Source organism: Leuciscus leuciscus, assembly GCF_965113295.1.
Source record: "Leuciscus leuciscus genome assembly, chromosome: 24".
Classification (NCBI taxonomy): domain Eukaryota; kingdom Metazoa; phylum Chordata; class Actinopteri; order Cypriniformes; family Leuciscidae; genus Leuciscus; species Leuciscus leuciscus.
The window spans coordinates 1,265,759-1,337,847 of record NC_138723.1 but is presented as its reverse complement, the minus strand read 5'-3'; the positions used below and the strand labels follow the sequence as shown (position 1 = coordinate 1,337,847).

The 72,089-nt window shown below is 42.3% G+C and overlaps 4 protein-coding genes across 9 annotated transcripts; 2 read left to right on the top strand and 2 right to left on the bottom strand.

Moving 5' to 3' along the window:
* The first annotated feature begins 12,917 nt into the window (after nucleotides 1-12,917).
* On the top strand, nucleotides 12,918-21,060 carry LOC309488996 (uncharacterized protein). 2 transcript variants are annotated; one of them, XM_082157459.1, is made up of 5 exons: nucleotides 12,918-13,841; nucleotides 15,057-15,098; nucleotides 15,189-15,227; nucleotides 15,321-15,752; nucleotides 15,834-18,832. In XM_082157459.1, the coding sequence occupies exons 1-5, from the start codon at nucleotides 13,832-13,834 to the stop codon at nucleotides 16,469-16,471; spliced, it is 1,161 nt and encodes a 386-aa protein (XP_082013585.1). In that variant the 5' UTR covers nucleotides 12,918-13,831; the 3' UTR covers nucleotides 16,472-18,832. The 2 variants fall into 2 exon arrangements, with proteins under 2 accessions (XP_082013585.1, XP_082013584.1); XM_082157458.1 differs by lacking the exons at nucleotides 12,918-13,841; nucleotides 15,057-15,098; nucleotides 15,189-15,227 and having other exon boundaries at nucleotides 15,616-15,752; nucleotides 15,834-21,060.
* A 2,337-nt stretch (nucleotides 21,061-23,397) lies between these two features.
* On the bottom strand, nucleotides 23,398-24,705 carry LOC309488881 (uncharacterized protein F54H12.2-like; the record flags this gene model as incomplete). Its single annotated transcript, XM_082157299.1, has 1 exon — nucleotides 23,398-24,705. One exon carries the CDS (start codon nucleotides 24,703-24,705, stop codon nucleotides 23,398-23,400), a length of 1,308 nt encoding a protein of 435 aa, XP_082013425.1.
* Nucleotides 24,706-45,363: 20,658 nt separating this feature from the next.
* Nucleotides 45,364-54,138, top strand: LOC309488995 (uncharacterized protein). Of its 5 annotated transcripts, none has more exons than XM_082157455.1 (5): nucleotides 45,364-46,883; nucleotides 48,137-48,178; nucleotides 48,269-48,307; nucleotides 48,401-48,832; nucleotides 48,914-54,138. In XM_082157455.1, the coding sequence occupies exon 5, from the start codon at nucleotides 49,887-49,889 to the stop codon at nucleotides 53,892-53,894; it is 4,008 nt and encodes a 1,335-aa protein (XP_082013581.1). In that variant the 5' UTR covers nucleotides 45,364-46,883; nucleotides 48,137-48,178; nucleotides 48,269-48,307; nucleotides 48,401-48,832; nucleotides 48,914-49,886; the 3' UTR covers nucleotides 53,895-54,138. The 5 variants fall into 5 exon arrangements, with proteins under 5 accessions (XP_082013581.1, XP_082013583.1, XP_082013580.1 ...); XM_082157457.1 differs by having other exon boundaries at nucleotides 48,914-51,913; XM_082157456.1 differs by lacking the exon at nucleotides 45,364-46,883 and adding an exon at nucleotides 47,326-47,770.
* Nucleotides 54,139-56,475: 2,337 nt separating this feature from the next.
* Nucleotides 56,476-57,783, bottom strand: LOC309488880 (uncharacterized protein F54H12.2-like; the record flags this gene model as incomplete). Its single annotated transcript, XM_082157298.1, has 1 exon — nucleotides 56,476-57,783. One exon carries the CDS (start codon nucleotides 57,781-57,783, stop codon nucleotides 56,476-56,478), a length of 1,308 nt encoding a protein of 435 aa, XP_082013424.1.
* Between the last annotated feature and the right edge of the window lie 14,306 nt (nucleotides 57,784-72,089).

The window sequence follows — 72,089 nt, the reverse complement described above, 5'->3', positions numbered from 1 at the left end:
GTCTCTGTCCTAACAGCCGCCGAGGGACATGCACTGGACCCCATGGCAGCTGGCCTAATGAAACGCTACCGAGAGGCAGGAGAGGCATCCCCAAAAGTGATGTACGTGGACCGAGATTGCTGCAGTCAGCACGGCCAGTCTCAGGTTAAGGCCATGTTTTCGGAGTGGGATGAGCTTGAAGTGCGCCTTGACATCTGGCATTTCATGCGGCGATTTGCTGCAGGTGTCACGACAGAGGCTCATCCGCTCTACGGGATCTTCATGGCACGTCTGTCCATGTCCATATTCGAGTGGGATCCAGAGGATGTGGCTGCTCTTCGCCGTGCAAAGGAGGGTGAGCTGGCAGCAAAGAAGACTGGCTACATCTCAGAAAAGGCGGTCCGTGCTCGCATTAACCGGAGGGAGTTGGCACTGCACTGCCGGAGGAGGACCAGGGGGGAGGAGGAGACCACCATATTGATTGGGAAACTGATTGATCAGTTTGACAGTGCGGACGGAAAGGACACTCTCGGAGTTCCACTTCTGAACCACGAACGGATCCAGCAGATATGGAAAGAACAGCGGAAGCACGTACAGTGTATCCAAGACCCAGAGCACTTTCCGCTATACATAAAGAAGGGGACACTGAAGAAAGGCGGTGTGGAGCTGTGCTGCTACAGGTGTGCTCGAGGCTCTACCTCCTTGGAGTCATTCCACCTCCACCTGAACCGTTTTATTCCAGGTATTACATACATATGGGTTACACATTTTTCTGTAAAACATGTAAGCACTGTAACTGCTTCTATTTACATTAAAGTAATGTCACATTAATAAATGTCACAATTTACAGTAATATTACATTTCTTTTCTGATGTCATAAAAGCATTGACAAAGCTGTCTTGCCTGACAAGTCACTAGTAACTCTGGTTATAACGACAATAATTGTTTAATGTAATTACATAGCTCTATTACATGTTACCAGTTACTTCATAGCATCTCATGTGTAGTAAATATCTTGTACATATGTGACGTATAAAACCTTTTTTATTTATGTAACTTTTAGGAACCAGTGCCAGTGATGCGCATTTTCAGGCCTATCTCCTTGAAGGCTTGATGCGTTGGAATGATGACCGGATGGAAGATGCCATAAAAGGAGTGTCCTCCATCCGGTCATATGGCAGTGCCATGAGAGAGGCTGTGGACCAGCTTAGCCAGAGAGTCTTTGGGAAGCCCTGGGATGAGCGCTATCGCCCTCCTGGAGCATATACAGGCAAGAAATTCATTAATTTGTTATTTTGTAATATTATACTAAGTTATCTATTTAGCCTTAAATTTACTAGACAAAATATTAACAAAACTTAATTTTTTTCCATTTTATTCTTGTAGGTGAATTGCTCGGAATAGAGTACCTTTACAGCCAGACTGGCAAAACACTGACTCCAGTGCTCCAGAACCCAGAGGAGGAAGACAGGCTGGTGGAGGAAATTGATGACCAAGACCTGCAAGATGAGGGATTTGAGGAAGACATCACGGAGGACATCACAGTTCCAGTGCTGTACGAGAATGACCCTTGCGGTGATCTCGCAAACAGCCCCTCATCTGTGCCTCAGCCTCAGTCCCCAGCATCACTGGCTGACGTATCAATGGCTGACGTGTCACTGGAAGAAGGACAGCATCTTGCCCCTGCGCCTTCAGTGTTGTCACAGCCATCTGACACTGGAAGCAGTCTCTCCGACGAAACTCAGGTAAGACACTTTAAGGGCTTTATTTAATTTCAATCTCATTTTATTCCACATATATTAACATGAATCTGAATTTACTAGGGAGCAGTCATTGGGCCTGATGGCATCGCTGGGTGGGACAAGGTCCAGGATCTGGCTGGTTACCTGGTTGGTCTTCGTGAGGCTCCTTACCTCACTGACCTGCAGGTGACAGAGGCCATCCAGCTGTGGACAGCTCTCCATGACACAGACAAACAGCGGGTCAACTATCAGCCTCGACATCAGCCTCAGCTGACACATGGACGCTTTAAGGCACCGAAACGGTCCGGAGTCACACCGGGTGTGGAGAGTGTGAAACGGTGTCTGATTGGACATCCCGGGGGTCCAGCACAGTGGCCCAGCACCAGCCGCTTGGTTGAGGCCATTTGTACAAAGCTGTGTGCTTTACACAAGTCGCCGACCAAGAAGGCTGGAGTTTGCACCCCCAGGTGGTCTAAAATCCTCTCGGATTACCACCACATCCGAGAGCTGGTGCTTAACAATCGCAGGCTAATGGATGAAACAATGATCCAGCTGTTTGAGATAAACCAGAAGACACTCATTCAGTGGTAAGCAAGGCACATTATTTGCTTCAAATTAACTGAATACTTCTATAAACATATATATATATATATATATATAATACATGTAATTTATTTTCAGGTTTCAACGGCAGCAGAAGAAACAGGAAATGAGTGTCCTCGCTCAGGGACTGACTCCACCTGACCCAATTGCTGTGGCTGATACGCAGCTTCCTCCACCGAGGGAAAAATTGGATGAAGCGGCATCGACCTCAGGCCCAAAACATACTTTTATCTTCCCGCCAAATCGAGAAGGACAGGCTCCTCTTCTGCGACCAGGTCGACGGCCCGCTGCTGCCACCACCATGGTGTGCCCCATTGCACCTGCCCCCACAGCATCAGGACTTGTGCAGCCCATTTCAGCACCTGGGTCATTGTCACTAGTCCTTAACCCTGACATGACCGTGTCAATGGTGATTCCCCCTTCTGGTGCGTCAACATCCGGTGCAGGCCCAGCTCCGCCTGCTCCTGTGTCTGCTGCACCTGTGTCCCGTTACACCCAGAGGAACCGGCGCCGGAGGGCCCAGGAGACGGAAAGCGGAGTCCATAAGAGGAAGTATGTGCGAGGGGTTACCTTTAACATGTGCAGCAAATGTGGGCAGCCCAAAACCAAAGAGTTTGGCCATAGCCGATATGGTAATGCCACATTTTGCTTGGCTGCCTCAAATGGAAAATCTTTAGATGACTGGTTGGCAGAACAGCGCCAGCAAAATACATGCCAAACTCCGCCTCCTCAATAAACAATTTGTATATTTTGTATATATTACTGTACATGTGTCCACCCAGTGTGTATGTACATATATATTTATATACGTGTGTGTTTGTGTCTGTGTACTCATTTCAATATTTGTGTGTATTCATTTTAATAAAACATTTTACATTTGAAGTGTCATTTAAATATTTGTGTGTATTCATTTTAATAAAACATTTGAAGTGCCTTAAAATAAATCTGTTAAATCATATCAATCAAATCATATCCCTCACAAAAAACACATAGGCTATTTGAAGAAACAATTTTATTAATTTTATTAAACCATAAACAACATGTAATATGCAATATAAAAAAAATATATTAAAAAAAAACATTTAATAAAACATTTGAAGTGTCTTAAAACAAATTGATAAATCAGGTCAATCAAATATCCCTCACAAAAACACATTTAAAGAAATGTTTTTATTCATTTGATTAAACCATAAACATGTAATATGCAAAAAAAATGTTTTAAACTATAATACACAAAAAATATCAACCAATATAATGATGTCATAGATAATTAAATGAAGACGCAGGCGCAGTTGATCGCACGCAGAACAGAGGTTCGAATCCAGCCCGCGGAGGGTGACTTGTTTCACATGTAACTAAAACTACTTCATAACGCACTGGAATAAAGCCCTAATAATGTTGCGGGGGAAATTTGTGGGCACATTCCCGTTTTCTGCGTCTTTTTGGCTTGCGTGCGGGGCGCAAAGATTGGGCCCCTTCCTATGCTAAGCGAGCGCTCTGCCATTTGAGCTAATTCCCCTTGCCAAACGAAAGCAGGTGTCCATCGCTCTCAAAGACAAAGTCGAGGAGCGATCCCTTTAATTAAACCCGGGATTGAACCAGGGACCTTTAGATCTTCCGTCTGCACTGGCAACCATTTGGTTGTAGATTTAATTCAAATATTGCGCTTTAAGCCACGCAAGCGCAAATGTTTGCGGACAGGCTGCAGCGTCCGTGTTGGCTCGTTGGTCTAGGGGTATGATTCTCGCTTAGGGTGCGAGAGGTCCCGGGTTCAAATCCCGGACGAGCCCGTTCTCAGGCTTCGCTTTTAATCTCTTCAGCCTGATTAGGGAAACCAGGATGTTTCGGAGAAATTGGGGATGAAAACAGTCGGAACGAGGCCGGTTAGCTCAGTTGGTTAGAGCGTGGTGCTAATAACGCCAAGGTCGCGGGTTCGATCCCCGTACTGGCCACTGTTTTTCTCTCGGACCTTCGGCTAATCAGGCCTTCAGCTCTGCTCGCCTCCAAAAAATCTCCGCTGGCTAAACCACCACTGGACCTGGCCGAAATAGCTCAGTTGGGAGAGCGTTAGACTGAAGATCTAAAGGTCCCTGGTTCGATCCCGGGTTTCGGCAGAGGAACCGTCTCCGTGCCTTTTGGTCGAGGGGGTCCAGTGACCAAACTCCACCTCCTTTCTACCTGATTCCACATAGGCTCATCGCTTTCTGCCTTTCAGGGGGTGTTGGTTCCATGGTGTAATGGTTAGCACTCTGGGCTTTGAATCCAGCGATCCGAGTTCAAATCTCGGTGGAACCTTTTTTTTGCGGAAGGGAGGGAATAAACAGAGGTGATGCTCAACATGCTGATGTGGCGGTGAAATTGGCACTCTCAAACCGAGTCGGAATCGGGGAAACATGGGCTTAAAAAGCAACGGCTTCACTTGCTCCTTGCTATCGCGCTTCTAGGCTGAATGACTTAACTCTCTGCTGCTCGGTGGGGAAAGGTGAGCCACGCCGAGGTTCCATGGTGTAATGGTTAGCACTCTGGACTCTGAATCCAGCGATCCGAGTTCAAATCTCGGTGGGACCTGCTTTTGCATGGAATGTGCGCAGGCCCTCGTCCCAAAAAAACGTTTCGGCAGCAGTGAGCCTCAAAAGCTCATCGAGGGAGTTTACACCACATGGAGAATGCGGGCATCGATCCCGCTACCTCTCGCTTGCGCCTCCTGCTTCCTACCGGTTGAGCCAAAGTAAGCCCAAAGTAAGCCCACATGAGCCAATCACGTTTCTCTCCTGTGGCTTACTTTTGACCAATCGCGTTTCTCTCCTGTTGCTTACTTTTGACCAATCGCGTTTGTCTCCCATGGCTTACTTTTCACCAATCGTGTTTCTCTTCTGTGACGTACTTTTGACCAATCGGCGACCGCTATTAATGTCATCTTTGCAACAGGTAAGGCTATTCTTCATTACTGTATAATCGTTCATTATTTATTCATATACAGTATGTATTTTTGGAAAATTAAACATGCCAATATAGCTAGCTAGCGTGTATAGCACAGGGTTACTTCAGCACCTGTGAACCTGTAACTTTTCCCATGATAAAATACAGAAAAGAAACATGCTACTGTTAAGTTAATTAGCCGGCTGCTAATTAAGCTATATCCCTCTTGAGACCAAAAAAAGTTTTATTAATTTAGTTGTTTTTTTGTTTTTTTTGTTTTGTAATTACATTGTTCAGAGTAATAACTTTTTTTACAAAAATGTTTTTTTTAAATAATGTTTTATTCATAAATATATGTTATACACACTAGGACTCATTTATTAAATATTATTTCATTTAAAAAGACATAAATAGGCAAAAACAATGGTATTTTTTTGGTATTAATGGTATTAACTATGTTATAAAATATATAACAGAATAATTTGATATATCATTTTGCTTTATGCAATATGTGTGTAAAATGGCCATAAGCGGGTTTTCCCATTTTATACAATGTATCTATGTATCTAATTTGCATATTAATTTATTCTTGGGGCAACATGTAATGAAAAAAGAAGTGTACTAATGGGTGTTAGTAGTAATTGTCAAGATTTTCATAATAATATCTAATATTTCATAGGAAAATTGAAATATAATTTATTTCCCCACTGACTTGTGTCTCCTAAAATGCCTGATAAACATGATTTAAGTCCTGGTGTGTAGCTTGTTAAATTATCATTACACAGTTAACATACAAGTATCTTTAAGATTGCAAGAGGTAATAGTCTCTCTGATTTTCATTTCAGAAAATGTACGCATACCCCGTTTTTCGCCGCCAGTCGGCAACATCAAACCGTCTCCTCATGGCGCCATCGGTGGAGGCGAATGGTCTTGAAAATGTGGTGTCTGGAAGGGCCAAATCAAAGGAGGAGGTGCTGGCAGAGGCAAGTAATTTTGTCTTCACAAACGGTGGAGATCCCAGTGACCAGTTTTTAGTACTGGCTCACTGCAAACTTCAGTTTGGGAAGTACCAGGGTCAGAGTTTTAGATGGCTCCTGGAAAACTCTCTGGGGTACGCAGTATATTTGGTGCTCAGCATTTCCAGTGAGAAAGCGCAGACAACCCCCCTGTCAGAAAACAAACAACTGTTCCTACAGTACACTTCTTATATTAGAGAGATGGCAGAAGAAGTGGAGAAATATAAGAGGAAGCAGGGAATGCAAGCAGAAGCCCGGGCAACTGGAGACCAGGGCTGCTTGATGGTGGAGTTTGGTGACTTTCAGGGCCGGTCCATGAAGGATGTTTTTGAGGACCAGAGCAAGGAGGCCGAAGCCCTCATCAGGTACCTGGTTAAGGCAGATGCCAGGCCCAACACCAACATGGCCATTTTCAAGGCGTATGTCCTGAAAAGACAGGCTTCTGAAATGGGGACCAGGGTACATCAGCCTGCACGTCCACCTGCAGCCTCCAGTGCCTCTGCACCTCCACCTACAGCCATCCGAACTGGTGTAAAGCAGACCGCCACTGTGAAAGCGCTGTTGGTGCGTGGCAAACATTTGTCATCTTCACAGCTGGCAAAAAAACTAATGTCACCAGTTAAACCCTGTGAGTAGGAGTGTGAATATAGAATTTTCCCTACAGCATTTCTACATGTATTAATTTATCGTTATGGCAAACTTGTCCACTTGTTGTTTCCAGATCCATTACTGCAATCCACTTTACCTCCTCCGGCAGCAGAACCCCCAGCCAAACATTTGGCCCGAAAGCAGCTATTCGCAACTGGTAAGTAAGCAACATCTTACATAATTGTCTCCGTGTATTGATCACAGTAATAGTTTTAACATTTGTGCTCCAGGCACTTCCATTCCCACTGCTGAAGATGATGATGAGGAGCTGGTATTTGCTGCATCACAATGTGAAGCACAGCTAAATACAGGTGTGGCATATGACACAAATGCAAATATTATAAGAATGTTTTGTGGAAACCCACTGAGAATCATTATTTTTGAAAATAAATAAATAAACATTTTTAAATATATTTTTTTTACAACACAGAATTATGTGACATCATCAAGCGGGATGCATTCTTTGAGTGCACTTCTTCCAAACCTTAAGGATGTCCAAAGGTGTCAGTGTATTTATTTGCGTTTCTTAATTTTCCCGTTGCTAAACAATCACTGGATAACTTTTTCACAAAGCTTGCTCTTCTCACTCACTCTTTAGCTCCGTGGGCTGTGGGCATCATTACTTTTTTTACTGAATTCCTCACGACTCATTTTCCTGTCTCCATTCCATCTAATCCTCATTCTCAAAGAGCTGTATTGATCCCATATTCCTTACATCAATAAAGTGTACACTGTGTTCTTTGCTTCTTAACACTAATACCATTTTCTTCACTGTTATTCCTAAATGTAATCATAATTATTATTAATAATTGTCCAAAATTACTGCTTCGCTGGCTGTTTGTGGGCTGCATTTATGGCGTATTACTATCAAATTAAACAGTCATCCTTACACTGTTTTTGTTACTGTTCACTCAGAGGCCTGTGCATCAGCGGAAACACCACAGACACCAGATCTTCCTCATCATCAGCCACCAGCTGAGCTTCCAGGTCACTGGAAAGATCATCTTCCACCTTTCCAGCATGAGTGGATCCGGAACACACTGTTTAAGGCCAACCTGCGAACCGGAAAGCCAGAAATAGTGTCCCAGATGAAGCTTTGGTGGTATCCTCCTCAGCCCCCTTTGATAAACTCCCAGCCACCCGCCTCACCCGACCTCTTCTTTTGTCGGCCCATTTTCTTATGGATGCCGCTAAAGATGTGGTTGTTTCCTCTTGTCTGCGTCCGCCCAGACTGTGGTAAGCACAGACTTACTGCGGCAGGACTTTATCGTACCGTGCGCAAGGTCTTGGACATCGATGGGTGGTATGACCTTGCCACTGAGTATCTGGAGTGCAAACGCTGCAAAAAAAAGTATCCAGCCTGGAACGAGGACATCTTGGGTCAGCTGGATATGGGCCACCGCAGTCAGTTTCCAGCTTTGCTGACATACAGGTAATTCATAATCACAACCATTAGGCGCTTTTATTTGTGTTATTTTTTCCAACCAAAGCATTTGCATGATTATACTGTTGTTTCCTTAGGTATTCATGTGACAACCGGGTGGTGAGGATGATGAGGGAGAGGACACTGGGCAACAGTGTGACTCAGCTCTACAAGAAGCTGATGGAACAGCACAGTGAGGCCTGGACACAGCGTGTCCTGCAGTACCTGACTGCCTGTGAACCATTCACAAGGTCCTCCCTTGTGCAGCCTCCTGTGTTTGCTGAGCCTCCCCTTTTACCTGCCCTACCTAAACCTAAGTGGCTGTTAGCTGTGTACGCCAGGGATGTTCTGGGGCGACTGGACGAGGTCAAGGCCAAAATTACATCCGTCTTTGGCTGTGTTCTCAAGATGGACTCCACAAAAAAGGTATCACAGCCCTGTTTATATCCAGAAATTGTCCAGATATGGATATGTGCGTGTACATAATGAACAGTTATGAGTTTTTATTTTGTTATACTTTTTTCTTTTTTTTTACCCTTCTGTTTTCCCCAATAGGTCACAAAAAAACTTGCCGGTGCTGCTTCAGGAACAGCTGCCTGGTGCACTAATGTGGGTAACGAACACGGCCAAGTCCTTGTCTCTGTCCTAACAGCCGCCGAGGGACATGCACTGGACCCCATGGCAGCTGGCCTAATGAAACGCTACCGAGAGGCAGGAGAGGCATCCCCAAAAGTGATGTACGTGGACCGAGATTGCTGCAGTCAGCACGGCCAGTCTCAGGTTAAGGCCATGTTTTCGGAGTGGGATGAGCTTGAAGTGCGCCTTGACATCTGGCATTTCATGCGGCGATTTGCTGCAGGTGTCACGACAGAGGCTCATCCGCTCTACGGGATCTTCATGGCACGTCTGTCCATGTCCATATTCGAGTGGGATCCAGAGGATGTGGCTGCTCTTCGCCGTGCAAAGGAGGGTGAGCTGGCAGCAAAGAAGACTGGCTACATCTCAGAAAAGGCGGTCCGTGCTCGCATTAACCGGAGGGAGTTGGCACTGCACTGCCGGAGGAGGACCAGGGGGGAGGAGGAGACCACCATATTGATTGGGAAACTGATTGATCAGTTTGACAGTGCGGACGGAAAGGACACTCTCGGAGTTCCACTTCTGAACCACGAACGGATCCAGCAGATATGGAAAGAACAGCGGAAGCACGTACAGTGTATCCAAGACCCAGAGCACTTTCCGCTATACATAAAGAAGGGGACACTGAAGAAAGGCGGTGTGGAGCTGTGCTGCTACAGGTGTGCTCGAGGCTCTACCTCCTTGGAGTCATTCCACCTCCACCTGAACCGTTTTATTCCAGGTATTACATACATATGGGTTACACATTTTTCTGTAAAACATGTAAGCACTGTAACTGCTTCTATTTACATTAAAGTAATGTCACATTAATAAATGTCACAATTTACAGTAATATTACATTTCTTTTCTGATGTCATAAAAGCATTGACAAAGCTGTCTTGCCTGACAAGTCACTAGTAACTCTGGTTATAACGACAATAATTGTTTAATGTAATTACATAGCTCTATTACATGTTACCAGTTACTTCATAGCATCTCATGTGTAGTAAATATCTTGTACATATGTGACGTATAAAACCTTTTTTATTTATGTAACTTTTAGGAACCAGTGCCAGTGATGCGCATTTTCAGGCCTATCTCCTTGAAGGCTTGATGCGTTGGAATGATGACCGGATGGAAGATGCCATAAAAGGAGTGTCCTCCATCCGGTCATATGGCAGTGCCATGAGAGAGGCTGTGGACCAGCTTAGCCAGAGAGTCTTTGGGAAGCCCTGGGATGAGCGCTATCGCCCTCCTGGAGCATATACAGGCAAGAAATTCATTAATTTGTTATTTTGTAATATTATACTAAGTTATCTATTTAGCCTTAAATTTACTAGACAAAATATTAACAAAACTTTATTTTTTTCCATTTTATTCTTGTAGGTGAATTGCTCGGAATAGAGTACCTTTACAGCCAGACTGGCAAAACACTGACTCCAGTGCTCCAGAACCCAGAGGAGGAAGACAGGCTGGTGGAGGAAATTGATGACCAAGACCTGCAAGATGAGGGATTTGAGGAAGACATCACGGAGGACATCACAGTTCCAGTGCTGTACGAGAATGACCCTTGCGGTGATCTCGCAAACAGCCCCTCATCTGTGCCTCAGCCTCAGTCCCCAGCATCACTGGCTGACGTATCAATGGCTGACGTGTCACTGGAAGAAGGACAGCATCTTGCCCCTGCGCCTTCAGTGTTGTCACAGCCATCTGACACTGGAAGCAGTCTCTCCGACGAAACTCAGGTAAGACACTTTAAGGGCTTTATTTAATTTCAATCTCATTTTATTCCACATATATTAACATGAATCTGAATTTACTAGGGAGCAGTCATTGGGCCTGATGGCATCGCTGGGTGGGACAAGGTCCAGGATCTGGCTGGTTACCTGGTTGGTCTTCGTGAGGCTCCTTACCTCACTGACCTGCAGGTGACAGAGGCCATCCAGCTGTGGACAGCTCTCCATGACACAGACAAACAGCGGGTCAACTATCAGCCTCGACATCAGCCTCAGCTGACACATGGACGCTTTAAGGCACCGAAACGGTCCGGAGTCACACCGGGTGTGGAGAGTGTGAAACGGTGTCTGATTGGACATCCCGGGGGTCCAGCACAGTGGCCCAGCACCAGCCGCTTGGTTGAGGCCATTTGTACAAAGCTGTGTGCTTTACACAAGTCGCCGACCAAGAAGGCTGGAGTTTGCACCCCCAGGTGGTCTAAAATCCTCTCGGATTACCACCACATCCGAGAGCTGGTGCTTAACAATCGCAGGCTAATGGATGAAACAATGATCCAGCTGTTTGAGATAAACCAGAAGACACTCATTCAGTGGTAAGCAAGGCACATTATTTGCTTCAAATTAACTGAATACTTCTATAAACATATATATATATATATATATATAATACATGTAATTTATTTTCAGGTTTCAACGGCAGCAGAAGAAACAGGAAATGAGTGTCCTCGCTCAGGGACTGACTCCACCTGACCCAATTGCTGTGGCTGATACGCAGCTTCCTCCACCGAGGGAAAAATTGGATGAAGCGGCATCGACCTCAGGCCCAAAACATACTTTTATCTTCCCGCCAAATCGAGAAGGACAGGCTCCTCTTCTGCGACCAGGTCGACGGCCCGCTGCTGCCACCACCATGGTGTGCCCCATTGCACCTGCCCCCACAGCATCAGGACTTGTGCAGCCCATTTCAGCACCTGGGTCATTGTCACTAGTCCTTAACCCTGACATGACCGTGTCAATGGTGATTCCCCCTTCTGGTGCGTCAACATCCGGTGCAGGCCCAGCTCCGCCTGCTCCTGCTCCTGTGTCTGCTGCACCTGTGTCCCGTTACACCCAGAGGAACCGGCGCCGGAGGGCCCAGGAGACGGAAAGCGGAGTCCATAAGAGGAAGTATGTGCGAGGGGTTACCTTTAACATGTGCAGCAAATGTGGGCAGCCCAAAACCAAAGAGTTTGGCCATAGCCGATATGGTAATGCCACATTTTGCTTGGCTGCCTCAAATGGAAAATCTTTAGATGACTGGTTGGCAGAACAGCGCCAGCAAAATACATGCCAAACTCCGCCTCCTCAATAAACAATTTGTATATTTTGTATATATTACTGTACATGTGTCCACCCAGTGTGTATGTACATATATATTTATATACGTGTGTGTTTGTGTCTGTGTACTCATTTCAATATTTGTGTGTATTCATTTTAATAAAACATTTTACATTTGAAGTGTCATTTAAATATTTGTGTGTATTCATTTTAATAAAACATTTGAAGTGCCTTAAAATAAATCTGTTAAATCATATCAATCAAATCATATCCCTCACAAAAAACACATAGGCTAGTAGTACTTATAGGACACCTTGTGTCAAAATGATTAATGACTTTGACCTTTGACCTTTTGACAGGTTGAACTTCCGGTGACCTTATGATTGATGGGTTGAACCTCCTTTATGAGGTCATGGGATTAACCTTTGGCCTATCGATCATGGTTTTTGACAGTTAGTTTTGAACTATGACCTAGCTAGTACTAAATCATAGTTTTGACGGTTAGTTTTTGACCTATTTAACTAGAACAGATGTTTGAACTTTGTCCCAGTTATGTGTGTGCCTGCAGTTATTTCATATATGTGACATTCAGTTATTTCACATTCATATGTAAAACATTCTATCCTTTATATAATCTAAAACAATTAAAGGTTGAAAAAACATTTAGTTATTTCACATTCATATGTAAAACATCCTTTATATAATATAATCATTATCATGCTAAAGTTCTTTTTAAAAGTGTATAACATAAATGATATAATCTAAAGCAATTTAACTAAGGTTGAAAAATATTCTGTTCTTTTAAAAGCTTACTAAAACCAATAGTTTTAGTTTTAGATAAAAGTATATAAAATTGTCTTACCTTATTTTAGAGAGAACCTACCAGGGATGAAACGGGCTCGCAGCTCCATCTGTTGGTCTCTCTCTGAATCGACGATCAGAATGAGACACGGTCAATGTTTTGTTAGGGTTAAAATGATTTTCAAACTATAATCCAAAAATTTTAAAAGTTGTAATAATGTTTTCAAATGATTAAAAGTGGTGAAAACAAAAATACTCCTTTCCTGAATGAGCTTACCCGTGTCTCAAAACATAGTGAGCCGAGCGCGCGTGTGTCAGCAGCAAGAGGAGGGGGCCGCGCGCGTCTGTGGGTGTCTATGCGCGCGCTCTCTCTGTCTGACATCCCCCTCCTTCTGCTCCTCCACATTCCATAGGTAACAGTGAAACTGTTAAGTGTATATCAGACTAACAAGTTGAAAAACATTCTGTTCTTTTAAAAGGTTATAAATGAAATGGTTATAAAAAAATATCTACTCATACCAATTGTTTCAGATAAACAAAATCCATTCTACATTTTTTAGAGAGCTGAAGGCGGTGTTTTCACATCACCTTTTCTGACCTGCGGCACTCCAAATCAGTCCTTATGTGTGTGTGTGCGTGCGAATGGGTCTTGTAAATTAACGTGCCACCGTTCACTCTCGTCTGAATTTACTTCAAATCATAATCTCTTTCAAAGATGTTGTTAATTAAAACCATTATATCTTATAAAGGAGTAGCATGTTTTTGACAGTTTTCTGACGGTTCTATCTATGAATTACGTTGGCCCACGTCTAACATCTCCTGTGCCCACGAATTTATGGTGACACGGGTGACCTTACTCTGTTTTTCCACGGATTGTACAGGTCCATTCATAGAACAAGGATGGCACCTAGTGGTCACTCAACACATTTTTATATATTGAAACAAGTGTATAAATGTAATTTGTCCTGTTCAACCAACACATGCCCTAAAACTTTTCGGACGACTCACTGATCTGCCACCCTCTACAAGACAATGGATAAACGTGAGTATTTTCTCATTTCATGCTATGCTGTTTTATTTTTAAAAAGTTTGTTTATACAAAAGACAGTATAATTCATTAGTGTTTTAAAACATGGATTATAGTTTCATCTGCTGATTCATATAAATTATGCTATGGTGTTTGATCTGTTGTAACTGATGATGGAAATATTCATTTAACAAAGTATGCTATGTTGTCTTTAAACCGTATTACAAGTGTTTTAAAAACATGCATTATGCTATTGGAATTTTATCTGCTGATAGAGATTTTTTAACTACTATATTAATTTATCATAAAATTATGATTATGCTATGACGTCTTTAAACCATATTACAAGTATAATTCATTACTGTAATAAAACATGCACTGGTATTTTATCTACTGTTAGTGACTATATTCATAAACTATGATGTTTTATTTTATCTGCTATATTCATAAACTATGATGTTTTATTTTATCTGCTATATTCATAAACTATGCTGTTTTATCTGCTGATAGATATTTTAACTACTCTATTAATTTATCACAAATTATGATTATGCCTCGATGTTTTATTTGTCTTAATATCAGCGCTATAGTGTTTAGTATGAAAAACACTTTTATTTTGATGGTATGACATTGAAATGCCTCCCTCTGCTGGCTGTTTAATGGTATGACATTGAAATGCCTCCCTCTGCTGGCCGTTTAATGGTATGACATTGAAATGCCTCCCTCTGCTGGCTGTTTAATGGTATGACATTGAAATGCCTCCCTCTGCTGGCTGTTTAATGGTATGACATTGAAATGCCTCCCTCTGCTGGCTGTTTAATGGTATGACATTGAAATGCCTCCCTCTGCTGGCCGTTTAATGGTATGACATTGAAATGCCTCCCTCTGCTGGCTGTTTAATGTTATGACACCCTGTTATAGTGAAAATTGCGCCATCTGCTGGCGGTTTAATGTTATGACACCCTGTTATAGTGAAAATTGCGCCATCTGCTGGATTTTGATGATATAACATCATGATTTCTTTGTCACAGTCTGTCTCTCTCTCTCTCTGTGTGTGTGTGTGTGTGTGTGTGTGTGTGTGTGTGTGTGTGTGTGTGTGTGTGTGTGTGTGTGTGTGTGTGTGTGTGTGTGTGTGTGTGTGTGTGTGTGTGTGTGCTCCATTAAACAAGCACATAAAAACCCTCACCGTGTGTTTTAAATCATAACAGGGTTTTTTATTTTTTATCTCAGGTTCAAATATTGAGCAGCAAGCCTTTGACGCTATTAATACATGTAAGTACGTATTAACTATTCTTTTTATAAATTAAAATGAACGTATTTTAATTTTGTCTTTTTATAAATTTAAAGCATTTTAATTCACAGTGACCGCTAGGGCTGTTGATCCAGACAGCGCAGCCAATGGTAAAACAAGATCCATCTCCAACATTTTTTTTTATGAGAAATCAAAATTTTAGATTTCTTTTATGTTTATGAGAAATCAAATTTTATTTTTAGATTTCATACAATTTATCACCCAACCCGGCTTCGAGACAGTTATCGATCTCACGCAAGATGGCAATGAAGATCCCACCGTCAATGTAACAGACAGGCCCCACATCCTACCTGATTCCACTCCGGCGCGCGTCGAGAATCCAATAGGATCCAACGACGAACCACTTCCTGGACCCAGCGGCGAACCAGCAAGAAAGAAGACTAGAAAAACTAATCGTCCCACCCCGCCGGTCAGTCCTGGACCAGACGGCGAACCACCAAGAAAGACTTATCGTTTTACAGCGGTGGTCCGACCTGAACCGAACGGCGAACTACCAAGAAAGACTTATCGTTTTACCCCGGCGATCAGTCCTGAGAGCTCTCCAGAGAGGAAAACTCTTTGTCTGACACCACCAAGTAGCCCGCCCACCAGTCCTGAGACCGCTTTCTTTTATGGTAAGAACATCTTCATTATTTGCATTTAAACTCCGGCGGAGTCACGCCATTAAGATTTTTTTATTTATTTGTTACACACAGCAGACTCGAGTAGAAGCCATGGGGATGACGTGACTACCTGGGATACGCCTCAACTCAACGCTTGGGAACAGAGTTCTTGGACGAGCGAGCGCGGCGAGGTGTCAACCACCAACGCGGGTCAAACACCATATCCTTCTTGCTCACCGTCGTCGGAAGAAGTAGAAGTGGAAGAAGTGCCGGCGCCTCAGTCGGCCGATGTACCATTCGATGATGCGCCTCCGACGCATAGGCTCATTAATTCGATAGAATCATTAGGTCAAGAGTTTCGCGATGCACAGGTCGACATAAACAACAAGTACATCGAACTTCGTGACGTACAAGATGATATTAACAACAAATTGATTGCGTTGCACAGTCAGCCTAGTGACAGACAAATCGAAACCCATAGCAGATTAGACGCATTGCGCGGTGAGCTCCGTGCCTACCACCTCGAGACACGCAGCCGATTTGATGTGCAGGATCGCTTTATTCGGGGTCTGGCCAATGAAATATTCCGTCGTGTCAATGGTATGAGATCAACGACTGAACAGCGGTTTGATAGAAATGATCGCATGGTGAGCGAATACCATCGGGAATTGGTGCTCATTTTGCATCACCTTATTCTCACCATCATAGATGAGACGACGGAGTCAAATTGAATATAGATGTATTCCGAGTAATTCTTATATTGCACGTTTTTTATAATATTTCATCTATACATTGTTTGCATATAATCTGATATTTCATTTGTTTTATACTCTGATTTTGTAATATTTCATGTATACCCACTGATTTTTATACTCTGATATTGTAATAGTTCATGCATGCTTTGTACACTCTATGATTTTGTAATATGTCATTTATGCTTTTTATACTCTGATTTTGTAATAGTTCATGTATGCTGTTTACATATATATATACTCTGATATTTCATATATATGCTTGTTTTAACTCTATGATTTTGTAATAGTTCGTGTTTTGGTCTGAAATCTAAAAATGGACGGGTCAGACGACACAGACTTATGCCAATCAGACCAATCCTCCACAGAACTGTCACCGGACGAGATTGAAATGCTAAGTATACTGCCCGATTCTTTAGAACAGTATTTGTTTAATCTAGAATCCCCTGCTATGTTGGATCTTTTTGAATTAGCTGTAAATCCAAATATGAATTTGTTTGATCCTCTGCTAAGCCTAGACAACGACCCCGTTGTACAACATGGCGGTGTTTTAAACAGCCCACCATCTACCGACCCTGATCCTGACAACACAGAGCACCCTGCCGGTAATGATACTTCACAATCGCCCGCATCAGGTAATGTCGACCCTACTACACAGACTCGATTAAACCGTACGGACATTGACAGATTGATTCGCGAGGGTGGGGACGTTAACGGATATCATGTTTTACCACGACCTCGTTTCAACAGCGTGACGTTGAGAAGGACTACGAATCTGAGAGAGATTAACTCTACAGATTTGGCCTCTTATCATACCCGCTTACACGATATGCTCAGTGGGATTGTGAATTTTGCAAGAGAATTCGACCAAAATTCACCGGTGATCAATATTACATTGACGGCTCCCAGCCTCCAAACACCCGTTAGCGGGGTTTTAACTCACGGTAATAATTACGACGTGGATACACTTTTTGATCAAATTGAAAAAGTTTTACAGAGTAACGATCGATTACTATCCGACGACGCAGTCGAATTTGAAGCTTCGGTATCCATGAGCAGACAAGGCGGCGGTCGTCGGAAACTCACTGACCTGGCTGTTGACGAGGTGATCAAAAGAAAAAAGACGAGTTTATTCTGCCCCACCAATATTTCAAATAATTTGTGCTTCTCCATCTGTCTCGCCCGTTTCCTTAACCCCCAACACACCGAGAGTGCGCTAGAAAAACTGGCTACCGCCATCCAAAACAACATCGGCTTCTCAATCCAAGACCGAATCGGTCTCGGCGACATAGCCTCGTTTGAACGAGCGCTAGACATTAAAATCGTCGTATTTCACAGATCTAACGCAATGGTTTTAGAAACGTACAAAAATTCTGACGAACCTCACCCAAAAACGGTCTTCCTGTACCTCCACAACGACCACTACTACATGATAACGAGTTTGACGGCATTCATCGGTTCACCATACGTGTGTCCATTTTGCTACAAATCTTACACCGACCGCAGAAACCATCGATGTAAGCACGTCTGCAACATCTGTTTTGACGCGAATTGTTACCGATTCCCTGTAAGAATCATACATTGCCCCGATTGCCTGCGGTACTGTAAATCGGCTTATTGTTTTGAAATGCATAAAAAAAACACACCTCCCGGTCAGGAATACCCCGCCTGTGATATGATTAAATACTGCAAACTGTGTAACAGACGTTACACCGTTAAACCGGGCGACAAGAAAACCAAACACATCTGCGCCCCAGACAAATGCGTGCATTGTCGCGAGCGTCTGACGAACGTTGGTGAGCATCAATGCTTCATACAACCTCTAGAGCCTAAGGAGCCGTGCGAGAAATACATCTTCTACGATTTCGAAACGCGTTACGAAAACGGTAGGCACGTGGCTAATTTTGTTTGCGCCATCACATTCAAAGGCAAGAAATTTACTGCTCACGGTACGGACTGCATCGCTAAGCTAATCAACCACTTCAGACAACCCCGATATACAGGCTACTGCTTCATCGCTCATTACGCCTCCAGATTTGACGCCTTTCTAATCCTCGAGTATTTTTGCAAATCAGGGATCGCGATTGAGGTCATAATGCAAGGGTGCAAATTACTCTTGATGTACGATGATGCTTTTGCCCAGCGATACATCGATAGCTACTCATTTTTCCCATTCGCTCTCGCCAAAATGCCCGCGGCGTTAGACTTAACGACGACTGAAAAAGGCTACTTCCCCCATCTTTTCAACAGGGTGGAAAATGAGAACTATGTCGGACCGTACCCCGACAAAAAGTTCTACAACTACGAGAACATGTCGGATAAAGACCGAGAAAAGTTTGATGCGTGGTACAGCACAGTGAAGGGCAAGTTCTTTAACTTCAAGAAAGAACTGTACGCCTACGGCGTTAACGACGTCGTGTTGTTGCGCGAAGGATGTATGACATACAGGGCGTCTTTCTTACAGTGCACCCAACTCGACCCTTTTGGCTTCACGACGCTCGCCAGCTGCGCGATGGGGGTCTTCAAAACACATTATCTCGCCAGAAACACGCTCGCCCTCACGCATAACAAAGCGTACATCCATCAGAATAAGTCCTACTCAAGCGGTTCGATCGAATGGCTCGAGTATATAAAAAAGACTCGAAACGCGGATGTTCATCACGCCGTAAACCACGGCGAAGTATCGATCGGTAAGTACTTTTTAGACGGCTACTACGAGCAGGACGGCGTCAGGCACGGCTTAGAATACGCGGGGTGCATCTTCCATGGGCACTGCTGTCGCTTTGAACCCCATCAGGCGCACCCCCTGTCCGGAGTACCCTACGGGGTTCTCAGGAACCAGTTTGACGATAAGGTTGAAATTCTGCGGAACGCGTACGGTTTGCAAATCGAGGTTCTGTGGGAATGCGAATGGAACCGCATGAAAAAGACCGATCCCTCCGTGATAGAATTTATGGCCAATTATTCCGCCCCAGAGAGATTGAATCCTCGTGATGCGCTTTACGGAGGCCGAACGAACGCCTATAAACTATACCACAAAGTGAGCGACGATGAGAAAATAAGGTATCTGGATTTCACCAGTCTGTATCCTTTCTGCCAGGCCAGGAAAAGCTACCCGATCGAGCACCCCGAAATCATTTTCGCAGATTTCGAACCGATTGAAAACTATTACGGACTTATCAAAGCCACCGTGTACCCTCCCCGCAACTTACTGCACCCGGTTCTCCCTTACAGATGCCAAGGAAAACTCATGTTTCCGCTATGTAGAACCTGCGCCCAGGACCAAAACCAGACCTCGAGCTGTACCCACACAGACGAGGAAAGATCGCTCTCGGGCTGTTGGGTCAGTATCGAGCTTTTAAAAGCCATCGAGAAGGGCTATGCGGTAGCCAAGATAGACGAGGTTTGGCATTTTCCACAACGGTCAGACACGTTGTTTGCCGAATACGTAAAAACCTTCTTGCGTTTGAAACAACAAGCCTCGGGCTACCCTTCGAACGTCGTCACGGATGCAGAGAAAGAGGCTTACATCCGTGACTATTTTGAAAAAGAGGGTATTCAACTCGATCCGGAAAAAATCAAGTACAACGCAGCCCAAAGGGCAATCACTAAATTAATTCTGAATAGTTTGTGGGGGCGCTTCTCTTTAAGACAGAACTTACCTCAAACGATTCTGGTGAGCGAGCCTGAAGATTTCACCAGAATTGTTTTTGGCAATACCGACACGTTGACGTATTTCTCATTCATCTCAGACGACGTAGCTCTAGTCCAGCATAAACCCCACAAAGAGGATGTTTGCAAGGCGCACGACGTGAATGTTTTTGTAGGCGCTTTCACTACCGCGCACGCCCGACTGGAATTGTACGAATTGATGGATAGACTCGGCGACCGTCTGCTATACTCTGACACAGACAGCGTCGTATTCGTGTCTAGGGACGGCGACTGGGAGCCTCCTCTGGGTGATCATTTAGGGGAGCTGACGAGCGAATTAGACCAAGATGATTATATAGCGACCTTCTGCTCGAGCGGTCCCAAATCGTATGGATTTGAGACGGCCAAAGGCAAAGTTTCCATGAAAGCTAAAGGTATTACCCTGAATGCTAAAAATTCCCGAGCTATCTGTCTCGAATCCCTGATTGGTCTGGTTGACAGCTATGTGACGTCGCACGATAGATCCAAATACATCCTGGCTCAGACGGAAGACATTGTGAGAAATAAAAAGTCTCTCACATTGCACAACAAATCAGTCGTTAAAAGGTTTAAGGTCGTCTACAATAAACGTCGACTTTTAAGCGACTATAGCACACTTCCTTATGGCTACTGATCAGATGATGCACAGAGGGTCTCAGGATGTTTCCGATTTTGATTTCAGACTTCAACACCCTTTCAGTTGCGTGGTTTCTGGACCCTCGAATAGTGGCAAGTCTTATTTTGTAAAACTTTTGTTGGAAAAAGGTTTGAATATCATTTCCAAGAAAATTGAAAACATTGTTTGGTTGTATGATTGCTGGCAAACTTTGTACGATGATTTACTTCAATTGTATGACATTAAATTTATACAAGGAATACCCCAGACTCTGAATGATGATGATTTACTGCCTGTTACCACCACTAATCTTCTCGTGGTGGACGACCTCATGGAGCAAGCTAGCGCTAACGTTGAACTGCAACGGGTGTTCACGCAATACTGCCACCACAGGAATCTCAGCTCTATTTACATAGTGCAAAATTTATTTGCACAGGGAAAGTCCAGCCGAACCATCAGTTTAAACGCCAATTATATGATCCTGTTTAAAAATCCTCGGGACGTTCATCAAGTGGCAATGCTAGGTCGTCAAATGTACCCGGGAAACACAAAATACTTTATGGAGTGTTATCACGACGCGGTCGACCGACCTTTCGGCTATCTAATGATAGACTATAAAGCAAAAACTCCGGAGCAGTACCGTCTCAGAACAGGATTGCTTTCAGACCGTCAAGTGGTTTATATCCCGAAAAAAAGAAGAGCGTGATAACCATGTCCGCCAGACTTTGTAAACATCTGCCGGTGTTAAAACTGCTACATAAAGCCACTCCTAAACAACGACGCCTTATTTTACAATCGGCGTCCGACGAATTCATTTTAGCGCTCTGCGAAGTGGCTCTAAACATTCTCTATGGCGTCATTCCGGTCAACAGACAGCAGTACCAAAAACTGAAAAAGAGAAAAGCGGATATTAAATTTGTAGCCAATAAAAAAATTGGCATAGCGGCCAAGAAACGAGTCTTCAACCAGAAGGGAGGGTTCCTGTTACCGCTCCTAAGCATCGCTGTACCCTTTCTCACGAGCTTGATAGCAAATCGTTAGGATGGAGTATGCCGAGAAAATGTATTTAGTCCCTCACCATCAACTGGATAAGCTCAAGAGTGAAAATGTTCGCGAGAACATTCAACAGACTGTGGAGAACGATTTGGACGCCGCCATAAGAAATATTTTACGCCGCACCGATTTGAATCCTTACGAAAAAGTCAAACTTTACACCCATACCCTGAGCAGGTTTCTGGCCATCGTTAAACAAGGGGATCGTGAGAGCGGTGTTTTAACGCTTTCGTTACCCGATCTTGATCCCGGTCATAAAGACGAATCATCGACTGGTGCTAACGTTGAAGACGGTAAAGCTGACGGGGCTGTCGTCGACGAAGTTCTGAAGAATGTGCCATCGAGAAGTGTGAAAAACAGCAGATACATATTAGACAAGATGTCTAAAGCTAAAGGACTAAGTTCGTGGAACGAATCGGGGGAGTTTGTGTTCAGGGGTAAAGCCGTACAAGGTTCACACATGCTCGATTTGTTAAAAAATGTTACGGCTCCGCAAAAGGTCAGGGATGACCGGAGACCTCTAGGATGGTCCGAGTTTCTACGGGCCTTTGCCGAATTAAACATTCCTTTTTCTATGGTGCCCAATCAACAGGTCAGACGCACGATTAACTCTCTAAAGAGTAAACCTGTAGAACCTTATAAAAAAAAGGTACAGAGATATTCACCTCGCCTGGCTCCAGCGTTCGGAAACTCGGCTCTAAAGAGTAAACCCGACACTCTCACCCCATCGACACCTGTTAGACCTTATAAAAAAAAGGTACAGAGATATTCACCTCGCCTGGCTCCAGAGTTCGGAAACTCGGCTCTAAAGAGTAAACCCGACACTCTCACCCCATCGACACCTGTTAGACCTTATAAAAAAAAGGCGAGGAGATATTCGCCTCGCTTGGCTCCAGATTTCGGAGACTCGCCGGCTATCAGCCGAGGGCAATGGTTGGAAATGTAACGATTTTGTGTGAGCATTAATATGATTAAATAAATAAAAGACGATAAGAAATATAATGGTTTAAGCTTTTTATTTATACGTCAAACACGTCTGCACGCAATGAATGCAGGATAACATTTTATCATTACAAACATGCGGTCTCAATCTCTTCACAAAGAGGGACACCATTTTATCATTTTTAATATAATCATCGGTGTATAGTTTCATCACGTGGTTATAGTCGCGACCTCTGGCTAAATGATATAGAAAAAACACACAGTGCTGTCCGCAGGTCTCCGATGAATAATCCTGGATGCGTCTGTCAGAATATAATACGTCGACGTCGTTGACGGCTAGAAAGTTATTGATGCTGATTGGAAAGCGGGGGCTGTTGGGCGGATTTCCGAAGCTGTCGAAAAAACAAGCGGTCCCCTCTCGGGCTAAATAAACGGCGACCCAATGCTCACCCGGCAATCGAGCCGGGTGGGTATTAATGACGCAGAACGACGGTAAGATCCTCAACGGTTTTTTGGGTAGTTGATCGCTCGGTAGAACGCCGAGAAAATGAGTCCTGCATGCTATTTTATCCATGATAGCTGTGAGTTGTAGCGTGTTCATCTCTCAGTAGTGATCAATCAGTACCTGTCTGCGGTTAGACACTTCAATGAGGCTGTCGAATACGGCGTAAATTATTAAATTAATGGTATTCGGCAGCGCTTGTCTGAAACGAGCTTCGACTCTGATGTTCCCGGACTTGATGAGGGAAATGTGCTGTCCGCAGTCCTCGTCCGGCGTCAGGTTAAATGCGTAGAGCGTGTATCCGTTCAGGAAATCTCTCCTGCCAATAGGGAGCGGTCGATCTTTAAGGTGTCTCCCGGTCGTCATCGCCAGCTGATAATATTCGCGTACTGCCAAACCGGCATCGAAATTAGGTTGTAGAGGCTTGGCGGGAAATTGTTGACCGTCTACGTAGACTGCTAGGAATTCCAGATTGTAATGTTTGAACGCGAATGGATTTTTTTCGTAGGAGCCGGTGAATGCGTCGTTGTCGACCATACCAATAACGATAGACTTTGGCAGCGTTCCTAAAAACAGATTTTCTTGATTCGAAACACGAGAACCGGCGGGTATGGAGAACGATTTTAGACAGACCCTATCGATGGGGTACTTGGCCGTTGTCGACAGTAGCGTCTGGGCGTGAGCCAGTCTCACCGGCGGCGATACAGAAACTTTTTTGACAAATAGGGACGCCGCCACTATATGTAATTTGTAAGCCACGTCGTCGGACCTCATCAGACAGAATTCGTCTTTCGCTCTTATAAATCGTAACTTAACGTCCAAGCCGTTAATTAAAAGTTTCTCCTGGAAGAATATATCGCTGTGTATGGGGACAAGAAGTTCCACCTCCCTGCTTCGACTGGTGTAGGTCGATCTCTTCGTCAACCCCTCGTTACGGCCTGCGGGGTCATGCACATCCATGTGACCGGCTGTGTCTTTGTGAAACAGCCCGGAGGAGAAAATAGATTCCAGCGTATCTTTACCGTAGTTGAGCAGACTTTCAATGATGCAACGATAGGGATAAGTTCCGGAGCTTTGAGATATCAGGCGGTCGCCGAGGGTTACGTCGACCTGTGAAAACATAGTAGCAGCCAGGTAGTTTATTGGACCCACCGTTGTCGGGTGGGGGATATCGTCTCCGTCAGGCTTTTTGATTTTCACCCGTAGATAGATCATTGTGTTATTGAGATCCAAATAATCATCACCGTTGCCGGCGATAAAAAACTCCAATGGGGCAGAGTCCGATATGGCCGATAATGGGGCTACTTCTAAATAGCCGTTTTTCTCAATAACGGTCTGCGTCAGGGGGACCGTAAATAGGTCCAACTCGGACTTGATGCATTCTCCCGACATGCGGTGCAAAAACGCCATGTTAGAAAATGGTTTTTCCAACTCTCTTGATCGACGCCTTTCGACTAACAGACTTCTTACGCTTTCTACGTACGACTGAGCGTTTCTTTGGGCCAAGTGTTGTTTTCTTCTTTCCCCACTGACCACGCCTCCTCACACCCGGTGGTTTAGACATCCTCTTACGAGCCATGACCATCAGACCTGATCCGTCTTGAGCTTTATCGTTATGCGATCGCGTAAATACGTTTGAGACGACGTCGGATACTATATTTTTAGCGGCCGATTTTAGGTGGGGTTTCGCGATGCTAAATCCTCTTTTTAACAGAGGTATAGCCATCCTGAACAGGCCTCTGAAAAGACCCCCTAAGCCTGCTCCGTACATAACCCCCCTCCCGGCATAGCCCGGCAAATCCCCGCCGGCCTGATTTCGGTAGTAGCTGACATAGTCCGCGGTCTCTCCGGGTCTATAATAAACCATTTTTTGGTTTAAAGTGTAGTTTTACGATGACTTTCCCGTAAGAAAATGGTACGCAGTGGTTCTGATCGTCCTTCAACTCTATGGTAATGTCGGTGATGTGATCCTTGCTGATCGATGCGTAATGCGGGGTGTTGTATCTAGCAATGACCGAGTCGTTGCTTTTACCCGATATATGTACGCATCTCAAAAGCGGGACGTAAGAATCACCGACCGCTTGATACTGGATGATGTCTGTGTAAACGTACAATGTGTAGAACCCCGCGTTGATATCGCATTGATGAGGGGCGTACATGATGACGTTTGCGGTAAAATCGGGTTTTTTATGATAGTTTAAACCTCCGAGAGGTTTTAGCGTCATTCCTAAAATAGTGGCGAGTCTCCCTCGAAAACTCACTGAAATGTTGGGTTTCGCGACCAGAAACACCTTGTTTTTTAATTCGTCGTGATTCAATACGGCCACTGGTGCGCAAAGTTGATTTATAGCACGGAGGATCGCACGAATGTTTGCGTAGTAACCCCCGCTTATGTATAATTTCGCAATATTAGAAAAAACGGTATCTGAGTCTTTGGAGGGGTTGCTACCCGGGGGTTCCGGGGCCGTATGTAGGATGAAATGACCATCTTCGTCATTAAAGCTGTACCAACTTCTGGGATATTCGATTTCGGCGAGTCCGACTTCCCATTGTCCTTTCAAGTCTATAGCTTTTGCTAACCTGGTTGTATAGGAGGATATGCGATTTTCGGGGTAAACCGTGGACGATGCATTGCACGGCAACGTGACGTAGAACCCGTGGTCATCCATGGCGGTCCTTGGCTCGTATGATCTCATCCGTTAAACGTCGGGGTGTTTTAAGTCCAGCAGAGTTTTTTTATCTATGTAACTATTAAATTTTGAAGGCCAGCCTAGCCATTTCACTAAAACAAGCGTGGATTTCCCTTGTTTTTTCTGACCTAAAATCTTTTCCACCTTAAAAGATTTGTTTTTACTCACAATTATTTTTTGCAGCTCTTTTTCATAAAAAACCCCCTGGATGACATCGCCGTCATAATCGCTGAGTCTGTAGACCGGTGGTTGTCGCGGAATACGCGAGGATACGGTGAAAAATTCCTCCGTGTAGTTCTGCTCATAACCTTTGGCGAACGGACCTCTCACTTTAGAAATCCTGACGACGTCACCGACTTTGAATTTAAATACGGCTCTCTCGGTCTTCTTTATATCGCCGTACAAGTTTTGAAACACTTGACCCTCGTTTACTTTGTCGACGTCCACGGGTCTCATTCTGATACTTCGGTGATAACTGGTGTTGTACCCCAGCATAATGTCTTGTAAGACATCTATGTATCGTCGGGAATTTGTAGCCGTTAAAAATCTCCACATACGACTTTTTAACGTTCTATTAAATCGTTCCACGACGCTGGCTTTCAAATCGGTAGCGGTAGCGAAATGATTAATGTCGTGCTTTTTCATTACATCTTGAAATTGTTTGTTAAAAAATTCCTTTCCCTGATCCGTCTGCAATTTCTGCGGCACACGCCCCTCTTCGAGTATAGACTTGAACGCTCTAGTGACCTCCGCGCCGCTCTTATTCTTCAACACGCGAGCCCAGGCGTACTTGCTAAATACGTCTATGCACGTCAGCAGATATTTATGACCGTCATTATCCTTGGCGTAGGCGATCATGTCGACGAGATCGGCCTGGAACTGAGCATCGACCCCGTACACGACCACTCTGTTTCGCTTGTATTTTATAGGCGCTGTTTTGTGTAATGTGTAAGCATCCTCACCAGCCAGCCATTCTGAAACCTGTTTATCGCTTAGACGGACCCCGCTGTCTTTCAAGACGGCGTCTTTTAATCGTTTTTTACCCCCTAAAGAGCCTGGGTTGGAGGGCGTATAATAAGCCTCTTTCATGAGCTCCGACATGCTGTCGTTTCAACCGTTGGGAAAGAATGACGCATATGAGTGGTTTGAATCAATCTTTTATTAAAAACGTTACAGGATATAACACAAGTAAAATGGATATAATAGAAGATAGTAAACATGGATATAATAGAAGATAGTAAACATACTATAAGTAAAAATGGATATAATACAAAACATACATAGAGAGACTAAGTAAAATGGTATTAATATAATACAACATGTAAAATGGATATAATGGGGTTAATATGATACAACATGCAAAAGGGATATAATAAAAATACACACTCTAAGTAAAAAATGGATATAGCGGGATTAATATAATACAACATGCAAAAGGGATATAATGACGTTACATACAGACTAAAAAGTAAAATGGTTATACATCGATGTTACAGGATACAAAATGGATTAATAATGTCGTCAGTGGTAATCTAACCAGAAAAGAAAATCGCGGCAGGCCATCATGTTTTTGTCTAGTATGTAATCGACGTACATTACGACAATTTTGTCGACGTTTTTAATCACTTCAACGATTTTGACAGCGTCGTCCTCATCATCGGAGTCATATTCTTTTGATTTCTTTGCCAGCTCGATACAGACATCCGTCACATACGTACAAGTACACAGCAGATCGGTGATCCCGAGCGGGGATTGTGATTCACACAGCATATCTAGAACCTGTTTTATCATTACAATGGGTGGATCGTTACCGTCAACACATTTGTCCGTCATATAGTCCCATGAGCTAGCCAGTCCTCTTATATACACCATATTTTTCTTGAGATTTGCCTCGCGCACAGTATCATGACACGGAGTATCGGTGTGGGATGCGTCCATAATAATCTTGCTCATGAGATCGGTCATCTGGTCTCTGTAATGCTCTTTAAACAATAATTCCATACACCACTTTAGGCTACAGGCTGCACCCATGTTGGAGGTGGTTTGGTCACTGGCCATTCGCATTGGGGAGATTTTCCCAGAGATCAACGACGTCGTAGACTATTTCCTTGCAGGGTTTGTCCAGAAGTCTCGCCCTGATTTCTTCCACCTTGGCGGCGATGAATGGTTCGTCTTTTAATTCGCGCAGAATAGTCCCGACTGTTCCTTGAATACGATGGGGTCGAGATTTTAACCCGCAACGCTCCAGGAGAGTAGAGATGATGGAATGAAAAGAGGGTTTAAACAGCTTGCCTGAAAGTTCGTCAAAGTGTGTGTCGAAGTAGTAGTTGGGAGGGTCAAACAGACAGGAATGTTGCAGCTGGCTAGGATGGTTAATCGCACAGCCCTCGCACTCGTCCTTCTGCTTGTCGTTGATGAGATGTTGCAGCAAAACCACGGTCGCGGCTTTTATGATTTTGAATCCGACGTCGCTGAAACATCCGTCTGTGGCGTCGAAGCCACGATTAGAATGAGGCGGGGTCCGGTCGATTGTAGATGAGTCGTGCGATTGCCGATCGTTATGGACCCCTCCTTGGGGGCAGGCGCGCTCGATGCCGGGCTTGATATTGTTACCCGGACTGGTGCAGAATTCATCGTTGGGCGATTCCGGGCTGATGAGGTAAGTCAGGTTGCAAGATCCATGTTTTTTGTTGGATGGTGAAGGTTTAGTGCAGCCGCAGTCGCACTCGATCTCCAGATCCCAGTCTAAGCTACGTTTGATAGCCAGACCAGAGTCGTTTTGGAGATCCGAGGGTTCAGGGCTGATAATGTTGCCGGGGGCCCAATCGTTTTCAAAGCACGGTTCCAAGTCTATGCGGCGTTTGATAGTTTTGGCCGAGGCCCAGTCGTTGTGGAGGCCCGATGGTCCACAGGCGTCAGTCAGAGTATGGAGGGTTGCGTCGTCGTCGTCGGGAGGGTCGAGAATGCTGCCGAAAGAGATACCGCAGCTGCATACATGAGCGGGTTCTGAAGCGTCGTCCTCAGCCATGGTTTATAAATGCTGCTTGGGAGGGTCTGGTCGCTGTATTTTATGATAGCTGTGGAAAAGGGGTGGGGACGTTGGAGCGCTTCAGCCTTTGATTTATATACGACGCTTGACAAGGTCCGGCCGCCGAGCTTTATGATGGCTGTAGTAAATGGGCGGGGACGGCAGAGCGTATGTACTGCTGCGTGCACATCTCTCAGGGTGAAACAGCTGCACTTTAATTTTGTTGTATCCGTCATGCATGTCGCACCATTTGAACATTTTGTTGATGATTGAAAAAACACTACTCAGCAGATCCAGATCGCACCACTTGAACAAGAATTGCATTTCATACAGATCCTGATGCTCTTTAGGCAGGATGGGCCCCATCCGAGTGTTGTTGAGCTTTGTCTTGTCTTTACAGCAGAATATGTAAACAGAATCATTCGGCTTCTTTTGAGTATGGTCACCTACCACACGGTACCGGACATTCGGGGTCACCCCGTCCCACTCCCCCACGTACAAAGGCTCCTCGCCGCCGTCATTCAGATCCTTCCAGACACGTTTGTAAAATAGAGTCCAGTCTTTTTCAGGAAATACCACGCACGCGTCTTGCCCCGGCTGAAACTCGTCGACGCCATCAGTGGTGTAGAGCGTAACAACTCGAGTTGGTTTGTGAAATTTGTAGCCCAATACACGCCCGCTACACATCAGAAATTCAGCTTTAGTCCATTCCGAAATTTCATGGAGAAAACTGGTCAAACGGATGTGTCCTAAAGGTTTTCTCGGCGCCATAGTCAGACTTTCCATCATCCTGTTGCTCAACCCCGCATCTGGGGATTGAGGGGAGGATAAACCATCCATGCTCATGTAGCTCATGTTTCTGGTGGTGCATGTAGAACACACTGACCCCATTTATATACTGCTCAGGAATGTAATGGGAGGCACAAGCCATATAACCACACACGCACACACATAACTGGGACAAAGTTCAAACATCTGTTCTAGTTAAATAGGTCAAAAACTAACCGTCAAAACTATGATTTAGTACTAGCTAGGTCATAGTTCAAAACTAACTGTCAAAAACCATGATCGATAGGCCAAAGGTTAATCCCATGACCTCATAAAGGAGGTTCAACCCATCAATCATAAGGTCACCGGAAGTTCAACCTGTCAAAAGGTCAAAGGTCAAAGTCATTAATCATTTTGACACAAGGTGTCCTATAAGTACTACTCTTCTTAACCTTGCCCCCTCATATTCTTTTTCTTCTATTTCTTTCAGTTTCTCCTCTATTTCTTTGATCTTTTTTATGTCTTTATTCTCATTATTTAATTCTCTTTCTAACGTCTCCTTTATTTCTTTTTCTTTGTGTCTTTTACTTATTTGTAAGATTCTGCAATACTTTATTGAAAACTTTTTTACTAGATATTTAACATTCTCCCACCACATTCTTTTATCTTCTTCATACATTGCATTATCCTTCTCTTTTTCTATAATTCCTTTTATCTCTGCAACATAATCTTCATTCTTTAAAATCTCTGTATTTAAAATCCATGTACCCGGTCCCCTTTGCACATTACTCCAATCAATTTTAAAACGTAAAAACGTATGATCACTAAAACTGGTTTCTTCATAGCTGATTTTTTCAATAAAATTCTCCACATTTCTTGTACATAGCACATAATCAATTCTTGTTTTACATATAAAATGCCCCACTATTTGCTTCCTTGAATAAACCTTTTTTCCCCCATTTCTTTCCCTCCATAAATCTATTAAATTATTTCCTCTCATCAATTCGTTTAATTCTTTCCTCCCTGTGTCCGATTTAAAAACCATCCCCTCTGCCATGTCTAGTTTGCTAAAAACTGTGTTAAAATCCCCCATCATTATTATTTCCTTATATTTCTTTATTACACTCCTTAAACAGTTAAAAAAATCTTTCTTTTCTTTCTCTTCTGTTGGTGCATGTACATTCACTAAAATTAATTCACGTCCTTCATAATTTACTTCCACAGCCATGCATTTCCCCATCTTATCTTTGTACACCACTTTGGTTGTATTAAAAACATCTTTTCTCATTAAAAACGCCACCCCTCTTCCACGCCTACCATCCCCATTATTATATAAAATATCCCCTTCCCATTTCTTTTTGTATTCCATCATCACACTCTCTTTCCAATTTGTTTCTTGTAAAACAATGATATCTTCTCCTCTACACTTTTCTTTCACTCTTTCAAATTTTCCCATGTCCATCAGTCCCCTTGCATTAAAAGTAACACAACTTAAAACCATTAAAAGAAAGAAAAATAAATACCTAAAAACCATTATTCTCCATTTTCTCCCTCCAGGCCCTTTAACACTTCATATCTGTTTGTACTTTCATCTTGGCTCCTTGTCATAGTCTTTTTTCTTGCATTTTCCAAATTTGGTGTTACCTTTAATGATCTCCTTCTTATTTGTCCTCTCTCCCCTCTGTCTTTGTCCATATTGTCCTTGTCCATATTGTCCATTGTTATTTCTTCTTCACTTTCCGTCTCTTTACTTTGATCCTTCCTTCCTTGTCCATCTTTCTCCACGACATCCCGATAACTTTTAAAACTGTCCGATGTTTCCATTGCTGTCCATTGCATGTCCTGTTCCATTGTTTGTTCTTTATCTTTCTCGTTCTCTTGTTCCCTTTCTCCTTCCTCTCTGTTGCTCGTTCCTCCTTCCATTTCTTTTTGTTGTACATTTTCTTCCTCTTGTCCTTCATCGGTTTGCCTTTCCTCCTCGTTGTTTCCTTCATGCACCTGTCCGTCCACCTGATGCTCCCTACCTCCTTCCTCCATCCAACACTCACACTTGTTTAAAATTTCCTGACACTCCGGGCACCTGACTGCGTTACAGTCTCTTGCGAAGTGTCCCTTTTCTTCACATTTGTAGCACTTAAAATCCGGGCACTCTTTAAGCAGGTGATCTGGGCTCATGCACAGCCTACAGGTCTTCACCTGGTGACTGTGCACCACCCTAAAATACTGCGGCCCTTCCGCTGTTTCCAGCCTTGTGCTGTAGGGCAATGATGCCACCTCTTTAGGGAACCTTACTTTAAGGAACCTCGTTCCATCCTCGATTTCAGTGCCCGGGTAGCATCTCCTTTTAATTTTCGATATGGGATTAACTCCCCATCCCTCCAATTTTTCTATAATTTCTCTATCATCAAGGTAGACGGGCAGGTGCATGAAGGAAACAACATAGTCCCTATTTTGCAGTTTTTTTATTTCACAATTCACCCCTTTTATATTCAGTCCATCAATCAATTCCTCACATGTTTCCTCATTTTCCATTGTTAGTTCATACTCCTTTCCTTGTCTTGGTCTTAATGCCAGAATTTTCCCATTTCCACATTTATCCACCACTGCCTTGATAATATCCGCAGCTCTCACCTCATTAACATTCTCCACATTCACAATCAGCGTCGCCTCCTTTAAATACTTCCTTCCACCGAACTTGTCTCGAAGGTCTTGATTTTTCCCGTGTCCCGCTCGTTGTCGATAATCCAGTCTCGTGTCGTTTGCCCTGCGTTTCTCTCCAGCCAGTCTCGTGTCGTTTGCCATGCTTGTTCCTCCATCCAGTCCAGTATCGTTTTCCGTGCGTGTTCCTCCTGCCAGTCCAGTATCGTTTCCCGTGCGTGATCCTCCTGCCAGTCCAGTGTCGTTTTCTGTGCGTGTTCCTCCTGCCAGTCCAGTGTCGTTTGCCATTAATCCGTCCATTTTACAAAGAAAAAGAAAAATAACCACCCTCCAGCCAGCAAAAAGCTGCTGTTAGGTGGTTTAAAAAAGTGAAAAAAAACAAAAAAAACGAACTTAAAGTAAGAAAACCTCACAAACAAACACAAAAAGAAAAAACAAAATGGAGGAGAGCCTTCCTCTCCAACTGCAGCCAACACTTCCTGTTTGCTCAATAGCGCCCTCAAAGTGGTATGGCCGTAAGCGAAATCTGCTGCCAAAAACGGGCTATTTAAAAGGTTAGAACATTAGTGAAGTAAACTAAAAAGCTTACAGCACCTGGTATTCCCAGGCGGTCTCCCATCCAAGTACTAACCAGGCCCGACCCTGCTTAGCTTCCGAGATCAGACGAGATCGGGCGTTCTCAACGTGGTATGGCCGTAAGCGAAATCTGCTGCCAAAAACTGGCTTTTTGAAGAAATTCATCGAATTTTTCAGGCCTTCTGAAGAATCTCTGCTCCCAAGACCGGGCATGTTGAAGAAACTCAGAGAATATTTCAGGCTTTTTGAAGAATCTCATGGACTCTTTTTTTTTTTTTTTTTTTTTTAACCAAAAATGCTTACAGCACCTGGTATTCCCAGGCGGTCTCCCATCCAAGTACTAACCAGGCCCGACCCTGCTTAGCTTCCGAGATCAGACGAGATCGGGCGTTCTCAACGTGGTATGGCCGTAAGCGAAATCTGCTGCCAAAAACGGGCTATTTAAAAGGTTAGAACATTAGTGAAGTAAACTAAAAAGCTTACAGCACCTGGTATTCCCAGGCGGTCTCCCATCCAAGTACTAACCAGGCCCGACCCTGCTTAGCTTCCGAGATCAGACGAGATCGGGCGTTCTCAACGTGGTATGGCCGTAAGCGAAATCTGCCGCCAAAAACGGGCCTATATAAAAGGTTAGAACATTAGTGAAGTAAACTAAAAAGCTGACAGCACCTGGTATTCCCAGGCGGTCTCCCATCCAAGTACTAACCAGGCCCGACCCTGCTTAGCTTCCGAGATCAGACGAGATCGGGCGTTCTTTTTTTTTTTTTTTTTTTTTTTATTATTAAGAAATTCAATCAATAAAATACATTTAAAACAATAAAAAATACAAATTGTCTTTCCACAATCATCTCTACATCACATATCTCTCTTTTACATACATTATTTAAAAATCTCCTCCGGTTCCCGGCAGCTTCCACATTAAATCTTTTAAAACACAACAAACTTTTGGGGTAAAAACATCATAAAAAGCATCCAACATATTTTCATATTTAAAATACTCATACAATCTTTCAATATATAATTCAGTTTTCCTTTTAAACACAGCCCAAACATCCAACACGATTTTTTCCTTTTTTGCTACAATTCTTCTCTCCCATATTGCACTTTTCATTAACATTACACACAGATTAATAAAACTTTTGTTTTTACCCTTTTCTTCCATCCCAAACATCACCACTCTATTCCATTCTACAGTTTTCTCATTTTGTTCCCCTCTCAGTATTTCAATCAGTCGTCTACCTTTTTCCATAAAATCTACCAATTCTCTACAATTTAAAAACAAGTGTAAAAAACTTTCATCTTCAACATTACACACTTTACATGTTTCACTTAGTTCCATTCCGATTTTTTTCAATATAATGTCAGTGAAAATTGCTCTGTGTCTAATTAAATACTCCAAACTCTCCAATTTTGCCTCTATCATTTTACCCTTCATGTTATTCCATATGTCATCTTCTTTTAAGTCGTCATATTTCTGTACCCAGTACTCATTAACCTTTGGTTTCTTAAAAACCCCCTCTCTAAAAAAACAGTAAAACATTTTCACAGTACATTCATTAAAATCATATAGTTTGTCTCTCAACTCTACATACACTTCTTTCCCTTGTTTCTCTTCTTCCATATTTTCTATTCTTTTTATCCACTCCTTAGGTATTGCTTCTTTCATTATTTCATACTTATTTTTTAGTTCTTGTTCATTAAAATCCTCTTTTGCCACTTCCATTGTATCTATTATATACTGTAATGGTAAAAATCCCTCTTTAAATTCATATAAAATATCTCTGACTCTTGTGATCCCAACATCCCACCATTTCTTTAAAAAAATCACTTTCCCCTGATTTAAAATGCCGCTGTTTAAGAATAAAGGCTGGTTTAAAATGCTCTCTCTACCTTGAAGATTAAAATTAACAATAGTTAGAAATTTCCCCCAAGCACTCATCAATTCTTTGTAAAAATCTGGCATTCCTTCCATCATCCAATTCTTAGTTTTCATCCATAAAATATTATCTCCCAAATTAAAATTCCCACATTTATTTAAAAAATATTCCATTGTCTTTTTCCATGCTGTTTTACTTTTCTCATCTAGATACTTTTTTATTACTTTAACTCTTAAGCTATTTTTTCTTTGTTCCACATCTATCAATCCCATCCCTCCCTTTCCTACTTCACCTATTACAGTATTATATGCAATTCTTGGTGGTTTTCCATCCCATATAAAATCCAAAAAACATTTTTTCAGCCTTTTTTCCACCCACATCGGCATAGAAGTCACATATAAAACATACCATAGCTTTGCTACCATTAAAACATTTACAATTAAAACCTTCCCTTTTAAACTTAAAGTCCTCAATTTCCAAAAAGTTAACCTTCTTTCAATTCCTCCTAATATTTCTTCCCACATTACTTCTTTAACATACTTTTCGTCTTTCCCTATTAAAACACCTAAAATCTTTATTTCCTTTGATTCTTTAAAATTAAAATCATTTGCTAAAACACTCACTCTTCCAAATCTCATATATACTGTTTTCTCTTCATTTATCTTGCTCCCAGATCCCCTACAAAACGTCTGTACCACTTCCATTGCCTTTTTAACACTCTCTATATCCTTAACCATTATCGTTGTATCATCTGCGTATTGAAATATTTTTTCATTTTCCCCACTCTCTTCAATGTCTATCCCTCTTACTTCTTTATCTATTTTTACAGCTAATCCCAATGGTTCTGCAATTAATGAATATAAAAGTGCTGATAGTGGACATCCTTGTCTTATTGACCTAGTTAATTTAAAACATTCTGTTAAAAAACCATTACATTTTATTCTTGTTATTGCTCCTTTATATAAAATTGTAATCCATTTGATAAAGCTTTCCCCAAACCCATACCCTCTTAAAATCTCAAATAAATAATCATGTTCTACTCTGTCAAAGGCCTTTTCAAAATCCAAACTAATAACATATCCGTCTTTATTTTTTACTTTCATATACCTTATTCTATCTATTATACTTATTGTTGTGTCTGCTATATCCTTCCCTTTCACTCCATACACTTGATTTGTTTTGATTATGGTTGGCATTACCTCTTTCAATCTGTTGGCTAAAACCTTTGTTAAAATTTTCAAATCTGTATTCAGCATTGTGATTGGTCTATAATTTTTTAAGTCTACTTTTTCTCCTTTTCTTTTATATATCAACTTAATTAATCCCATCCCCATTCTCTGATTCATTTCCTCTTTCTTAAAAATATCTTCATATACTTCTTTTAAAATACCAGTTAAAAAATCCTTAAAAGTTATATAAAATTCATTCCCTAAACCATCAATGCCTGGACTTTTCCTTTTATTCAGTTCACTTATTGCTCTTTTTATCTCTTCTTCTCTTATCTCTAGGTCACACTCTTTTTTGTCATCCTCTCCTACTTTGGTCTTTATTTGTTTCAATAATTCTAGTTTTTCTTCCTCTTTTACTCCTTCTGCTTTAAATAGCTTTTCATAATATGCTCTTATTGCTTTTAATATCTCCTCATTTGTTTCCACTATCTCTCCATCTTCCCTTTGTATTCCTTTAATTGTTTGTGACATTCCCCTTCTTCTTTCCAAGTCAAAGAAAAACTTTGTACATTTCTCTCCTTCCACTGTATACTTTGCTTTACTTCTTAATCGTGCCCCGTTATATTTCTTCTCTTCTATTTCTTTCAGTTTTCCCTCTATTTCCTTTATTTTTTGTATATCTTTTTCGTTCATGTTCAATTCCTTTTCTAGTTGTTCTCGTATTTCTCTTTCCTTACCATTTTTGCATCTCTGGATTATCCCACAATATTTTATGGTAAACTTTTTGATTAAATACTTCACATTTTCCCACCAAATCCTTTTGTCCTCTCTATACATTCCGTTTTCTTTTTCCTTTGTTATGATTTCTTGTACACTCAAAACATAGTCTTCATTCTTTAAAATCCCTGTGTTTAAAACCCATACTCCCGGCCCTCTTTTCACTGTATTCCAATCTATTTGCATAAAAATAGGTTTATGATCGCTTAAACTTGTTTCTTCGTACCTTATTTTTTCTAAAAAACTTTCTATATTCCTTGTACATAAAATAAAATCGATTCTTGTTTTACAAATAAAATTCCCCACTATTTGTCTTCTTGAAAATTCTTTTCTCTTTTCATTTCTTTCCCTCCATACATCAATCAAATTATTTTCTTCCATCAGCCCTTTTAACTCTTTTCTTCCTGTATCCGTCTTAAAAACCATTCCTTCAGCCATGTCCAATTTACTAAAAACAACATTAAAATCCCCCATAATAACAATTTCCTTATATTTCCTTAAAAGTTCCCTTAAACCATTAAAATATTCCCTCTTCTTAATCTCTTCCGGTGGTGCATGCACATTTACCACAAGTATTTTGTTCTCTTCATATTCCATTTCAAAACCTATACATTTCCCGACTTTATCTTTATATACTACTTTACATTTTATATCTCTATTTTCTCTTATTAGTACTGCAACTCCTCTTCCAAATCTATCATCACCGTTGTTGTATAAAATCTCTCCATTCCATTTTTTCCTTATTTCACTTATATGCACATCTTTCCAGTTAGTCTCTTGTAACATTATCACATCTTCTCTTTTGCACATTTCCTTCACTTTTTCAAATTTCCTTATATCCCTTAACCCTCTAGCATTAAAAGTAACCATTTTTAAAATCATAACACAAAAAAAAGTTCTTAAAAAGACATTGCTAAAATCCATCTTTTCATCCAATCTCCTCCGAGTCCTTTACCAGCTCCTCTCCATCTATCCTTTGTTGCTCACCTTTTAAAGTCACTCTTTTTCTCGCTCCTTCAGTGTTCGGTTTTATCTTTACTGATCTTCTCCTTTTACTTGATTTAACTACATTGTCATCTTCTTCATTTTCCGCTTCCTTTTCCATTTCCACGTTCTGCTCCTTGTCCTTTTGTTCCGCTCTGTCCACTTCACTTTCCAAGCATACATTCATGTCCATTTGTGTCCAGTTTTCATCCTCTTGTTGTGTTTGTTCCCCCTGCTTATTCTCATTGTCCATCCGTTCCTCACTTCCTTTATTTTCTGTAATTTCGCTCGTCTCATTTCCTCCGTCTTCTTCTTCTTGCTCCTTTTCTGTGTCTCTTTCTAGCACCTGCCCGCTCACCTGCTCCTCTTCTTCCTCCTCCTCCTCCTCTCGCCCCGTCCCGCATTCACATTTAGTGAGAACCTTTCGGCAATCCGGGCACTTAACGGCGTTACAGTTCCTTGCAAAGTGGCCTTTCTCGTCACATTTAAAACACTTAAAATCTGGACAGTCTTTCACCACGTGGTCCGGGCTCATGCACAGTCGACAGGTTTTAACCTGATGACTGTGCATCACTCTGAAATATTGTGGTCCTTCCGCTGTTTCCAGTCTTGTGCTGTATGGTAGTGACGCCACCTCCCTGGGGAACCTTACTTTTAAAAAGCGCGTACCGTCCTCTATATTTGTGCCCGGATACAACCTCCTTTTCACCACAGATACGGGGATTACTCCCCATTGTTCCAGTTTATTAAAAATCTCCACATCCTCAGTGTAGGCCGGCAGGTGCATAAAAGAGACAACATAGTCCCTGTTTTGAAGACTCTTTACCTCGAATGTCATTCCTTTGATGTCCAGTCCGTCCATTAAGAAACCCGTATCCTCCTCACGTTCAAGTGTGACTTCATATTCATTTGTTTGTTTGGGTCTCACCGCCAAAATCTTTCCTTCTCCGATCTTGTCCGTCACTGCTTTTATGATATCCATCGCTCTCACCTCTTTTTCATCTCTTAAATCCACTGTTATTGTCGCTTCCTTTTTGTACATCCTTTTCACTTTCTCCTTTCTCGTTTCTTTCCCCCGTTCTTGTCCATCTCTTTGTTGTTCGTCCGGTCCGTGGTCGTTTCGCCCTCGTGGTACTCCAGCCATTGCAATGTCCGTTAACGTTTGTCCATCCATCAAAGAAAAACACGCAGACAAAAATTCCTCCCAAACAGCGTACGCTGTTGGGAGGATTTAGCTTAAAACAAAAAAACAAAAAAAAACACAGATACTAACATAAAACAAAAGAAAAAACACAGAAACACGTTTGGTGAGCCTTTCTCACCCACTTCTGCCACACTACTTCCTGGTTGCTCTAGGGCGCCCTCAACGTGGTATGGCCGTAAGCGAAATCTGCCGCCAAAAACGGGCTATATAAAAGGTTAGAACATTAGTGAAGTAAACTAAAAAGCTTACAGCACCTGGTATTCCCAGGCGGTCTCCCATCCAAGTACTAACCAGGCCCGACCCTGCTTAGCTTCCGAGATCAGACGAGATCGGGCGTTCTCAACGTGGTATGGCCGTAAGCGAAATCTGCTGCCAAAAACGGGCTTTTTGAAGAAATTCATCGAATTTTCAGGCCTTCTGAAGAATCTCTGCTCCCAAGACCGGGCATGTTGAAGAAACTCAGAGAATATTTCAGGCTTTTTGAAGAATCTCATGGACTCTTTTTTTTTTTTTTTTTTTTTTTTACCAAAAATGCTTACAGCACCTGGTATTCCCAGGCGGTCTCCCATCCAAGTACTAACCAGGCCCGACCCTGCTTAGCTTCCGAGATCAGACGAGATCGGGCGTTCTCAACGTGGTATGGCCGTAAGCGAAATCTGCTGCCAAAAACGGGCTATTTAAAAGGTTAGAACATTAGTGAAGTAAACTAAAAAGCTTACAGCACCTGGTATTCCCAGGCGGTCTCCCATCCAAGTACTAACCAGGCCCGACCCTGCTTAGCTTCCGAGATCAGATGAGATCGGGCGTTCTCAACGTGGTATGGCCGTAAGCGAAATCTGCTGCCAAAAACGGGCTATTTAAAAGGTTAGAACATTAGTGAAGTAAACTAAAAAGCTTACAGCACCTGGTATTCCCAGGCGGTCTCCCATCCAAGTACTAACCAGGCCCGACCCTGCTTAGCTTCCGAGATCAGACGAGATCGGGCGTTCTCAACGTGGTATGGCCGTAAGCGAAATCTGCTGCCAAAAACGGGCTATTTAAAAGGTTAGAACATTAGTGAAGTAAACTAAAAAGCTTACAGCACCTGGTATTCCCAGGCGGTCTCCCATCCAAGTACTAGCCAGGCCCGACCCTGCTTAGCTTCCGAGATCAGACGAGATCGGGCGTTCTCAACGTGGTATGGCCGTAAGCGAAATCTGCTGCCAAAAACGGGCTATTTAAAAGGTTAGAACATTAGTGAAGTAAACTAAAAAGCTTACAGCACCTGGTATTCCCAGGCGGTCTCCCATCCAAGTACTAACCAGGCCCGACCCTGCTTAGCTTCCGAGATCAGACGAGATCGGGCGTTCTCAACGTGGTATGGCCGTAAGCAAAATCTGCTGCCAAAAACGGGCTATTTAAAAGGTTAGAACATTAGTGAAGTAAACTAAAAAGCTTACAGCACCTGGTATTCCCAGGCGGTCTCCCATCCAAGTACTAACCAGGCCCGACCCTGCTTAGCTTCCGAGATCAGACGAGATCGGGCGTTCTCAACGTGGTATGGCCGTAAGCGAAATCTGCTGCCAAAAACGGGCTATTTAAAAGGTTAGAACATTAGTGAAGTAAACTAAAAAGCTTACAGCACCTGGTATTCCCAGGCGGTCTCCCATCCAAGTACTAACCAGGCCCGACCCTGCTTAGCTTCCGAGATCAGACGAGATCGGGCGTTCTCAACGTTGTATGGCCGAAAGCGAAATCTGCTGCCAAAAACGGGCTATTTAAAAGGTTAGAACATTAGTGAAGTAAACTAAAAAGCTTACAGCACCTGGTATTCCCAGGCGGTCTCCCATCCAAGTACTAACCAGGCCCGACCCTGCTTAGCTTCCGAGATCAGACGAGATCGGGCGTTCTCAACGTGGTATGGCCGTAAGCGAAATCTGCTGCCAAAAACGGGCTTTTTGAAGAAATTCATCGAATTTTTCAGGCCTTCTGAAGAAACTCTGCTCCCAAGACCGGGCATGTTGAAGAAACTCAGAGAATATTTCAGGCTTTTTGAAGAATCTCATGGACTCTTTTTTTTTTTTTTTTTTTTTTTTAACCAAAAATGCTTACAGCACCTGGTATTCCCAGGCGGTCTCCCATCCAAGTACTAACCAGGCCCGACCCTGCTTAGCTTCCGAGATCAGACGAGATCGGGCGTTCTCAACGTGGTATGGCCGTAAGCGAAATCTGCTGCCAAAAACGGGCTATTTAAAAGGTTAGAACATTAGTGAAGTAAACTAAAAAGCTTACAGCACCTGGTATTCCCAGGCGGTCTCCCATCCAAGTACTAACCAGGCCCGACCCTGCTTAGCTTCCGAGATCAGACGAGATCGGGCGAGATCGGGCGTTCTCAACGTGGTATGGCCGTAAGCGAAATCTGCTGCCAAAAACGGGCTATTTAAAAGGTTAGAACATTAGTGAAGTAAACTAAAAAGCTTACAGCACCTGGTATTCCCAGGCGGTCTCCCATCCAAGTACTAACCAGGCCTGACCCTGCTTAGCTTCCGAGATCGGGCGTTCTCAACGTGGTATGGCCGTAAGCGAAATCTGCTGCCAAAAACGGGCTTTTTGAAGAAATTCATCGAATTTTTCAGGCCTTCTGAAGAATCTCTGCTCCCAAGACCGAGCATGTTGAAGAAACTCAGAGAATATTTCAGGCTTTTTGAAGAATCTCATGGACTCTTTTTATTTTTTTATTTTTTTTTAACCAAAAATGCTTACAGCACCTGGTATTCCCAGGCGGTCTCCCATCCAAGTACTAACCAGGCCCGACCCTGCTTAGCTTCCGAGATCAGACGAGATCGGGCGTTCTCAACGTGGTATGGCCGTAAGTGAAATCTGCTGCCAAAAACGGGCTATTTAAAAGGTTAGAACATTAGTGAAGTAAACTAAAAAGCTTACAGCACCTGGTATTCCCAGGCGGTCTCCCATCCAAGTACTAACCAGGCCCGACCCTGCTTAGCTTCCGAGATCAGACGAGATCGGGCGTTCTCAACGTGGTATGGCCGTAAGCGAAATCTGCTGCCAAAAACGGGCTATTTAAAAGGTTAGAACATTAGTGAAGTAAACTAAAAAGCTTACAGCACCTGGTATTCCCAGGCGGTCTCCCATCCAAGTACTAACCAGGCCCGACCCTGCTTAGCTTCCGAGATCAGACGAGATCGGGCGTTCTCAACGTGGTATGGCCGTAAGCGAAATCTGCTGCCAAAAACGGGCTATTTAAAAGGTTAGAACATTAGTGAAGTAAACTAAAAAGCTTACAGCACCTGGTATTCCCAGGCGGTCTCCCATCCAAGTACTAACCAGGCCCGACCCTGCTTAGCTTCCGAGATCAGACGAGATCGGGCGTTCTTTTTTTTTTTCTTTTTTTTTTTTTATTGAAAATTTTCAAATACAAAAAATATATCATAACTTTCATCACTTTCAATACATCATTTTACAATACAAGTATCAGTACAATATACTTAAGCTTAAAAACTGTTTAAAAAATGTAATATAAAAAAGTAAAAGTAAAACCTAAAAAAACAAATCACTTCCCGGTACATTCCATGCTAAATCTTTTAAAACTTTAGAAACCCTTGGAGTAAAAACAACATAAAAGCTTTGCAACATGTTTTCATACTTAAAATACAAATACAGTCCTTCAATATATCTTTCTGTTTTCCTTTTAAGAACATTCCAAACATCAAGCACCACTTTTCCTTTTTTGGCCACATTTCTTCTTTCCCATACTGCATTTTTTATCAACATTATTAACAGGTTCACAAACTTTTTACTTTGACAATTTTCCTCCCATCCAAACATCACTATCCTCTTCCATTCTATTACCTCTTCGTCCCAGTCCTCAATTAATTCTTTTATCATCTTTTTGCATTTTCTGTAAAAGCCCTCCAACTCTTTACAGTATAAAAACAAGTGTAAAATTCCTTCGTCTTCGTCTTTGCATACTTTACATGTTGCATTCTGTTCCATTCCAATCTTAGTTAAAATACATTCAGTAAAAATTGCTTTGTGCCTTATAAAATACTCTAAACATTCCAGCTTGGTTTCCACTATTTTCCCCCTCATATTTCTCCATATACTTTCTTTTTTCAGATCTTTAATTCTCTGTACCCAAAAATTGTTAGCAACTGGTTCTTTAAAAACACCATCTCTAAAATAACAATAAAACCGTTTAACATTACACTCCTTAAAATTGCATAGTTTCCCTTTCAGTCTGACATAAATTTCTTTCTCTTCCTTCCATTCCTCCATGTTTTCTATTCTTTTAATCCATTCCTTCGGTATTGCGTTTTTGACAATTTCGTATTTATTTTCTATTTCTCGTTTGTTGCATTCCTCTTTTGCTTCCTCCATTGCATCCATTATAAATTGTGATGGTAAAAACCCTTCTTGAAATTCATACAAAACATCTCTTACCCTTGTTATTCCCACCTCCATCCATTTTTTGAAAAAAATCTCTTTCCCATCTCTTAAAATACTTTTGTTTAAGAACAGAGGTTGGTTTAAAATGTTTTCTCTTCCTTTCAGATTATAATCTATTACAGTTAAGAAATCCCCCCAAGCACTTAAAATTTCCTTATAGAAGTCAGGTAATCCTTCCGCCATCCAGTTTTTTGTTTTCATCCATAAAATATCCTCCCCCAAATTAAAATTCCCACATTTGTTTAAAAAATATTTCATAACTTTCTTCCATTCTGTTCCATTTTCTTCTTGCAACAATTTTTGGACTATTTTAACTCTTAAGCAGTTTTTCCTTTGTTTAATATCCATTAACCCCAACCCACCCTCTTCTAATGGTCCTAATAAAGTGTTGTATGCTATTCTCGATGGTTTACCCTCCCACAAAAAACAGAGAAAACATTTCTTCAATCTCCCTTCTACCCACAAAGGCATTTCTGTCACATATAAAACGTACCACAGCTTTGAAACCATTAAAACATTCAATACTAAAACCTTCCCTTTCAAATTTAAAGCCCTCATTCTCCAAAAATTTAACCTTCGCTCTATTCCTGTTATCAATTCCTCCCACATTTTTTCTCTTACTTGTCTCCCATCCTTTCCCATTAAAATCCCTAAAATCCTAATTTCTTCAACTTCCTTAAAATTAAAACATTCCGTTAAAACTGACGTTGCCCCAAACTTCATATACACTGTCTTGTCCTCATTAATTTTACTTCCTGATCCTTTGCAAAATTCTTGTACATTCTTCATTACTTGTTTTACACTCTCTTTCTCTTTAACTATTATTGTTGTGTCATCCGCATATTGAAAAATTGTCCCTTCTGCTTTGCTTTCCTGTATTTGTATTCCTTTTATTTTCTCTTCTTTTCGTATTGCTAGGCCCAAAGGTTCTGCTACAAGAGAGTATAATAAAGCTGAGAGTGGACATCCTTGTCTAATTGATCTAGTTATTTTAAAACATTCCGTTAAAAACCCATTACATTTTATTTTTGTTAGAGCCCCCTTATATAAAATCTTTATCCATTTCATAAAATTCTCACCAAACCCAAACCTATTTAAAACCCCAAACAAATATGCATGCTCCACTCTATCAAAAGCCTTTTCGAAGTCTAAGCTGATCAAATATCCGTCATCATTCTTTTCTTTTATGTACTGTATTGTGTCCCTTATACTCATCGTTATGTCTGCTATGTCTCTTCCTTTTACTGCATATGCTTGATTTGTTTTTATTATTTGTGGCATCACTTCTTTTAACCTATTTGCTAAAATCTTTGCTAATATCTTTAAATCAGTATTTAACATTGTTATTGGCCTGTAGTTTTTTAAATCAGTTTGTTCACCTTTCCTTTTATATATTAACTTCATCAGCCCCATTCCCATTCTTTCATTCATCTCCTCCTCTTTAAAAATTTCCTTAAAAACCTCCTTTAAAATCTCGATTAAAATATCCTTAAAACGTATATAAAATTCACTTCCCAAACCATCTATCCCTGGGCTTTTCCTTTTATTTAGTTGATCTATCGCTCTTTCGATCTCCTCGTTCTTGATTTCCCCATCACATTCTTTTTTATCTTCTTCACTTAAATTTGTTTCAATATAATTTAACAGTTTCCTTTTTTCCTCTTCTTCCACTCCTCTTGTTTTAAAAAGATCCTCATAAAAAAACTTTATCTCTTTTAGCACTTTTTCATTCCCCTCCACAATCTCTCCACTTCTCCCTTTTATTTATTTTATTATTCCAACTTTCGCCCTTTTTTTCTCCAAGTCAAAAAAAAAACTTTGTACATTTCTCCCCCTCCACCATATATTTGGACTTACTTCTTAGTAGTACTTATAGGACACCTTGTGTCAAAATGATTAATGACTTTGACCTTTGACCTTTTGACAGGTTGAACTTCCGGTGACCTTATGATTGATGGGTTGAACCTCCTTTATGAGGTCATGGGATTAACCTTTGGCCTATCGATCATGGTTTTTGACAGTTAGTTTTGAACTATGACCTAGCTAGTACTAAATCATAGTTTTGACGGTTAGTTTTTGACCTATTTAACTAGAACAGATGTTTGAACTTTGTCCCAGTTATGTGTGTGCCTGCAGTTATTTCATATATGTGACATTCAGTTATTTCACATTCATATGTAAAACATTCTATCCTTTATATAATCTAAAACAATTAAAGGTTGAAAAAACATTTAGTTATTTCACATTCATATGTAAAACATCCTTTATATAATATAATCATTATCATGCTAAAGTTCTTTTTAAAAGTGTATAACATAAATGATATAATCTAAAGCAATTTAACTAAGGTTGAAAAATATTCTGTTCTTTTAAAAGCTTACTAAAACCAATAGTTTTAGTTTTAGATAAAAGTATATAAAATTGTCTTACCTTATTTTAGAGAGAACCTACCAGGGATGAAACGGGCTCGCAGCTCCATCTGTTGGTCTCTCTCTGAATCGACGATCAGAATGAGACACGGTCAATGTTTTGTTAGGGTTAAAATGATTTTCAAACTATAATCCAAAAATTTTAAAAGTTGTAATAATGTTTTCAAATGATTAAAAGTGGTGAAAACAAAAATACTCCTTTCCTGAATGAGCTTACCCGTGTCTCAAAACATAGTGAGCCGAGCGCGCGTGTGTCAGCAGCAAGAGGAGGGGGCCGCGCGCGTCTGTGGGTGTCTATGCGCGCGCTCTCTCTGTCTGACATCCCCCTCCTTCTGCTCCTCCACATTCCATAGGTAACAGTGAAACTGTTAAGTGTATATCAGACTAACAAGTTGAAAAACATTCTGTTCTTTTAAAAGGTTATAAATGAAATGGTTATAAAAAAATATCTACTCATACCAATTGTTTCAGATAAACAAAATCCATTCTACATTTTTTAGAGAGCTGAAGGCGGTGTTTTCACATCACCTTTTCTGACCTGCGGCACTCCAAATCAGTCCTTATGTGTGTGTGTGCGTGCGAATGGGTCTTGTAAATTAACGTGCCACCGTTCACTCTCGTCTGAATTTACTTCAAATCATAATCTCTTTCAAAGATGTTGTTAATTAAAACCATTATATCTTATAAAGGAGTAGCATGTTTTTGACAGTTTTCTGACGGTTCTATCTATGAATTACGTTGGCCCACGTCTAACATCTCCTGTGCCCACGAATTTATGGTGACACGGGTGACCTTACTCTGTTTTTCCACGGATTGTACAGGTCCATTCATAGAACAAGGATGGCACCTAGTGGTCACTCAACACATTTTTATATATTGAAACAAGTGTATAAATGTAATTTGTCCTGTTCAACCAACACATGCCCTAAAACTTTTCGGACGACTCACTGATCTGCCACCCTCTACAAGACAATGGATAAACGTGAGTATTTTCTCATTTCATGCTATGCTGTTTTATTTTTAAAAAGTTTGTTTATACAAAAGACAGTATAATTCATTAGTGTTTTAAAACATGGATTATAGTTTCATCTGCTGATTCATATAAATTATGCTATGGTGTTTGATCTGTTGTAACTGATGATGGAAATATTCATTTAACAAAGTATGCTATGTTGTCTTTAAACCGTATTACAAGTGTTTTAAAAACATGCATTATGCTATTGGAATTTTATCTGCTGATAGAGATTTTTTAACTACTATATTAATTTATCATAAAATTATGATTATGCTATGACGTCTTTAAACCATATTACAAGTATAATTCATTACTGTAATAAAACATGCACTGGTATTTTATCTACTGTTAGTGACTATATTCATAAACTATGATGTTTTATTTTATCTGCTATATTCATAAACTATGATGTTTTATTTTATCTGCTATATTCATAAACTATGCTGTTTTATCTGCTGATAGATATTTTAACTACTCTATTAATTTATCACAAATTATGATTATGCCTCGATGTTTTATTTGTCTTAATATCAGCGCTATAGTGTTTAGTATGAAAAACACTTTTATTTTGATGATATGAGATTGAAATGCCTCCCTCTGCTGACCGTTTAATGGTATGACATTGAAATGCCTCCCTCTGCTGGCTGTTTAATGGTATGACATTGAAATGCCTCCCTCTGCTGGCCGTTTAATGGTATGACATTGAAATGCCTCCCTCTGCTGGCTGTTTAATGGTATGACATTGAAATGCCTCCCTCTGCTGGCTGTTTAATGGTATGACATTGAAATGCCTCCCTCTGCTGGCCGTTTAATGGTATGACATTGAAATGCCTCCCTCTGCTGGCCGTTTAATGGTATGACATTGAAATGCCTCCCTCTGCTGGCTGTTTAATGTTATGACACCCTGTTATAGTGAAAATTGCGCCATCTGCTGGCGGTTTAATGTTATGACACCCTGTTATAGTGAAAATTGCGCCATCTGCTGGATTTTGATGATATAACATCATGATTTCTTTGTCACAGTCTGTCTCTCTCTCTCTCTGTGTGTGTGTGTGTGTGTGTGTGTGTGTGTGTGTGTGTGTGTGTGTGTGTGTGTGTGTGTGTGTGTGTGTGTGTGTGTGTGTGTGTGTGTGTGTGTGTGTGTGCTCCATTAAACAAGCACATAAAAACCCTCACCGTGTGTTTTAAATCATAACAGGGTTTTTTATTTTTTATCTCAGGTTCAAATATTGAGCAGCAAGCCTTTGACGCTATTAATACATGTAAGTACGTATTAACTATTCTTTTTATAAATTAAAATGAACGTATTTTAATTTTGTCTTTTTATAAATTTAAAGCATTTTAATTCACAGTGACCGCTAGGGCTGTTGATCCAGACAGCGCAGCCAATGGTAAAACAAGATCCATCTCCAACATTTTTTTTTATGAGAAATCAAAATTTTAGATTTCTTTTATGTTTATGAGAAATCAAATTTTATTTTTAGATTTCATACAATTTATCACCCAACCCGGCTTCGAGACAGTTATCGATCTCACGCAAGATGGCAATGAAGATCCCACCGTCAATGTAACAGACAGGCCCCACATCCTACCTGATTCCACTCCGGCGCGCGTCGAGAATCCAATAGGATCCAACGACGAACCACTTCCTGGACCCAGCGGCGAACCAGCAAGAAAGAAGACTAGAAAAACTAATCGTCCCACCCCGCCGGTCAGTCCTGGACCAGACGGCGAACCACCAAGAAAGACTTATCGTTTTACAGCGGTGGTCCGACCTGAACCGAACGGCGAACTACCAAGAAAGACTTATCGTTTTACCCCGGCGATCAGTCCTGAGAGCTCTCCAGAGAGGAAAACTCTTTGTCTGACACCACCAAGTAGCCCGCCCACCAGTCCTGAGACCGCTTTCTTTTATGGTAAGAACATCTTCATTATTTGCATTTAAACTCCGGCGGAGTCACGCCATTAAGATTTTTTTATTTATTTGTTACACACAGCAGACTCGAGTAGAAGCCATGGGGATGACGTGACTACCTGGGATACGCCTCAACTCAACGCTTGGGAACAGAGTTCTTGGACGAGCGAGCGCGGCGAGGTGTCAACCACCAACGCGGGTCAAACACCATATCCTTCTTGCTCACCGTCGTCGGAAGAAGTAGAAGTGGAAGAAGTGCCGGCGCCTCAGTCGGCCGATGTACCATTCGATGATGCGCCTCCGACGCATAGGCTCATTAATTCGATAGAATCATTAGGTCAAGAGTTTCGCGATGCACAGGTCGACATAAACAACAAGTACATCGAACTTCGTGACGTACAAGATGATATTAACAACAAATTGATTGCGTTGCACAGTCAGCCTAGTGACAGACAAATCGAAACCCATAGCAGATTAGACGCATTGCGCGGTGAGCTCCGTGCCTACCACCTCGAGACACGCAGCCGATTTGATGTGCAGGATCGCTTTATTCGGGGTCTGGCCAATGAAATATTCCGTCGTGTCAATGGTATGAGATCAACGACTGAACAGCGGTTTGATAGAAATGATCGCATGGTGAGCGAATACCATCGGGAATTGGTGCTCATTTTGCATCACCTTATTCTCACCATCATAGATGAGACGACGGAGTCAAATTGAATATAGATGTATTCCGAGTAATTCTTATATTGCACGTTTTTTATAATATTTCATCTATACATTGTTTGCATATAATCTGATATTTCATTTGTTTTATACTCTGATTTTGTAATATTTCATGTATACCCACTGATTTTTATACTCTGATATTGTAATAGTTCATGCATGCTTTGTACACTCTATGATTTTGTAATATGTCATTTATGCTTTTTATACTCTGATTTTGTAATAGTTCATGTATGCTGTTTACATATATATACTCTGATATTTCATATATATGCTTGTTTTAACTCTATGATTTTGTAATAGTTCGTGTTTTGGTCTGAAATCTAAAAATGGACGGGTCAGACGACACAGACTTATGCCAATCAGACCAATCCTCCACAGAACTGTCACCGGACGAGATTGAAATGCTAAGTATACTGCCCGATTCTTTAGAACAGTATTTGTTTAATCTAGAATCCCCTGCTATGTTGGATCTTTTTGAATTAGCTGTAAATCCAAATATGAATTTGTTTGATCCTCTGCTAAGCCTAGACAACGACCCCGTTGTACAACATGGCGGTGTTTTAAACAGCCCACCATCTACCGACCCTGATCCTGACAACACAGAGCACCCTGCCGGTAATGATACTTCACAATCGCCCGCATCAGGTAATGTCGACCCTACTACACAGACTCGATTAAACCGTACGGACATTGACAGATTGATTCGCGAGGGTGGGGACGTTAACGGATATCATGTTTTACCACGACCTCGTTTCAACAGCGTGACGTTGAGAAGGACTACGAATCTGAGAGAGATTAACTCTACAGATTTGGCCTCTTATCATACCCGCTTACACGATATGCTCAGTGGGATTGTGAATTTTGCAAGAGAATTCGACCAAAATTCACCGGTGATCAATATTACATTGACGGCTCCCAGCCTCCAAACACCCGTTAGCGGGGTTTTAACTCACGGTAATAATTACGACGTGGATACACTTTTTGATCAAATTGAAAAAGTTTTACAGAGTAACGATCGATTACTATCCGACGACGCAGTCGAATTTGAAGCTTCGGTATCCATGAGCAGACAAGGCGGCGGTCGTCGGAAACTCACTGACCTGGCTGTTGACGAGGTGATCAAAAGAAAAAAGACGAGTTTATTCTGCCCCACCAATATTTCAAATAATTTGTGCTTCTCCATCTGTCTCGCCCGTTTCCTTAACCCCCAACACACCGAGAGTGCGCTAGAAAAACTGGCTACCGCCATCCAAAACAACATCGGCTTCTCAATCCAAGACCGAATCGGTCTCGGCGACATAGCCTCGTTTGAACGAGCGCTAGACATTAAAATCGTCGTATTTCACAGATCTAACGCAATGGTTTTAGAAACGTACAAAAATTCTGACGAACCTCACCCAAAAACGGTCTTCCTGTACCTCCACAACGACCACTACTACATGATAACGAGTTTGACGGCATTCATCGGTTCACCATACGTGTGTCCATTTTGCTACAAATCTTACACCGACCGCAGAAACCATCGATGTAAGCACGTCTGCAACATCTGTTTTGACGCGAATTGTTACCGATTCCCTGTAAGAATCATACATTGCCCCGATTGCCTGCGGTACTGTAAATCGGCTTATTGTTTTGAAATGCATAAAAAAAACACACCTCCCGGTCAGGAATACCCCGCCTGTGATATGATTAAATACTGCAAACTGTGTAACAGACGTTACACCGTTAAACCGGGCGACAAGAAAACCAAACACATCTGCGCCCCAGACAAATGCGTGCATTGTCGCGAGCGTCTGACGAACGTTGGTGAGCATCAATGCTTCATACAACCTCTAGAGCCTAAGGAGCCGTGCGAGAAATACATCTTCTACGATTTCGAAACGCGTTACGAAAACGGTAGGCACGTGGCTAATTTTGTTTGCGCCATCACATTCAAAGGCAAGAAATTTACTGCTCACGGTACGGACTGCATCGCTAAGCTAATCAACCACTTCAGACAACCCCGATATACAGGCTACTGCTTCATCGCTCATTACGCCTCCAGATTTGACGCCTTTCTAATCCTCGAGTATTTTTGCAAATCAGGGATCGCGATTGAGGTCATAATGCAAGGGTGCAAATTACTCTTGATGTACGATGATGCTTTTGCCCAGCGATACATCGATAGCTACTCATTTTTCCCATTCGCTCTCGCCAAAATGCCCGCGGCGTTAGACTTAACGACGACTGAAAAAGGCTACTTCCCCCATCTTTTCAACAGGGTGGAAAATGAGAACTATGTCGGACCGTACCCCGACAAAAAGTTCTACAACTACGAGAACATGTCGGATAAAGACCGAGAAAAGTTTGATGCGTGGTACAGCACAGTGAAGGGCAAGTTCTTTAACTTCAAGAAAGAACTGTACGCCTACGGCGTTAACGACGTCGTGTTGTTGCGCGAAGGATGTATGACATACAGGGCGTCTTTCTTACAGTGCACCCAACTCGACCCTTTTGGCTTCACGACGCTCGCCAGCTGCGCGATGGGGGTCTTCAAAACACATTATCTCGCCAGAAACACGCTCGCCCTCACGCATAACAAAGCGTACATCCATCAGAATAAGTCCTACTCAAGCGGTTCGATCGAATGGCTCGAGTATATAAAAAAGACTCGAAACGCGGATGTTCATCACGCCGTAAACCACGGCGAAGTATCGATCGGTAAGTACTTTTTAGACGGCTACTACGAGCAGGACGGCGTCAGGCACGGCTTAGAATACGCGGGGTGCATCTTCCATGGGCACTGCTGTCGCTTTGAACCCCATCAGGCGCACCCCCTGTCCGGAGTACCCTACGGGGTTCTCAGGAACCAGTTTGACGATAAGGTTGAAATTCTGCGGAACGCGTACGGTTTGCAAATCGAGGTTCTGTGGGAATGCGAATGGAACCGCATGAAAAAGACCGATCCCTCCGTGATAGAATTTATGGCCAATTATTCCGCCCCAGAGAGATTGAATCCTCGTGATGCGCTTTACGGAGGCCGAACGAACGCCTATAAACTATACCACAAAGTGAGCGACGATGAGAAAATAAGGTATCTGGATTTCACCAGTCTGTATCCTTTCTGCCAGGCCAGGAAAAGCTACCCGATCGAGCACCCCGAAATCATTTTCGCAGATTTCGAACCGATTGAAAACTATTACGGACTTATCAAAGCCACCGTGTACCCTCCCCGCAACTTACTGCACCCGGTTCTCCCTTACAGATGCCAAGGAAAACTCATGTTTCCGCTATGTAGAACCTGCGCCCAGGACCAAAACCAGACCTCGAGCTGTACCCACACAGACGAGGAAAGATCGCTCTCGGGCTGTTGGGTCAGTATCGAGCTTTTAAAAGCCATCGAGAAGGGCTATGCGGTAGCCAAGATAGACGAGGTTTGGCATTTTCCACAACGGTCAGACACGTTGTTTGCCGAATACGTAAAAACCTTCTTGCGTTTGAAACAACAAGCCTCGGGCTACCCTTCGAACGTCGTCACGGATGCAGAGAAAGAGGCTTACATCCGTGACTATTTTGAAAAAGAGGGTATTCAACTCGATCCGGAAAAAATCAAGTACAACGCAGCCCAAAGGGCAATCACTAAATTAATTCTGAATAGTTTGTGGGGGCGCTTCTCTTTAAGACAGAACTTACCTCAAACGATTCTGGTGAGCGAGCCTGAAGATTTCACCAGAATTGTTTTTGGCAATACCGACACGTTGACGTATTTCTCATTCATCTCAGACGACGTAGCTCTAGTCCAGCATAAACCCCACAAAGAGGATGTTTGCAAGGCGCACGACGTGAATGTTTTTGTAGGCGCTTTCACTACCGCGCACGCCCGACTGGAATTGTACGAATTGATGGATAGACTCGGCGACCGTCTGCTATACTCTGACACAGACAGCGTCGTATTCGTGTCTAGGGACGGCGACTGGGAGCCTCCTCTGGGTGATCATTTAGGGGAGCTGACGAGCGAATTAGACCAAGATGATTATATAGCGACCTTCTGCTCGAGCGGTCCCAAATCGTATGGATTTGAGACGGCCAAAGGCAAAGTTTCCATGAAAGCTAAAGGTATTACCCTGAATGCTAAAAATTCCCGAGCTATCTGTCTCGAATCCCTGATTGGTCTGGTTGACAGCTATGTGACGTCGCACGATAGATCCAAATACATCCTGGCTCAGACGGAAGACATTGTGAGAAATAAAAAGTCTCTCACATTGCACAACAAATCAGTCGTTAAAAGGTTTAAGGTCGTCTACAATAAACGTCGACTTTTAAGCGACTATAGCACACTTCCTTATGGCTACTGATCAGATGATGCACAGAGGGTCTCAGGATGTTTCCGATTTTGATTTCAGACTTCAACACCCTTTCAGTTGCGTGGTTTCTGGACCCTCGAATAGTGGCAAGTCTTATTTTGTAAAACTTTTGTTGGAAAAAGGTTTGAATATCATTTCCAAGAAAATTGAAAACATTGTTTGGTTGTATGATTGCTGGCAAACTTTGTACGATGATTTACTTCAATTGTATGACATTAAATTTATACAAGGAATACCCCAGACTCTGAATGATGATGATTTACTGCCTGTTACCACCACTAATCTTCTCGTGGTGGACGACCTCATGGAGCAAGCTAGCGCTAACGTTGAACTGCAACGGGTGTTCACGCAATACTGCCACCACAGGAATCTCAGCTCTATTTACATAGTGCAAAATTTATTTGCACAGGGAAAGTCCAGCCGAACCATCAGTTTAAACGCCAATTATATGATCCTGTTTAAAAATCCTCGGGACGTTCATCAAGTGGCAATGCTAGGTCGTCAAATGTACCCGGGAAACACAAAATACTTTATGGAGTGTTATCACGACGCGGTCGACCGACCTTTCGGCTATCTAATGATAGACTATAAAGCAAAAACTCCGGAGCAGTACCGTCTCAGAACAGGATTGCTTTCAGACCGTCAAGTGGTTTATATCCCGAAAAAAAGAAGAGCGTGATAACCATGTCCGCCAGACTTTGTAAACATCTGCCGGTGTTAAAACTGCTACATAAAGCCACTCCTAAACAACGACGCCTTATTTTACAATCGGCGTCCGACGAATTCATTTTAGCGCTCTGCGAAGTGGCTCTAAACATTCTCTATGGCGTCATTCCGGTCAACAGACAGCAGTACCAAAAACTGAAAAAGAGAAAAGCGGATATTAAATTTGTAGCCAATAAAAAAATTGGCATAGCGGCCAAGAAACGAGTCTTCAACCAGAAGGGAGGGTTCCTGTTACCGCTCCTAAGCATCGCTGTACCCTTTCTCACGAGCTTGATAGCAAATCGTTAGGATGGAGTATGCCGAGAAAATGTATTTAGTCCCTCACCATCAACTGGATAAGCTCAAGAGTGAAAATGTTCGCGAGAACATTCAACAGACTGTGGAGAACGATTTGGACGCCGCCATAAGAAATATTTTACGCCGCACCGATTTGAATCCTTACGAAAAAGTCAAACTTTACACCCATACCCTGAGCAGGTTTCTGGCCATCGTTAAACAAGGGGATCGTGAGAGCGGTGTTTTAACGCTTTCGTTACCCGATCTTGATCCCGGTCATAAAGACGAATCATCGACTGGTGCTAACGTTGAAGACGGTAAAGCTGACGGGGCTGTCGTCGACGAAGTTCTGAAGAATGTGCCATCGAGAAGTGTGAAAAACAGCAGATACATATTAGACAAGATGTCTAAAGCTAAAGGACTAAGTTCGTGGAACGAATCGGGGGAGTTTGTGTTCAGGGGTAAAGCCGTACAAGGTTCACACATGCTCGATTTGTTAAAAAATGTTACGGCTCCGCAAAAGGTCAGGGATGACCGGAGACCTCTAGGATGGTCCGAGTTTCTACGGGCCTTTGCCGAATTAAACATTCCTTTTTCTATGGTGCCCAATCAACAGGTCAGACGCACGATTAACTCTCTAAAGAGTAAACCTGTAGAACCTTATAAAAAAAAGGTACAGAGATATTCACCTCGCCTGGCTCCAGCGTTCGGAAACTCGGCTCTAAAGAGTAAACCCGACACTCTCACCCCATCGACACCTGTTAGACCTTATAAAAAAAAGGTACAGAGATATTCACCTCGCCTGGCTCCAGAGTTCGGAAACTCGGCTCTAAAGAGTAAACCCGACACTCTCACCCCATCGACACCTGTTAGACCTTATAAAAAAAAGGCGAGGAGATATTCGCCTCGCTTGGCTCCAGATTTCGGAGACTCGCCGGCTATCAGCCGAGGGCAATGGTTGGAAATGTAACGATTTTGTGTGAGCATTAATATGATTAAATAAATAAAAGACGATAAGAAATATAATGGTTTAAGCTTTTTATTTATACGTCAAACACGTCTGCACGCAATGAATGCAGGATAACATTTTATCATTACAAACATGCGGTCTCAATCTCTTCACAAAGAGGGACACCATTTTATCATTTTTAATATAATCATCGGTGTATAGTTTCATCACGTGGTTATAGTCGCGACCTCTGGCTAAATGATATAGAAAAAACACACAGTGCTGTCCGCAGGTCTCCGATGAATAATCCTGGATGCGTCTGTCAGAATATAATACGTCGACGTCGTTGACGGCTAGAAAGTTATTGATGCTGATTGGAAAGCGGGGGCTGTTGGGCGGATTTCCGAAGCTGTCGAAAAAACAAGCGGTCCCCTCTCGGGCTAAATAAACGGCGACCCAATGCTCACCCGGCAATCGAGCCGGGTGGGTATTAATGACGCAGAACGACGGTAAGATCCTCAACGGTTTTTTGGGTAGTTGATCGCTCGGTAGAACGCCGAGAAAATGAGTCCTGCATGCTATTTTATCCATGATAGCTGTGAGTTGTAGCGTGTTCATCTCTCAGTAGTGATCAATCAGTACCTGTCTGCGGTTAGACACTTCAATGAGGCTGTCGAATACGGCGTAAATTATTAAATTAATGGTATTCGGCAGCGCTTGTCTGAAACGAGCTTCGACTCTGATGTTCCCGGACTTGATGAGGGAAATGTGCTGTCCGCAGTCCTCGTCCGGCGTCAGGTTAAATGCGTAGAGCGTGTATCCGTTCAGGAAATCTCTCCTGCCAATAGGGAGCGGTCGATCTTTAAGGTGTCTCCCGGTCGTCATCGCCAGCTGATAATATTCGCGTACTGCCAAACCGGCATCGAAATTAGGTTGTAGAGGCTTGGCGGGAAATTGTTGACCGTCTACGTAGACTGCTAGGAATTCCAGATTGTAATGTTTGAACGCGAATGGATTTTTTTCGTAGGAGCCGGTGAATGCGTCGTTGTCGACCATACCAATAACGATAGACTTTGGCAGCGTTCCTAAAAACAGATTTTCTTGATTCGAAACACGAGAACCGGCGGGTATGGAGAACGATTTTAGACAGACCCTATCGATGGGGTACTTGGCCGTTGTCGACAGTAGCGTCTGGGCGTGAGCCAGTCTCACCGGCGGCGATACAGAAACTTTTTTGACAAATAGGGACGCCGCCACTATATGTAATTTGTAAGCCACGTCGTCGGACCTCATCAGACAGAATTCGTCTTTCGCTCTTATAAATCGTAACTTAACGTCCAAGCCGTTAATTAAAAGTTTCTCCTGGAAGAATATATCGCTGTGTATGGGGACAAGAAGTTCCACCTCCCTGCTTCGACTGGTGTAGGTCGATCTCTTCGTCAACCCCTCGTTACGGCCTGCGGGGTCATGCACATCCATGTGACCGGCTGTGTCTTTGTGAAACAGCCCGGAGGAGAAAATAGATTCCAGCGTATCTTTACCGTAGTTGAGCAGACTTTCAATGATGCAACGATAGGGATAAGTTCCGGAGCTTTGAGATATCAGGCGGTCGCCGAGGGTTACGTCGACCTGTGAAAACATAGTAGCAGCCAGGTAGTTTATTGGACCCACCGTTGTCGGGTGGGGGATATCGTCTCCGTCAGGCTTTTTGATTTTCACCCGTAGATAGATCATTGTGTTATTGAGATCCAAATAATCATCACCGTTGCCGGCGATAAAAAACTCCAATGGGGCAGAGTCCGATATGGCCGATAATGGGGCTACTTCTAAATAGCCGTTTTTCTCAATAACGGTCTGCGTCAGGGGGACCGTAAATAGGTCCAACTCGGACTTGATGCATTCTCCCGACATGCGGTGCAAAAACGCCATGTTAGAAAATGGTTTTTCCAACTCTCTTGATCGACGCCTTTCGACTAACAGACTTCTTACGCTTTCTACGTACGACTGAGCGTTTCTTTGGGCCAAGTGTTGTTTTCTTCTTTCCCCACTGACCACGCCTCCTCACACCCGGTGGTTTAGACATCCTCTTACGAGCCATGACCATCAGACCTGATCCGTCTTGAGCTTTATCGTTATGCGATCGCGTAAATACGTTTGAGACGACGTCGGATACTATATTTTTAGCGGCCGATTTTAGGTGGGGTTTCGCGATGCTAAATCCTCTTTTTAACAGAGGTATAGCCATCCTGAACAGGCCTCTGAAAAGACCCCCTAAGCCTGCTCCGTACATAACCCCCCTCCCGGCATAGCCCGGCAAATCCCCGCCGGCCTGATTTCGGTAGTAGCTGACATAGTCCGCGGTCTCTCCGGGTCTATAATAAACCATTTTTTGGTTTAAAGTGTAGTTTTACGATGACTTTCCCGTAAGAAAATGGTACGCAGTGGTTCTGATCGTCCTTCAACTCTATGGTAATGTCGGTGATGTGATCCTTGCTGATCGATGCGTAATGCGGGGTGTTGTATCTAGCAATGACCGAGTCGTTGCTTTTACCCGATATATGTACGCATCTCAAAAGCGGGACGTAAGAATCACCGACCGCTTGATACTGGATGATGTCTGTGTAAACGTACAATGTGTAGAACCCCGCGTTGATATCGCATTGATGAGGGGCGTACATGATGACGTTTGCGGTAAAATCGGGTTTTTTATGATAGTTTAAACCTCCGAGAGGTTTTAGCGTCATTCCTAAAATAGTGGCGAGTCTCCCTCGAAAACTCACTGAAATGTTGGGTTTCGCGACCAGAAACACCTTGTTTTTTAATTCGTCGTGATTCAATACGGCCACTGGTGCGCAAAGTTGATTTATAGCACGGAGGATCGCACGAATGTTTGCGTAGTAACCCCCGCTTATGTATAATTTCGCAATATTAGAAAAAACGGTATCTGAGTCTTTGGAGGGGTTGCTACCCGGGGGTTCCGGGGCCGTATGTAGGATGAAATGACCATCTTCGTCATTAAAGCTGTACCAACTTCTGGGATATTCGATTTCGGCGAGTCCGACTTCCCATTGTCCTTTCAAGTCTATAGCTTTTGCTAACCTGGTTGTATAGGAGGATATGCGATTTTCGGGGTAAACCGTGGACGATGCATTGCACGGCAACGTGACGTAGAACCCGTGGTCATCCATGGCGGTCCTTGGCTCGTATGATCTCATCCGTTAAACGTCGGGGTGTTTTAAGTCCAGCAGAGTTTTTTTATCTATGTAACTATTAAATTTTGAAGGCCAGCCTAGCCATTTCACTAAAACAAGCGTGGATTTCCCTTGTTTTTTCTGACCTAAAATCTTTTCCACCTTAAAAGATTTGTTTTTACTCACAATTATTTTTTGCAGCTCTTTTTCATAAAAAACCCCCTGGATGACATCGCCGTCATAATCGCTGAGTCTGTAGACCGGTGGTTGTCGCGGAATACGCGAGGATACGGTGAAAAATTCCTCCGTGTAGTTCTGCTCATAACCTTTGGCGAACGGACCTCTCACTTTAGAAATCCTGACGACGTCACCGACTTTGAATTTAAATACGGCTCTCTCGGTCTTCTTTATATCGCCGTACAAGTTTTGAAACACTTGACCCTCGTTTACTTTGTCGACGTCCACGGGTCTCATTCTGATACTTCGGTGATAACTGGTGTTGTACCCCAGCATAATGTCTTGTAAGACATCTATGTATCGTCGGGAATTTGTAGCCGTTAAAAATCTCCACATACGACTTTTTAACGTTCTATTAAATCGTTCCACGACGCTGGCTTTCAAATCGGTAGCGGTAGCGAAATGATTAATGTCGTGCTTTTTCATTACATCTTGAAATTGTTTGTTAAAAAATTCCTTTCCCTGATCCGTCTGCAATTTCTGCGGCACACGCCCCTCTTCGAGTATAGACTTGAACGCTCTAGTGACCTCCGCGCCGCTCTTATTCTTCAACACGCGAGCCCAGGCGTACTTGCTAAATACGTCTATGCACGTCAGCAGATATTTATGACCGTCATTATCCTTGGCGTAGGCGATCATGTCGACGAGATCGGCCTGGAACTGAGCATCGACCCCGTACACGACCACTCTGTTTCGCTTGTATTTTATAGGCGCTGTTTTGTGTAATGTGTAAGCATCCTCACCAGCCAGCCATTCTGAAACCTGTTTATCGCTTAGACGGACCCCGCTGTCTTTCAAGACGGCGTCTTTTAATCGTTTTTTACCCCCTAAAGAGCCTGGGTTGGAGGGCGTATAATAAGCCTCTTTCATGAGCTCCGACATGCTGTCGTTTCAACCGTTGGGAAAGAATGACGCATATGAGTGGTTTGAATCAATCTTTTATTAAAAACGTTACAGGATATAACACAAGTAAAATGGATATAATAGAAGATAGTAAACATGGATATAATAGAAGATAGTAAACATACTATAAGTAAAAATGGATATAATACAAAACATACATAGAGAGACTAAGTAAAATGGTATTAATATAATACAACATGTAAAATGGATATAATGGGGTTAATATGATACAACATGCAAAAGGGATATAATAAAAATACACACTCTAAGTAAAAAATGGATATAGCGGGATTAATATAATACAACATGCAAAAGGGATATAATGACGTTACATACAGACTAAAAAGTAAAATGGTTATACATCGATGTTACAGGATACAAAATGGATTAATAATGTCGTCAGTGGTAATCTAACCAGAAAAGAAAATCGCGGCAGGCCATCATGTTTTTGTCTAGTATGTAATCGACGTACATTACGACAATTTTGTCGACGTTTTTAATCACTTCAACGATTTTGACAGCGTCGTCCTCATCATCGGAGTCATATTCTTTTGATTTCTTTGCCAGCTCGATACAGACATCCGTCACATACGTACAAGTACACAGCAGATCGGTGATCCCGAGCGGGGATTGTGATTCACACAGCATATCTAGAACCTGTTTTATCATTACAATGGGTGGATCGTTACCGTCAACACATTTGTCCGTCATATAGTCCCATGAGCTAGCCAGTCCTCTTATATACACCATATTTTTCTTGAGATTTGCCTCGCGCACAGTATCATGACACGGAGTATCGGTGTGGGATGCGTCCATAATAATCTTGCTCATGAGATCGGTCATCTGGTCTCTGTAATGCTCTTTAAACAATAATTCCATACACCACTTTAGGCTACAGGCTGCACCCATGTTGGAGGTGGTTTGGTCACTGGCCATTCGCATTGGGGAGATTTTCCCAGAGATCAACGACGTCGTAGACTATTTCCTTGCAGGGTTTGTCCAGAAGTCTCGCCCTGATTTCTTCCACCTTGGCGGCGATGAATGGTTCGTCTTTTAATTCGCGCAGAATAGTCCCGACTGTTCCTTGAATACGATGGGGTCGAGATTTTAACCCGCAACGCTCCAGGAGAGTAGAGATGATGGAATGAAAAGAGGGTTTAAACAGCTTGCCTGAAAGTTCGTCAAAGTGTGTGTCGAAGTAGTAGTTGGGAGGGTCAAACAGACAGGAATGTTGCAGCTGGCTAGGATGGTTAATCGCACAGCCCTCGCACTCGTCCTTCTGCTTGTCGTTGATGAGATGTTGCAGCAAAACCACGGTCGCGGCTTTTATGATTTTGAATCCGACGTCGCTGAAACATCCGTCTGTGGCGTCGAAGCCACGATTAGAATGAGGCGGGGTCCGGTCGATTGTAGATGAGTCGTGCGATTGCCGATCGTTATGGACCCCTCCTTGGGGGCAGGCGCGCTCGATGCCGGGCTTGATATTGTTACCCGGACTGGTGCAGAATTCATCGTTGGGCGATTCCGGGCTGATGAGGTAAGTCAGGTTGCAAGATCCATGTTTTTTGTTGGATGGTGAAGGTTTAGTGCAGCCGCAGTCGCACTCGATCTCCAGATCCCAGTCTAAGCTACGTTTGATAGCCAGACCAGAGTCGTTTTGGAGATCCGAGGGTTCAGGGCTGATAATGTTGCCGGGGGCCCAATCGTTTTCAAAGCACGGTTCCAAGTCTATGCGGCGTTTGATAGTTTTGGCCGAGGCCCAGTCGTTGTGGAGGCCCGATGGTCCACAGGCGTCAGTCAGAGTATGGAGGGTTGCGTCGTCGTCGTCGGGAGGGTCGAGAATGCTGCCGAAAGAGATACCGCAGCTGCATACATGAGCGGGTTCTGAAGCGTCGTCCTCAGCCATGGTTTATAAATGCTGCTTGGGAGGGTCTGGTCGCTGTATTTTATGATAGCTGTGGAAAAGGGGTGGGGACGTTGGAGCGCTTCAGCCTTTGATTTATATACGACGCTTGACAAGGTCCGGCCGCCGAGCTTTATGATGGCTGTAGTAAATGGGCGGGGACGGCAGAGCGTATGTACTGCTGCGTGCACATCTCTCAGGGTGAAACAGCTGCACTTTAATTTTGTTGTATCCGTCATGCATGTCGCACCATTTGAACATTTTGTTGATGATTGAAAAAACACTACTCAGCAGATCCAGATCGCACCACTTGAACAAGAATTGCATTTCATACAGATCCTGATGCTCTTTAGGCAGGATGGGCCCCATCCGAGTGTTGTTGAGCTTTGTCTTGTCTTTACAGCAGAATATGTAAACAGAATCATTCGGCTTCTTTTGAGTATGGTCACCTACCACACGGTACCGGACATTCGGGGTCACCCCGTCCCACTCCCCCACGTACAAAGGCTCCTCGCCGCCGTCATTCAGATCCTTCCAGACACGTTTGTAAAATAGAGTCCAGTCTTTTTCAGGAAATACCACGCACGCGTCTTGCCCCGGCTGAAACTCGTCGACGCCATCAGTGGTGTAGAGCGTAACAACTCGAGTTGGTTTGTGAAATTTGTAGCCCAATACACGCCCGCTACACATCAGAAATTCAGCTTTAGTCCATTCCGAAATTTCATGGAGAAAACTGGTCAAACGGATGTGTCCTAAAGGTTTTCTCGGCGCCATAGTCAGACTTTCCATCATCCTGTTGCTCAACCCCGCATCTGGGGATTGAGGGGAGGATAAACCATCCATGCTCATGTAGCTCATGTTTCTGGTGGTGCATGTAGAACACACTGACCCCATTTATATACTGCTCAGGAATGTAATGGGAGGCACAAGCCATATAACCACACACGCACACACATAACTGGGACAAAGTTCAAACATCTGTTCTAGTTAAATAGGTCAAAAACTAACCGTCAAAACTATGATTTAGTACTAGCTAGGTCATAGTTCAAAACTAACTGTCAAAAACCATGATCGATAGGCCAAAGGTTAATCCCATGACCTCATAAAGGAGGTTCAACCCATCAATCATAAGGTCACCGGAAGTTCAACCTGTCAAAAGGTCAAAGGTCAAAGTCATTAATCATTTTGACACAAGGTGTCCTATAAGTACTACTCTTCTTAACCTTGCCCCCTCATATTCTTTTTCTTCTATTTCTTTCAGTTTCTCCTCTATTTCTTTGATCTTTTTTATGTCTTTATTCTCATTATTTAATTCTCTTTCTAACGTCTCCTTTATTTCTTTTTCTTTGTGTCTTTTACTTATTTGTAAGATTCTGCAATACTTTATTGAAAACTTTTTTACTAGATATTTAACATTCTCCCACCACATTCTTTTATCTTCTTCATACATTGCATTATCCTTCTCTTTTTCTATAATTCCTTTTATCTCTGCAACATAATCTTCATTCTTTAAAATCTCTGTATTTAAAATCCATGTACCCGGTCCCCTTTGCACATTACTCCAATCAATTTTAAAACGTAAAAACGTATGATCACTAAAACTGGTTTCTTCATAGCTGATTTTTTCAATAAAATTCTCCACATTTCTTGTACATAGCACATAATCAATTCTTGTTTTACATATAAAATGCCCCACTATTTGCTTCCTTGAATAAACCTTTTTTCCCCCATTTCTTTCCCTCCATAAATCTATTAAATTATTTCCTCTCATCAATTCGTTTAATTCTTTCCTCCCTGTGTCCGATTTAAAAACCATCCCCTCTGCCATGTCTAGTTTGCTAAAAACTGTGTTAAAATCCCCCATCATTATTATTTCCTTATATTTCTTTATTACACTCCTTAAACAGTTAAAAAAATCTTTCTTTTCTTTCTCTTCTGTTGGTGCATGTACATTCACTAAAATTAATTCACGTCCTTCATAATTTACTTCCACAGCCATGCATTTCCCCATCTTATCTTTGTACACCACTTTGGTTGTATTAAAAACATCTTTTCTCATTAAAAACGCCACCCCTCTTCCACGCCTACCATCCCCATTATTATATAAAATATCCCCTTCCCATTTCTTTTTGTATTCCATCATCACACTCTCTTTCCAATTTGTTTCTTGTAAAACAATGATATCTTCTCCTCTACACTTTTCTTTCACTCTTTCAAATTTTCCCATGTCCATCAGTCCCCTTGCATTAAAAGTAACACAACTTAAAACCATTAAAAGAAAGAAAAATAAATACCTAAAAACCATTATTCTCCATTTTCTCCCTCCAGGCCCTTTAACACTTCATATCTGTTTGTACTTTCATCTTGGCTCCTTGTCATAGTCTTTTTTCTTGCATTTTCCAAATTTGGTGTTACCTTTAATGATCTCCTTCTTATTTGTCCTCTCTCCCCTCTGTCTTTGTCCATATTGTCCTTGTCCATATTGTCCATTGTTATTTCTTCTTCACTTTCCGTCTCTTTACTTTGATCCTTCCTTCCTTGTCCATCTTTCTCCACGACATCCCGATAACTTTTAAAACTGTCCGATGTTTCCATTGCTGTCCATTGCATGTCCTGTTCCATTGTTTGTTCTTTATCTTTCTCGTTCTCTTGTTCCCTTTCTCCTTCCTCTCTGTTGCTCGTTCCTCCTTCCATTTCTTTTTGTTGTACATTTTCTTCCTCTTGTCCTTCATCGGTTTGCCTTTCCTCCTCGTTGTTTCCTTCATGCACCTGTCCGTCCACCTGATGCTCCCTACCTCCTTCCTCCATCCAACACTCACACTTGTTTAAAATTTCCTGACACTCCGGGCACCTGACTGCGTTACAGTCTCTTGCGAAGTGTCCCTTTTCTTCACATTTGTAGCACTTAAAATCCGGGCACTCTTTAAGCAGGTGATCTGGGCTCATGCACAGCCTACAGGTCTTCACCTGGTGACTGTGCACCACCCTAAAATACTGCGGCCCTTCCGCTGTTTCCAGCCTTGTGCTGTAGGGCAATGATGCCACCTCTTTAGGGAACCTTACTTTAAGGAACCTCGTTCCATCCTCGATTTCAGTGCCCGGGTAGCATCTCCTTTTAATTTTCGATATGGGATTAACTCCCCATCCCTCCAATTTTTCTATAATTTCTCTATCATCAAGGTAGACGGGCAGGTGCATGAAGGAAACAACATAGTCCCTATTTTGCAGTTTTTTTATTTCACAATTCACCCCTTTTATATTCAGTCCATCAATCAATTCCTCACATGTTTCCTCATTTTCCATTGTTAGTTCATACTCCTTTCCTTGTCTTGGTCTTAATGCCAGAATTTTCCCATTTCCACATTTATCCACCACTGCCTTGATAATATCCGCAGCTCTCACCTCATTAACATTCTCCACATTCACAATCAGCGTCGCCTCCTTTAAATACTTCCTTCCACCGAACTTGTCTCGAAGGTCTTGATTTTTCCCGTGTCCCGCTCGTTGTCGATAATCCAGTCTCGTGTCGTTTGCCCTGCGTTTCTCTCCAGCCAGTCTCGTGTCGTTTGCCATGCTTGTTCCTCCATCCAGTCCAGTATCGTTTTCCGTGCGTGTTCCTCCTGCCAGTCCAGTATCGTTTCCCGTGCGTGATCCTCCTGCCAGTCCAGTGTCGTTTTCTGTGCGTGTTCCTCCTGCCAGTCCAGTGTCGTTTGCCATTAATCCGTCCATTTTACAAAGAAAAAGAAAAATAACCACCCTCCAGCCAGCAAAAAGCTGCTGTTAGGTGGTTTAAAAAAGTGAAAAAAAACAAAAAAAACGAACTTAAAGTAAGAAAACCTCACAAACAAACACAAAAAGAAAAAACAAAATGGAGGAGAGCCTTCCTCTCCAACTGCAGCCAACACTTCCTGTTTGCTCAATAGCGCCCTCAAAGTGGTATGGCCGTAAGCGAAATCTGCTGCCAAAAACGGGCTATTTAAAAGGTTAGAACATTAGTGAAGTAAACTAAAAAGCTTACAGCACCTGGTATTCCCAGGCGGTCTCCCATCCAAGTACTAACCAGGCCCGACCCTGCTTAGCTTCCGAGATCAGACGAGATCGGGCGTTCTCAACGTGGTATGGCCGTAAGCGAAATCTGCTGCCAAAAACTGGCTTTTTGAAGAAATTCATCGAATTTTTCAGGCCTTCTGAAGAATCTCTGCTCCCAAGACCGGGCATGTTGAAGAAACTCAGAGAATATTTCAGGCTTTTTGAAGAATCTCATGGACTCTTTTTTTTTTTTTTTTTTTTTTAACCAAAAATGCTTACAGCACCTGGTATTCCCAGGCGGTCTCCCATCCAAGTACTAACCAGGCCCGACCCTGCTTAGCTTCCGAGATCAGACGAGATCGGGCGTTCTCAACGTGGTATGGCCGTAAGCGAAATCTGCTGCCAAAAACGGGCTATTTAAAAGGTTAGAACATTAGTGAAGTAAACTAAAAAGCTTACAGCACCTGGTATTCCCAGGCGGTCTCCCATCCAAGTACTAACCAGGCCCGACCCTGCTTAGCTTCCGAGATCAGACGAGATCGGGCGTTCTCAACGTGGTATGGCCGTAAGCGAAATCTGCCGCCAAAAACGGGCTATATAAAAGGTTAGAACATTAGTGAAGTAAACTAAAAAGCTGACAGCACCTGGTATTCCCAGGCGGTCTCCCATCCAAGTACTAACCAGGCCCGACCCTGCTTAGCTTCCGAGATCAGACGAGATCGGGCGTTCTCAACGTGGTATGGCCGTAAGCGAAATCTGCCGCCAAAAACGGGCTATATAAAAGGTTAGAACATTAGTGAAGTAAACTAAAAAGCTTACAGCACCTGGTATTCCCAGGCGGTCTCCCATCCAAGTACTAACCAGGCCCGACCCTGCTTAGCTTCCGAGATCAGACGAGATCGGGCGTTCTCAACGTGGTATGGCCGTAAGCGAAATCTGCTGCCAAAAACGGGCTTTTTGAAGAAATTCATCGAATTTTCAGGCCTTCTGAAGAATCTCTGCTCCCAAGACCGGGCATGTTGAAGAAACTCAGAGAATATTTCAGGCTTTTTGAAGAATCTCATGGACTCTTTTTTTTTTTTTTTTTTTTTTTTACCAAAAATGCTTACAGCACCTGGTATTCCCAGGCGGTCTCCCATCCAAGTACTAACCAGGCCCGACCCTGCTTAGCTTCCGAGATCAGACGAGATCGGGCGTTCTCAACGTTGTATGGCCGAAAGCGAAATCTGCTGCCAAAAACTGGCTATTTAAAAGGTTAGAACATTAGTGAAGTAAACTAAAAAGCTTACAGCACCTGGTATTCCCAGGCGGTCTCCCATCCAAGTACTAACCAGGCCCGACCCTGCTTAGCTTCCGAGATCAGACGAGATCGGGCGTTCTCAACGTGGTATGGCCGTAAGCGAAATCTGCTGCCAAAAACGGGCTATTTAAAAGGTTAGAACATTAGTGAAGTAAACTAAAAAGCTTACAGCACCTGGTATTCCCAGGCGGTCTCCCATCCAAGTACTAACCAGGCCCAACCCTGCTTAGCTTCCGAGATCAGACGAGATCGGGCGTTCTCAACGTGGTATGGCCGTAAGCGAAATCTGCTGCCAAAAACGGGCTATTTAAAAGGTTAGAACATTAGTGAAGTAAACTACAAAGCTTACAGCACCTGGTATTCCCAGGCGGTCTCCCATCCAAGTACTAACCAGGCCCGACCCTGCTTAGCTTCCGAGATCAGACGAGATCGGGCGTTCTCAACGTGGTATGGCCGTAAGCGAAATCTGCTGCCAAAAACGGGCTATTTAAAAGGTTAGAACATTAGTGAAGTAAACTAAAAAGCTTACAGCACCTGGTATTCCCAGGCGGTCTCCCATCCAAGTACTAACCAGGCCCGACCCTGCTTAGCTTCCGAGATCAGACGAGATCGGGCGTTCTCAACGTGGTATGGCCGTAAGCGAAATCTGCTGCCAAAAACGGGCTATTTAAAAGGTTAGAACATTAGTGAAGTAAACTAAAAAGCTTACAGCACCTGGTATTCCCAGGCGGTCTCCCATCCAAGTACTAACCAGGCCCGACCCTGCTTAGCTTCCGAGATCAGACGAGATCGGGCGTTCTCAACGTGGTATGGCCGTAAGCGAAATCTGCTGCCAAAAACGGGCTATTTAAAAGGTTAGAACATTAGTGAAGTAAACTAAAAAGCTTACAGCACCTGGTATTCCCAGGCGGTCTCCCATCCAAGTACTAACCAGGCCCGACCCTGCTTAGCTTCCGAGATCAGACGAGATCGGGCGTTCTCAACGTGGTATGGCCGTAAGCGAAATCTGCTGCTAAAAACGGGCTATTTAAAAGGTTAGAACATTAGTGAAGTAAACTAAAAAGCTTACAGCACCTGGTATTCCCAGGCGGTCTCCCATCCAAGTACTAACCAGGCCCGACCCTGCTTAGCTTCCGAGATCAGACGAGATCGGGCGTTCTCAACGTGGTATGGCCGTAAGCGAAATCTGCTGCCAAAAACGGGCTATTTAAAAGGTTAGAACATTAGTGAAGTAAACTAAAACGCTTACAGCACCTGGTATTCCCAGGCGGTCTCCCATCCAAGTACTAACCAGGCCCGACCCTGCTTAGCTTCCGAGATCAGACGAGATCGGGCGTTCTCAACGTGGTATGGCCGTAAGCGAAATCTGCTGCCAAAAACGGGCTTTTTGAAGAAATTCATCGAATTTTTCAGGCCTTCTGAAGAATCTCTGCTCCCAAGACCGGGCATGTTGAAGAAACTCAGAGAATATTTCAGGCTTTTTGAAGAATCTCATGGACTCTTTTTTTTTTTTTTTTTTTTTTTTAACCAAAAATGCTTACAGCACCTGGTATTCCCAGGCGGTCTCCCATCCAAGTACTAACCAGGCCCGACCCTGCTTAGCTTCCGAGATCAGACGAGATCGGGCGTTCTCAACGTGGTATGGCCGTAAGCGAAATCTGCTGCCAAAAACGGGCTATTTAAAAGGTTAGAACATTAGTGAAGTAAACTAAAAAGCTTACAGCACCTGGTATTCCCAGGCGGTCTCCCATCCAAGTACTAACCAGGCCCGACCCTGCTTAGCTTCCGAGATCAGACGAGATCGGGCGTTCTTTTTTTTTTTTTTTTTTTTTTTAAACTAAAAAGCTTACAGCACCTGGTATTCCCAGGCGGTCTCCCATCCAAGTACTAACCAGGCCCGACCCTGCTTAGCTTCCGAGATCAGACGAGATCGGGCGTTCTTTTTTTTTCTTTTTTTTTTTTTATTATTAAGAAATTCAATCAATAAAATACATTTAAAACAATAAAAAATACAAATTGTCTTTCCACAATCATCTCTACATCACATATCTCTCTTTTACATACATTATTTAAAAATCTCCTCCGGTTCCCGGCAGCTTCCACATTAAATCTTTTAAAACACAACAAACTTTTGGGGTAAAAACATCATAAAAAGCATCCAACATATTTTCATATTTAAAATACTCATACAATCTTTCAATATATAATTCAGTTTTCCTTTTAAACACAGCCCAAACATCCAACACGATTTTTTCCTTTTTTGCTACAATTCTTCTCTCCCATATTGCACTTTTCATTAACATTACACACAGATTAATACAACTTTTGTTTTTACCCTTTTCTTCCATCCCAAACATCACCACTCTATTCCATTCTACAGTTTTCTCATTTTGTTCCCCTCTCAGTATTTCAATCAGTCGTCTACCTTTTTCCATAAAATCTACCAATTCTCTACAATTTAAAAACAAGTGTAAAAAACTTTCATCTTCAACATTACACACTTTACATGTTTCACTTAGTTCCATTCCGATTTTTTTCAATATAATGTCAGTGAAAATTGCTCTGTGTCTAATTAAATACTCCAAACTCTCCAATTTTGCCTCTATCATTTTACCCTTCATGTTATTCCATATGTCATCTTCTTTTAAGTCGTCATATTTCTGTACCCAGTACTCATTAACCTTTGGTTTCTTAAAAACCCCCTCTCTAAAAAAACAGTAAAACATTTTCACAGTACATTCATTAAAATCATATAGTTTGTCTCTCAACTCTACATACACTTCTTTCCCTTGTTTCTCTTCTTCCATATTTTCTATTCTTTTTATCCACTCCTTAGGTATTGCTTCTTTCATTATTTCATACTTATTTTTTAGTTCTTGTTCATTAAAATCCTCTTTTGCCACTTCCATTGTATCTATTATATACTGTAATGGTAAAAATCCCTCTTTAAATTCATATAAAATATCTCTGACTCTTGTGATCCCAACATCCCACCATTTCTTTAAAAAAATCACTTTCCCCTGATTTAAAATGCCGCTGTTTAAGAATAAAGGCTGGTTTAAAATGCTCTCTCTACCTTGAAGATTAAAATTAACAATAGTTAGAAATTTCCCCCAAGCACTCATCAATTCTTTGTAAAAATCTGGCATTCCTTCCATCATCCAATTCTTAGTTTTCATCCATAAAATATTATCTCCCAAATTAAAATTCCCACATTTATTTAAAAAATATTCCATTGTCTTTTTCCATGCTGTTTTACTTTTCTCATCTAGATACTTTTTTATTACTTTAACTCTTAAGCTATTTTTTCTTTGTTCCACATCTATCAATCCCATCCCTCCCTTTCCTACTTCACCTATTACAGTATTATATGCAATTCTTGGTGGTTTTCCATCCCATATAAAATCCAAAAAAACATTTTTTCAGCCTTTTTTCCACCCACATCGGCATAGAAGTCACATATAAAACATACCATAGCTTTGCTACCATTAAAACATTTACAATTAAAACCTTCCCTTTTAAACTTAAAGTCCTCAATTTCCAAAAAGTTAACCTTCTTTCAATTCCTCCTAATATTTCTTCCCACATTACTTCTTTAACATACTTTTCGTCTTTCCCTATTAAAACACCTAAAATCTTTATTTCCTTTGATTCTTTAAAATTAAAATCATTTGCTAAAACACTCACTCTTCCAAATCTCATATATACTGTTTTCTCTTCATTTATCTTGCTCCCAGATCCCCTACAAAACGTCTGTACCACTTCCATTGCCTTTTTAACACTCTCTATATCCTTAACCATTATCGTTGTATCATCTGCGTATTGAAATATTTTTTCATTTTCCCCACTCTCTTCAATGTCTATCCCTCTTACTTCTTTATCTATTTTTACAGCTAATCCCAATGGTTCTGCAATTAATGAATATAAAAGTGCTGATAGTGGACATCCTTGTCTTATTGACCTAGTTAATTTAAAACATTCTGTTAAAAAACCATTACATTTTATTCTTGTTATTGCTCCTTTATATAAAATTGTAATCCATTTGATAAAGCTTTCCCCAAACCCATACCCTCTTAAAATCTCAAATAAATAATCATGTTCTACTCTGTCAAAGGCCTTTTCAAAATCCAAACTAATAACATATCCGTCTTTATTTTTTACTTTCATATACCTTATTCTATCTATTATACTTATTGTTGTGTCTGCTATATCCTTCCCTTTCACTCCATACACTTGATTTGTTTTGATTATGGTTGGCATTACCTCTTTCAATCTGTTGGCTAAAACCTTTGTTAAAATTTTCAAATCTGTATTCAGCATTGTGATTGGTCTATAATTTTTTAAGTCTACTTTTTCTCCTTTTCTTTTATATATCAACTTAATTAATCCCATCCCCATTCTCTGATTCATTTCCTCTTTCTTAAAAATATCTTCATATACTTCTTTTAAAATACCAGTTAAAAAATCCTTAAAAGTTATATAAAATTCATTCCCTAAACCATCAATGCCTGGACTTTTCCTTTTATTCAGTTCACTTATTGCTCTTTTTATCTCTTCTTCTCTTATCTCTAGGTCACACTCTTTTTTGTCATCCTCTCCTACTTTGGTCTTTATTTGTTTCAATAATTCTAGTTTTTCTTCCTCTTTTACTCCTTCTGCTTTAAATAGCTTT

Bases quoted from the DNA above. Each gene is read 5' to 3' on its own strand.
- LOC309488996 (XM_082157458.1), top strand. From the start codon at position 16,809: ATGGACGGGTCAGACGACACAGACTTATGCCAATCAGACCAATCCTCC.
- LOC309488995 (XM_082157455.1), top strand. From the start codon at position 49,887: ATGGACGGGTCAGACGACACAGACTTATGCCAATCAGACCAATCCTCC.